Source organism: Rhinichthys klamathensis, unplaced genomic scaffold (assembly GCF_029890125.1).
Source record: "Rhinichthys klamathensis goyatoka isolate OS25496 unplaced genomic scaffold, OSU_Roscu_1.1 h1tg000054l_1, whole genome shotgun sequence".
Lineage (NCBI taxonomy): Eukaryota > Metazoa > Chordata > Actinopteri > Cypriniformes > Leuciscidae > Rhinichthys > Rhinichthys klamathensis.
The window spans coordinates 406,963-479,051 of record NW_026606599.1 but is presented as its reverse complement, the minus strand read 5'-3'; the positions used below and the strand labels follow the sequence as shown (position 1 = coordinate 479,051).

The 72,089-nt window shown below is 41.7% G+C and overlaps 1 protein-coding gene across 1 annotated transcript; it reads left to right on the top strand.

Annotated features, from left to right (window-relative positions):
• The first annotated feature begins 40,163 nt into the window (after positions 1-40,163).
• Positions 40,164-63,552, top strand: LOC130083211 (deleted in malignant brain tumors 1 protein-like). The gene is made up of 34 exons (XM_056248277.1): positions 40,164-40,172; positions 40,315-40,319; positions 40,440-40,564; positions 40,719-41,024; positions 42,278-42,310; positions 42,489-42,527; positions 42,674-42,979; positions 44,215-44,247; positions 44,426-44,464; positions 44,612-44,917; positions 47,215-47,247; positions 47,426-47,464; positions 47,615-47,968; positions 48,311-48,660; positions 48,901-49,207; positions 49,387-49,425; positions 49,577-49,882; positions 51,118-51,150; positions 51,329-51,367; positions 51,515-51,820; positions 53,074-53,106; positions 53,285-53,323; positions 53,474-53,779; positions 55,415-55,720; positions 56,974-57,006; positions 57,185-57,223; positions 57,378-57,683; positions 58,939-58,971; positions 59,151-59,189; positions 59,344-59,649; positions 62,615-62,647; positions 62,827-62,865; positions 63,025-63,330; positions 63,545-63,552. The coding sequence occupies exons 1-34, from the start codon at positions 40,164-40,166 to the stop codon at positions 63,550-63,552; spliced, it is 4,833 nt and encodes a 1,610-aa protein (XP_056104252.1).
• The last annotated feature ends 8,537 nt before the right edge of the window (positions 63,553-72,089 follow it).

Genomic DNA, 72,089 nt, shown 5'->3' with positions numbered 1-72,089 from the left:
GGGCTACCTTCGACTCCTCAGACGCAAATGTCATTGGCTGAAGTGAGAAAAAAATAGAGCACTTAGTCAGGAACGTTCTGCACAGATTGGGCTCGCCCGAATACCTCTCAGGTGCTGGGATGCGCGGTTCTGGTGCGAGGGCACGCGGCTCTGGTTGCTGGAAAATCCCTTGGGGAACAGGCGGGGGCGGTGCCGGCGCAGTGGGAACTCTCAGGCGTTGAATTTGAGAGGTGAGCTCGGACACCTGCGTTACCAAAGCCTGTATCGCCCGTCCCGAAGCTCCGATCTGCTCGTCCTGGCGATCCATCCGGGCGTGGCTTCCGGCGAACATCTGTTCGATCCCGGGGTCACTCGCTGAATCCATGAGATGGTGGTCAGATGGTTCTGTCATGGATCACTGAAAGATAGTCAAGGATTCAGATGCGAGTGAACAAGTATTTATTTGTCAAAAGAGAAGACAAGAGACTCAATTCGACAGGTAGCATCCACAAGGATCGTACTGAACGAATAGGTTACAGTTCTCATATAGACAAACTCAGAATGGAGGTGATCGATGATCCTCGGCAGACTCAGGGAATGAAGTGGCAGAATCCTCAGGTGAACACAGAACACGCTCGGGCAGACTAGGCAACGCAGGGACTCAGCGGGCGGAATGCAGATCCAACGTGGAGAAGATCCTATGGAAGCGTCGAAAAAGCAGGACAGGAACAGGGGAACAGGCTCAGACCCAGGAGAACCTCCACAACCATCTGACAGAGACAAGACGAGTGAGCAAACAATATATAGGACATCCTCATTCAGAACAGCTGGCGCTGATCGGCTCATCAGTGGAACGAGCCAGCTGACGAGCCACGCCCATTCACACAGCACGCACACACATAGCGAGAGAGAGTCCATGAATCCATGAACCGTGACACTCTGGTCACCATTGGAACTTTCTTGTGGGTATGGTAGTTGATACAATGGCAGATGCTGTAGATGCTGTACCCCGTCCTTTGGGCGCACACTCCTATGTTCACTCATATTGGTTGTTGGAGCCCCTTTTTGCTGAGTTTCCATATTGGCAAGTTCCAAGTTCCTCTCCTGAAAGTATGAGTTCATGCCATCGACTGGGGTGGAATAAACTTGTTGTTCCACGCTATCCAACACTGCAAGCTTTGCATTTGCAGCAGACAACTCAGCTGTGAGGTTCAAAGTCTCCTTTTGCCTTCTTATTTCCTCTCTGTCTTTATACAAGCGCTCTTCCTTTTCTTCCAAAGCATGCATTTCTTTCAAAGCAGCGGCCTTACCTAAAAGCGCTGCCTTCTCAGCATGTGCCACCAGCCGAGCTGATGCTGAGCTTGCATATGAACTTTTACTTGCAACCTGACTTGCCAAAGAGATACTGTCCTTAGGACCAATTTCATCTCCTCTTTCTGGCAGTGGTTGAACAGGACAGGATTGAATCCACTCATCAACCTTAATCTTAAACTCATTGATCTTTATCAACTTTGGCTCATACCACTGTTCTGTGTCTTCAACACACTCCTCCTTTGACAATAACTGTTGGTATCGTTTGTGCAGGTTATTAAATTCTTCTAACACTTCAGTGTATACCTGAACATTCTCCTTTACTTCTTCCAGATTGACTGGATCACACATAAGTTCAGTTGTTTTGTTCATTCTACGAGTCAAAACAGCACACTTATTCTTTCTACCATTTCTTGCTTATTTCTTCTTCTTTTCTAACTCAAACAATTCCTACTCAACAGGTGTAACATCAGTGTTAGTGACGTCCATATTGATTGAGGCTCTTTGTTCCATGTGACAAACTCAAAAAGTCCTTTTTCTTCCAAAAATATAACTCAATATTCATCAAAATAAGTTCTTATATACACAGAGCAAGATTGCTTTAAAAGTTCTTTGTTTTACATACCGATTCTTTTGGATTCGCTTGGATCCACTTTGGCCTTTGAAAAATCCAAGATGGCACTTGCACTTCTTAAACTTTCTTATCTGATATTCTTTTGTTCAAACTATCCAATATTCCTTTGATCCAAGTATATCCATCCAGAGAAGTCTTTTGACTAAATTGTAATAGACTTTTCCCTTTAGCCTTTGTTCCCATCAAAGCTACTACTGTTGGCTGAGCTGGATATAGCTTGACGCGTGCAGTTGTATAGATGAGGAGTAGAAGTTGATCCAGTTTGTCCAATGACCATTTATTGTTATTGGTGTAGATAGAATGTTACACAAAACTTGAGAAAAATAAAACAAACAATTAAACTATAATAGTCTCTTATATGGTAACAAACGGCTTGTCACGTCATGGAACCATACGGCACACATCAACACGGTCAAAAGACTGTTTGCCCTCTCAGCCAACAGATACTGTGACTTCCTGTCTTTAAGGCCATTCCCCTTGGGCTCCACCTTCAGCCTCCCAACCATCCTTTAGGTGGCAGTAGACAGACCTGTCGTCATATAACCACTCACTCATTCATCCACAGACACACACCACTATTCACAAGAAAGAAACATGAAATCAACTCAAAGCTCAATTTGGCTCCTACACCATGCAAGCCAATCAGAATCCTCAGAATCGACAAGAGAGAACCTAAAACCCCGTTTCTCCCAGTTGACACGACAACACATAACCGGCGTTTTCAGAAATCTCCACTTTGGCCGGAGTTTTTAGAAATAATTGTTTTCTGTGATAAAAACGGGGTTTTCGTGTAAACGAGAGGCCAAACTGCATGGGAAATATCTGCGTTTTCCCTTCGTGTAATCGGGGCCTAAATGATGTTTTATTAACAAGGTTCGGGAGGTACACCTTCTAATGATCAAACAAATCAAGTCATTCCAACCAGCTGTCAGCAATCAGTAATCAACAGGTCCACTCAATCAGCATGAGTAAAGCCTATTTACGCAGTCGACTCACCCATATTCCTCTACAGTTTTGGTTCACCGTTTTTGGTTCACCGTTTTGCCACGATATCTCAAATGCAACTCTTACCGTCCGATGACGAGCTCAACCATGCTCCGGTTCTTCTGCCGCCATCAGCTGGCCCCAGGACCACTTCTTCTCCGCCTGATACTGCCTCCGAGCCCCAGGATTCATCTCGTGGGCGCCGGTTTGCGCAAGGTTTGCCCTTCGCACGCCAAGACGCAGAGGCTTACCCTCACCATCACCGGCGAGGACTCCAGCTTTCTCCCCGGCGTCTTCCTTTAGTTCGGCTGTACCGACGATTCCGCCTATTGGAAAGTGGACAGTCTTGAGCCTGAGACAAGCGCTGATAAATTCCGATATTCAGCCCTCGCGCAGGATGAACAAAGCGCAATTATACCCGATATTCAGCCCTCGCGGAGGATGAACAAAGCGCAATTATACAACTTGTACATTACCCCGATGTCAACTTGATGGAGGCCTCGAATTCGCCTCGCCCGACTCTGCCACCTTGTACAAGATCCGGTTTTCCGCGTGCATCAGCCTGCGGCGCCAGGCCTTCTGCGAGCCTGGGCCGCGCCCCAGATTCCACCGCTGAGAGACCTCACTCGCCTCCCGCTTCAGCTCAGCTTTTCAGCGCGGCTCTTCCTAGCGTAGCGCCATACACAGCTGGGCCCGCCGGCCCACCCTCAGCCTCCCAGCTCTTTCCTCCTGCTGTTTTTATCCCATTTCCTCTGCAGTGACCTCCGGCTCACGTAGCAGACGCTAGCGTGAGGCTGCCTCCGCTAGCGGCGCAGGCACAGACATTCCATCATCTTCCTGTGACTACCGCTAACCCCTCCCCTTTTCAGTGGCCTGCAGCACAAGCAAACGCGAGACTGTCTCCACTTGTAACACAGGCTCACGTATCTCATTCATATCCTCCTTTTCCCCCTTATGCTTCTCAAATTTCCCTCCTCAAGCCCCACAGGCCGACCTAAGCGTGAGGCTGCCTCCGCCGATAGTCGCAGCCCTGGCTTCTCTCCCTTACAGCTCTCTCTTAAATGCAAAATCACATTATTCTCTTGTTACGACTGTCTAGGGGTCAGCCGCAACAGGAAAAAGGAAGAGAGTCACACTACCAGAGAGATAACATATGAAGAGCTTTATTCACCATGAAGGGTTTAGCGTCAGGGGTAGACAAGGCCAAAATAACAAAGAAAACAATCTTCTTTTTAGAAACTAAATAACCTCAAACAAAAGAAAGAAAACAAAATACAGTTTCACTTACCTAACTCCCTTAAACATAAACAAGGGGAAAAAGAGATACAAATAAATTGGCGTCAAACCCCCTACATCCCTTAGTGTGGTTTAAAAAAGTATATACCAGAATATTTACAGTTATTAACAAAATCTCAGGTCGACAAGTTAGAATCAGAATCCAAGCCGTAGTCAATCAGGCAATAGTCAGATAAAGGAGAATATTAGAAGTAGGATACACTCAACAAGCACACACTCAAGTTTCACTAAACACTAACAATCTCTCTGGCACGACACTCTTACTCAATTAAATAATGACGAAACGAACAAAGGTCACAAAGAGAAGCACAATCAAATAGAGACTACAAACGCGAAGCACAATGGCATGAAGCACAAAGTCAACGAGGCTCAAGGGCCTCCATTGAGTGTTTGGGGCGGTCCTTATATCCAGGACCAAACACAGTCTTCCACAGGTTAACAGGGTTAACGCCCACCTGAAACGCAAACATGTCTACACAGAAAGATAGAGATAGAGAGAAAATATACTCAAGGACAGTTGATATGAACAAAATATCTCAGGGTCCTAACACTCTTTTCACAGCTACCCCGATGCCCGTCCCACCAAACGCCGTCGCTCTGGAGCCTCCCCCAGTGACTCACAACATCCGAGCACAGATCCTGGCAGGTGCAGTAGACCTTTCATATTTACTTTCTCTGCTTCCCGTGTCCGATTCTAAACGCCAGTTAGACTGCGGGGATTTTTCAGTCACGTTAAAAAACCAAAACACACATTCATCATGTTTACTTTCTTTTTCCGAATTTTCTATCGCTTTCAGCCACTTCACAGAAGTCATTTGTTCAGCCTTCCCTCAAAGGCGGCGCGAACTGAACGACTATTTAGCGCTTATAGTCGAGCTTGCGTTGTCCTATGGGGGAGGGCACTTTTACACCTATCACAAACTCTTCTCAGCGAAATGCGCTGTTAGGGTTTCCCAGTGGAAGCAATGCCCTTACTGGGGAGCACTCGACACCGACCTAGACAGCAGAGTATTCCTTGGCTGCAGGACATTTCTTGCGCGGTCTGCAGGTCAGTGGCACATTCCACAATATCGTGCCCACAAGTTAACCCCTCCATTCCCCCAAGCCCGGTCACAGCTTGGGGGAATGGTATCGTATGGTATCGTCCACCAGATACGTGCCAAGACCAGCAACTATCAACCCAAATCCCCACGGCTAATTTCAGCTCCAGAGCATCTATGGACAGCAAACAGCCTTGCAACAATTTTAACATCGGCAAGTGCACCAGGCAGCGTTGTCGGTACTTGCACATATGTAGCTTCTGCGGCGGAGCTCATGCCCGTCCTGTATGCCCTGTGTTTAAAGATGTCAATAAAAAATAAAAAAATTATTTATCGACTCCTATCTTCTATCGAACTAGCTCACCACCCGGACTCCGACTTCACTGAATATCTGCTGTCCGGCTTCCAACACGGTTTTAAACCTGGAGTGGTATGCCCGCTCTCCCAAAACATCATCTGCAATAATCTCCAATCGGCTCTCGCCGAGCCCGACGTAGTAGACAACCTGATTAAAAAAGAAGTCGAGTCAGGCTTTATGATTGGCCCTTTTGACGATCCTCCATTCAAAGTTTTTCGCATTAGCCCCATTGGAGTGGCTCCAAGAAAGTTTTCAGGTAAGAAACGCCTCATTGTCGATCTGTCAGCTCCTCATAAATCCCTGTTCCCAAGCATTAACAGCCTGATCCCACTCGACGAATTTTCTCTCAAATACCACGACGTAGATCACGCAGTCGACCTGATAAAAATCGTGGGTCGGGGTGCCTGGCTCGCAAAAATCGACATCACTTCGGCTTTCAAAGTGATGCCCATCCACCCGGATTCATGGCACTTATTCGGAGTGCGCTGGCATGGGAAATTCCATTTCGCCGTATGCTTAACTTTTGGACGCAAAAGCAGCCCCAAAATTTTCGACATGCTATCTGAAGCCATGGCTGGATTTTGTCAAACAATTACGCAATTCCTCACCTCATTCACCTGCTGGACGATTTTCTAATAATTTAGGCCATGTTTACACGGAAACGATCTGAAGAGAAAACGCAAAAGTGGCGTTTCGTTTTCACTTTTTATTCTGCGTTTAGACGAGCGTTATGGGGGGGAAATCTGCGTGCATATGGAGACGCAAAAGTGTTAGAAATGCGATGTAGTATGCACTCCAGGCGGCTAGGTGGCAATGTGAAGCACTGCCACACAACAACAACAAGTCCGTGCGCCTGCGTACAACCTTCCTTCTACTTCTCTCCCTAGTAGCGCGAAATTGAAAATACTCTTGGACGTTTATCAGAGCTGCTAGGGCAACTTGAAGGTCCGACGTATGGAAATAATCCGACATGTTGGTTGTTATTTTCCTGTACTGGCGCATGCCTGTGACGTAAATGCGTACGCGACGAGAGCCGCCATGAGCAGATTTGCGTTTTTACCCGTTTAGACGGAAACGCGACGGTGGAGCGTTTTTAAGATTTCCACTTTGGAGGGTGGTTTCACTTTTTTGCGTTTTTAAGCCCCAAAAACGCCGTCGCCGTGTAAACGAAAGGCACATCCGATAAAATATTATTACGTTTTCACCCGGAATCGTTTTCGTGTAAACAGGGCCTTAGCCTCCTGGCGCCATTCCAGCAGCCCAGATCCTCACAGTTCAAAAAAAAAATTCCGAGCTCGGAATTCCCATCGCCCAAGAAAAAAACATGGGTCCCGCCACATCCATCGAGTTCCTTGGCATTAACTTAGATTCAGTTAAATACCAGGCCTCCCTGCCCAAGGAAAAAATCGATAGAATAATCCTTATCTCATCTACCCTCGTAGACCAACCAGCTCTTAAATAGGAGGAGCTCCTTGCTGATAGGTGCTCACAAATGCCAATTACCACCACTCATCTCATTTATTCGTTTACACTTGCAGGTGGTGAGCCCAGAAGGAGGTGGGTCTGTGTATCTTTTGGTCATTTGATTTTCCTTTCAGAAACGGGTAGAAAAATGAGAAAACAGTTCCCTTTTTTTTTTTTTTTTTTTTTTTTTTCAGCTTGATTTTTCGTTTTTCGTTCTGAGGTAGAAAAATGACCTCTGTTGTTCTCTGTTCTCCGGTTGTTAGATTGTCAGTCAGAATGACAGTTCATGCATGAATGTTAGGCCTATTATATAGGCTAGTCGATGCATTATTCTTTCCTTTTTGTATTAGTGTTTAAAATATTTAATTTACAATGAATTATTTTGATTTATATCTTAATTCATTATTATTATTTTTATTTTACCCTGGATACCAAGCTGATTGAATCAGGGTATCTTCCGTCCATTTCATTTCCAATTTGAAATTAAATAAGCAAAAACGAGAAAACCCACCTTTATTCGTTTTTTCGTTTTTTATAAAAAACGAAAAAAAGAGATTTCGGCTTGATTTTTCGTTTTTTTGGTTAACGGGTCAAAAATGGATAAATTACTTCAAAATCCGTTTTGCACATGTGGGCGGTCATGAAACGCCCCTTTCAGCCGATTGGTCAAGCAAATCTGAGCCTGTGACGTCATCAGTAATTTCCCAGGTCTTTTTAACAAAATAATAGTCCTATATGGCTCTGCGTACCGCTTCTTAAACTGTACAGGGCTGTGCAACTTAACGCATTTCACAGAAATATTTATTTCAGAAATATTAAATATTAATCTGTACCAGCCGGTTTTATTTAGCTGTGCAGAGTTAAATCTGTGTAGTGCTGCACTAGACCGTGCAGAGCGGGTGAAGCATAGACCAATGTTCTGTCAAGTGTAAATACGCAGCAGTCATAATAACTCTTCTTTTAGACAATACGCTCAGTTTTGGACAAGGGGTGGTCATTGCAAATACTGTAATGCAAAACTGCTGATGGTGGGTACCGATGATGGTAAATTAAAATGTAACTAATCATAGCCGCGAGAGTGAGACAGCGAGATGATTGACAGGACGATAGTGGAGGAAAAAACTCAAGATAGCCTAACATGTGTTAGTTAAAAAATATTTCTTTCTTTAATATAAGTGAGTTTGTATTTGAAAACAACAACAACAAAACAATAAAATAACAGTGTGGACCACAAACTGAGCCGAGCGTTCATTTTAAAGGGCCATTTCCAAATATCTTTTATTTATATGTTTATTACATTTAGGCTACATATTTAGATATACATATAAGACGCTTTTATCCAAAAAAGGAACAAAGCAATTCGTCAGTCATAATACAGGTTAGACAATAATAATACATGGCTAAGATTATCACAAATAAACACAAGATTTTGACGCATATCCAAGTGTTTGTGCGCAAAAAAATAAATAACATTGACGTATTTTCAGATTTTTGTTTATGACTTTTTGCCCCTTTATTAAACATTTAAAATATTCGCAAATTAATTTGGAAAAAAATTAGATTTTACTTTCTAAGATCAAATTAGAACCTGGAAATTATATTTTTCCCGCAGTGCTAAATGAGAAGAGCCATGTCTCTGGAACCATACAGAGAGATGATTTATATGTGATTTATAGGCTAATCATAATAAATGTGTCTGGAAAATAACGAGGAATTTTTTTTGTTTAAATAAACTGTTTTCTAAATTAGTGTCGGCTAAACATATCTCCATCGCCGCTGTAAAGCGGATGCACCGAGAAATGCACCTTTCGGATTATATAATCAGACAGTATTTGCTTTCGATTCGAATTTGTTCGTTTAAAAGTGGACATTTCAAGCTTTAGATAGGCTTTTGTTTCAGTTAATTTATGAGACGCGCTCCGGAGATCATGAAAGCGCGCCTGATTGTTTTATTTTATTTTACAAAAGCACAACATTTTCTTGTTATTGTGAGTTTACACAAATAAAAGTAGTTGCGAATGATGTATTATTTTTTTCTGTATGACCAGAAATGATAGATTATTTTAAGTTGTTTCCACTGTTGATAGGAAAATGCAAGTGTTCGCGCCCGCGCCTCCGTGTGCGCACTCCGGACACACACTTGGATATGCGTCAAAAACTTGTGTTTATTTGTGATAATCTTAGCCCTGTATTATTATTTTCTAACTTGTATTATGACTGACATTTGACGAATTGCTTTGTTCTTTTCTTTTTTGGGGGATAAAAGCGTCTTCTAAATAGGCCTATGTAGCCTAAATGTAATAAAAATAATGATAATTATTATTATTTGCGTTTATTACTATAAATGAGTTCACTGAAGACAGTAATATGTTTATCATAAAATCATTTATGAATGTTTTATTTTTATATAACCCAACCTTTTACAGTTTTGGAAATGTGTTTGTGTAATATTTTTTTTTTTATATGTGAAGTCTTTTTTGCTTATTCTATTATACTGAGCTTTTTCCTCCCAAAAATGGACTTTAAAGATAGGCTACTGTCTAAAAGAAAAGTTGTGACTGCTGACTGAACATTGGTCAGAGCCTCTCCCGCTCGCCGCTGTCAAGCGCAGCTTCACCAAACAGATTTAACTCCGCACAGCTAAATAAAACGGGCTGGTGGCAGACTAATATTTAATATTTCTGATGTAAAGATTTCTGTGAAACGGTAAAGCTGCACAGAAGAAAGCCCAATAGGGCCTGCCCTGTACCGTTTAAGAATCGGTAGCCATAGTAGAGGACTATTATTTTGTTGAACAGACCTGAGCGACGACTGATGACGTCACATGCTCAGATTTGCTTGACCAATCGACGGAAGGGGGCGTCTCAGGACCGCCCACATGTAGAAAACGAATTTAAGTCATTTATTCGTTTTTGCCTGTGAACTAAAAAACAAAAAATCAAGCCGAAATCTCGTTTTTCGTTTTTTTGAAAAAACGAATAAGGCGCCGTTTTCTCGTTTCTGCTCATTTCGTTTCAAATTGGAAAACAAACTATCAAAACGTACACGGACCTTTTCTCATTTTTCTACCCGTTTCTGAAAGGATAATTAAATGACCAAAAGATACACGGACCGAGGTGGCCCCACATTGTTTGTTCAGGCTGAACCCGACTGGGCCCATTCCATCCGCATGCGTTTATTCAAGAATAAAGTGAAAACATTTCCGCCTAAATGGCAGCTACTCAAGGAAACATCTGACAAACACATAGGTATGGAATGGAAAAACTGGATTAAGGTGTTGTTGAGTGATTAAGACACAAAACGGTTTAAGGTATTGTTTATTCTAGATGAAGTCATAGTCTGCCCACATTTATAAATAAAGGCACTGAATAGATTCTGACACCTGCAGTTCAGCATCCCTGTATTCTGGTGAAGCCACTGAAGTTTGCTCTGCTCTGCGTCAATCTCTGGTAAAATGACTTTTCTGTATTTCATCCCATCTGCTTTTAATGGATTTTTCCTTTAAAGTAATAAAAATTTTTTATGTAAATATACCAATGCTTTTTCCAAAGTTTGTATTTGCACTTTCTGTTGTTTTTTATATTATTTATTATATAATATTTTTCTTAATTTACACTTTTTTATTAAAATTTGTTAATTTATATATGTTTGTGTGTGTTCATATAAATATGCAGGTGCAGGAGGTGAAGTTTCTCATAATGAGGTTTCTAATCTCATTGTGTGTGTCTCTACTGCTGCTGATTAATGGTGAGGCTTTTACAGCTCTAGCAATACAGAAGTGTGATAAATAATCTGGCATTAGAATGACACATTTAAATAAGAAAATGAACCATGCTTTCCTATTATTAAAGCATAATGCATATATTCTGTATTTGACAGGTGGAATAATCAATGGACCAACACCAGGTAATTTTTTCACTCATTCTTGTTGCTCCAAGACTGTGTTCAGTTGACTCAATTTTTTTGACCACCAGATTTGTTCAGGAGGAATTATCCCTTTTTAAAAGAATGTTCAAGGTTCAATAAAAATTAAGTTCTGTTGACAGCATTTGTGGTATGAATCAAATCATAAGGCTTTGTCATTTCATTACACTGCCTACATAGCTTCTCTGACAAAAAAAACCTAAACCACGTGGTGTGTACATCAGGGCAATGTTTATTTTAATTTCAGGACATGCACTGCATGGGTGCGAAATGTAAAAAATAATACACTGCAACAATCGGGTTTTTTTTTCTCTGTAAACTGAGCGTTCGTCCAGATTTGCCCAGTTTGAGTGTCCCCGACAAATGTACCTGCTTCGTCACCATCACAATCTCTCACAGATTCAAAGTGCCCATCAGCCGCCTCGTTGTCATCTTCATCTCCTTACCCGTGTGGGTCATCATCATCCCGCTAACGACAGGTGCATTAGCAGCATTAATGGTAGGCGTACTACTGCTGTGTCCACCGTGGTCTCCACATTCTTGATCGGCGGAAACTATTTTTTCTTGTTTGGGATCTGACTGGCCAGCGTATTTGAAAAGTTAAGCAAACTTTGTTGTCTTCTTGACATTTTTCCTCTGAGTGAAACGAGGCTAACGGCAATCTCAACCAGCACAACAAGTGCATGGCATGTGTCACTTGAAGTGCCTCCCCTCCCTCTGTTCCTCTTCCCCCTCTGTCTTACCCCAAAAAATTCACCTCAAAACGCATCGAAAATGCAAACACAAGATTTTTGTGGAACTTCAATGGGGAATAAAGACTAACAAGACAGATAACAACATTGAACACAAACAGTAATTTTTTATTTTTTATTTAGGCGATTCATTTTCCATAGTGACACAGGAGGTGCCGGATCCAATAAAAAAAGGTTCTGGATCCAACGTCGGAGGTGCCGGAACATGTTCCGGTGTGTTCCGGCTCAAATTTAGCCCTGCAAGTGTGTGTAGACAAACGAAAAACCCCATGTGGGCACAATGTATGTCACGTGTCATTTTTACCTTAGTGATATAAAGATCAGATCATTTTACTGACATGGATCTTTGAAATGCTTCAGCAAAATGAATTAATCTTTATTCAAGTCATTTTGCTCACCTCTCAAGTCTTCTAGGGCCTCATTTATAACCGTTGCGTACACACAAAACGGGCCCTGAAAGAGGCGTACGCCCCTTCCGACGAATAAGTTATTTATAAAAACAAACTTGACGGGAAAATTTGCACACCTGCACGCAAACTCTGACCCATGCGTACGAACATTTTGGAGCAGTTTGGCGACACCGATGGTGAGCTGGAGTTAATGTCTTTTTGGTCACTTTTAGACAGAACATTTAAAGGAACACTCCGACTTTTTGGGACTTTAGCCTATTCACCTTATCCCCCAGAGTTAGATAAGTCCATACATACCTTTTTCATCTCCGTGCGTGCTATAAGTCTGTTTGACGCACCCACCGCTAGCCTAGCTTAGCACAAAGACTGGATGTAAATGGTTGCAGCTAGCATACCAATCCAAATAAGTGACAAAATAGCGCAAACATTTTCCTATTTACATGTTGTGATTTGTATAGTTACAGAGTGTACAAAAAACAAAGTCACATGAGACACAGACATATTTTAACCGTATAAATACTGGGAACTATATTCTCTGAAGGCGAAGCACTGCTACTTGGGCGGAGTGATAACCGCAGCACCTGAGAAGTACCGTACCCAAACTCTGAACGAACTCTCTACTCCTCACCACGGCGCGTCTCAGGTGCTGCGGTTATCACTCCGCCCAAGTAGCAGTGCTTCGCCTTCAGAGAATATAGTTCCCAGTATTTATACGGTTAAAATATGTCTGTGTCTCATGTGACTTTGTTTTTTGTACACTCTGTGACTATACAAATCACAACATGTAAATAGGAAAATGTTTGCGCTATTTTGTCACTTATTTGGATTGGTATGCTAGCTGCAACCATTTACATCCAGTCTTTGTGCTAAGCTAGGCTAGCGGTGGGCGCGTCAAACAGACTTATAGCACGCAGGGAGATGAAAAAGGTATGTATGGACTTATCTAACTCTGGGGGATAAGGTGAATAGGCTAAAGTCCAAAAAAGTCGGAGTGTTCCTTTAAAGAAAATGATACATATACAGAAAGATATTACAAATTTAATTTCACATGAAGCAAACATCCATCCCTTCTTAAATGTCCATGCTAGCGAGCGCGTTGGGACGTTTCGTGAAACTGACTGCATGTAGCATAGCCTATACATTTAACTGCAGATGAAGGAAAACAGTAAATCTTCATTATGAGTCATAATTATAAATACAGTGCATGTTCACAATAGTTTAAATAAATAAAATAATGTTTAAACTATGTTTTACATCTGATATAAACATTTAAATTAAATATGCCATTCTCATTAATGGAGTTAAAGGGATACTCCACCAGTTTTTCTTATTAAACTATGTTATTCCCTTAACTAAGACGAGTTGATACATACCTCTCTCGTCTCAGTGCGTGCACTATATCGCTCTGTATTGCCGCAAAACTATGTTAGCACTTAGCTTAGCCCATGCATTAAATATGGGCCAAGCAGAGAAGCGACCAAACACTTCCACGTTTTCCCTATGTAAACACAGTTACTCGAGTAGTGTAACTTGACCTGGGCTGGTGACACAAAATAAACCGTTGCGCTTTTCTAAGCGTTTAAAATTGATGACTATATTGTATGGCGGAATACCATAACAAGTGCTTTTGAGCACTTCGACTTGGCGCAATAATATCTTCACTCGTGAAAAGTCCTCTTACCGGCTCCCGCTTCCTCTCCCCCTCCCTCTGACATTTCCGTCAATACAACCAACGTGACATGCGCCGGTAGTAGTAGTTCGAGCGGAGTTGACGAAGTAACAGGTTGTTGGAAGCTAGTTTGTGTACAATAATGGTTAAAGCGTGCATCGTAAAGGGTTGTGAAAATAAGGAGAATGTACATAGTGCTGTCATTTGTCACCGAATTCCAACACACCACATACAGCGGAGAGCTTGGTTAGCTGCTTTGAACAAGAATCCCAAAACACCATTGATGACTCTGAAGAAGTGGCGTGTTTACTCCGAACATTTCACAAAGGAGGACTATACCTGCACAGGAACACGCCTAAAGGATGAGGCTACACCAACAATATTCAGATCACTTACAGAAAGCCCGTGGTCTTTCGCCAGCTCCGGTTTGTTCTGGATCATATCTTTCTTGCCTCTCACGGTCCATAAGAGCTAATTCCTCCTCCGTGTACTCGGGTTCAAACAGATATGGCTCTGGGTCTTCTACAAAGAAGTCATAATCATCTACAAAGTCCGCCATTGCAAATGATCTGCAGTTTGCTAATAGCACAGGTAGTAAAAGTCACGTTGGTTGTATTGACGGAAATGTCAGAGGGAGGGGGAGAGGAAGCGGGAGCCGGTAAGAGGACTTTTCACGAGTGAAGATATTATTGCGCCAAGTCGAAGTGCTCAAAAGCACTTGTTATGGTATTCCGCCATACAATATAGTCATCAATTTTAAACGCTTAGAAAAGCGCAACGGTTTATTTTGTGTCACCAGCCCAGGTCAAGTTACACTACTCGAGTAACTGTGTTTACATAGGGAAAACGTGGAAGTGTTTGGTCGCTTCTCTGCTTGGCCCATATTTAATGCATGGGCTAAGCTAAGTGCTAACATAGTTTTGCGGCAATACAGAGCGATATAGTGCACGCACTGAGACGAGAGAGGTATGTATCAACTCGTCTTAGTTAAGGGAATAACATAGTTTAATAAGAAAAACTGGTGGAGTATCCCTTTAAAGGATTAGTTCACTTTTAAAAAAATTTTTGCTGATAATTTACTCACCCCCATGTCATCCAAGATGTCCATGTCTTTCTTTCTTCAGTCGAAAAGAAATTAAGGTTTTTGATGAAAACATTCCAGGATTTTTCTCCATATAATACACTTTGCTGGGCACCAAACGGTTCAAGGTCCAAAAGACAGTTTCAGTGCAAACTGCAAACTGTTCAAATGGCTTTAAACGACATGAGACGATGAATAAGGGTCTTATCAAGCGAAACGATCGGTCCTTTAAAAAATAAATAACAAAGTTTAAGTTTAATAATGTCAAATGCTCGCCTTGCTCTGTTCTGTGATGCACGTTCGTGACTCTTCTGTTCGAACTCGTTCATCAAAATGAACAAATCTTTTTTCGAGTCATTTGGTTCATTTAACGAACGAAATGAACGAATTGACTCGGAAAAAGATTCGTTCATTTTGATGAACGAGTTCGAACAGGAGAGTCACACAGAACAGAGCAAGGCGGGCATTTGAGCTTATAAAACTTAAACTTTGTTATTTCTTTTTTAAATGAGCGATCGTTTCGCTTGATAAGACCCTTATTCATCGTCTCGTGTCGTTTAAAGCCATTTGAACAGTTTGCACTGAAACTGTCTTTTGGACCTTGAACCGTTTGGTGCCCAGCAAAGTGCATTATATGGAGAAAAATCCTGGAATGTTTTCATCAAAAACCTTAATTTCTTTTCGACTGAAGAAAGAAAGACATGGACATCTTGGATGACATGGGGGTGAGTAAATTATCAGCAAAAGTTTTTTTAAAAGTGAACTAATCCTTTAACACTTAAATTACATGAAATGAAGCTTACATGAAGCTCTTCACTTTCGATGAAGAATCTTTCGTCCGTCAGAATCAGGTATCTTTGCCGCAATCCTTTGGTGTTATCTCGCGGGCGTCAGGCCAAACAAACGGGTCCTCACCACCGCGCGCGAAACATCCGCAATCTACTTCCGCGTATTTTCTTTAAACCGGACCATTCAATGATTCCTGCCATAGAGAAATGGACAATAAGGCAATGCCGCCCTCTTCACGCGAAGGAACGGGCCTTCCTCCAGCGTCAGGCCGCCGCAGCAGGCCCTAAATAAGCCGCGCTGCAGATTCAGTCCCGGCCAGTTCACACTCTCAACATCTGCTGGGTCAACTATGTGAGTGCTCAGCTGAAAACCTTCTCGTTTTCTGTCCCTGGTTGATCTTCTCATCGCTTCAGTTGTTGAATCACGAGCTAGTTATGCTATCTGGATACTCATTTTTTGATCGGGGGAATACTTGTTTTAAATAATTTCTGTACAAATGATTTGCCGTCATTAACGCGATGCTTCCTTGTGGCGTAAACTCACACGTAAACAGTAGGTCGCACATTACATGCAGATTGCACACAGAATCATTAAGAACCTGTCGTTAACACTGTCATGTATCTAAAAAAATCGCTTAGAACTTAAAATTATAGTGTAAATGTATTTTTATTTAATTTTTGAAGTAATTTAAACCCACAGCTTCACTATTGTTTTTTCTGATTCAGAACAAACAAATCGGCAGGGAATGTGACCCATAGACATAAATAAATATTAAAAATTAAAAATATCTTCTCATCATGTAAGCGCGTGTTATCACTTTGAGAAACCAATAAAAATTTTTTTTTTTAAATAATAATTAAAAAAAATTAAAAACAGAGAAAATAAGAACTTTTTCAAACGTTTAATAATCGATAGGATATTTCTGATTTCGTCCACCTTCCTAGAAAGTCTAAACTGTTCTAAACTGCTATCGTTGCTCGGCCACTTAAACTTCAGATGCGCATAATCCTACAAGGATTTAATCTCTCACATCCTCTTCCTCGCGTCTTTGATTAACGCGCAAGAAGACGAGCATCGGTCTGCCAGGCCACAATCTCCTCCTCCCTTCGCTCAGCCTCACACCACAGGAGCTCAATTTCTCTGGCTATTTTCTCGACTGCCGCAACAATGATGTCTCCTCTGCTCCCGCAGGAGCTCTGTTTCTCTGGCAAATTTTCTCCACTGCCGCAGCAGTGATGTCTTCTCTCCAGTACCTCACTATTCAAAATTAATATTCCTTAAATATGATTCCTCTCTCTGTCCAGCGAGCATTGGTCTCCCAGCAGACGTAGCATGTATCTATGTTTCCTCTTTCTCTGTCCAGCTAGCATTGGTCTCCTAGCAGACATACTATGTACTTATCTCTACTCTCTTCCGTCCAGCGAGCATTGGTTTCCCAGCGGACATACCATGTACTTATCTCTAACTCTCTCCCGTCCAGCGAGCATTGGTCTCCCAGCGGACGTTGCATGCATCTATGTTTTCTCTTTCTCTGTCCAGCGAGCATTGGTTTCCCAGCGGACATACTATGTACTTATCTCTACTCTCTCCCGTCCAACGAGCATTGGTCTCCCAGCGGACGTACTATGTACTTATCTCTGCTCTCTTCCATCCAGCGAGCATTGGTTTCCCAGCGGACATACTATGTACTTATCTCTACTCTCTTCCGTTCAGCGAGCATTGGTCTTCCAGCGGACATACTATGTACTTATCTCTACTCTCTTCCGTTCAGCGAGCATTGGTCTTCCAGCGGACATACTATGTACTTATCTCTACTCTCTTCCGTCCAGCGAGCATTCGTCTCCCAGCGGACGTACTATGTACTTATCTCTACTCTCTTCCGTCCAGCGAGCATTGGTCTCCCAGCGGACATACTATGTACTTATCTCTACCCTCTTCCGTCCAGCGAGCATTGGTCTCCCAGCGGACGTACTATGTACTTATCTCTACTCTCTTCCGTCCAGCGAGCATTGGTCTCCCAGCGGACGTACTATGTACTTATCTCTACTCTCTCTCGTCCAACGAGCATTGGTCTCCCAGCGGACGTACTATGTACTTATCTCTACTCTCTTCCGTCCAGCGAGGATTGGTCTCCCAGCGGACGTACTATGTACTTATCTCTACTCTCTCTCGTCCAACGAGCATTGGTCTCCCAGCGGACGTACTATGTACTTATCTCTACCCTCTTCCGTCCAGCGAGCATTCGTCTCCCAGCGGACATACTATGTACTTATCTCTACTCTCTTCCGTCCAGCGAGCATTGGTTTCCCAGCGGACATACCATGTACTTATCTCTAACTCTCTCCCGTCCAGCGAGCATTGGTCTCCCAGCGGACGTTGCATGCATCTATGTTTTCTCTTTCTCTGTCCAGCGAGCATTGGTTTCCCAGCGGACATACTATGTACTTATCTCTACTCTTTCCCGTCCAACGAGCATTGGTCTCCCAGCGGACGTACTATGTACTTATCTCTGCTCTCTTCCGTCCAGCGAGCATTGGTTTCCCAGCGGACATACTATGTACTTATCTCTACTCTCTTCCGTTCAGCGAGCATTGGTCTTCCAGCGGACATACTATGTACTTATCTCTACTCTCTTCCGTTCAGCGAGCATTGGTCTCCCAGCCGACATACTATGTACTTATCTCTACTCTCTCCCGTACAGTGAGCATTGGTCTCCCAGCGGACACAGCATGTATCTATCTTTCCATTACCTCTGTCCAGCGAGCATTGGTCTCTCAGCGGACAGCATGTATCTACCTTTTTCATATTTCTGTCCAGTGAGCACTGGTCTCTCAGCGGACTCGACACATATCTTTCTTTCCTGCCGAGCCAGCATTTTCAAATTCATTCCACCTCGCAGGCGGCCGGTAGAGCCCAATATCCTGACGCCATTGAGCCGCTCACGTCAGAAGCTACATGGGCCCTCCCGGTCAGCCGTTTTTTCGATTCCCGCCGCTCCCCGTCCATCGGTCGGCGGGACTCACCCGTTAACGCCATGGAGATATCCTGGTCAAGCGATCAAGCTTATTGGAAAGCCAGCCCGCCAAATTCGTCTTTGGGGGGTCTATAGTCTGGCGGCTGTCCTTTTGCTCTTTAGCTTTTTGGGGGGAGTATTCTGGGTTCGGGCAGAAATTCCGAGCTCGGAGCCCTCCACCCGGACAGCACGCCAAGTACGCATAACCTTAACCATAATAATTATATGTAGATGTGAACCGCACGCCATTTTTTGCTTTCGGGCGTATGTGCGCTTTTAGTAAGGATCCTACGCACTGTTTTATAAATGAGACCCCTGGTCTGAGTCGTTCGTTCTTTGGTCATGTGACAGCTGGGCATCCCTCAGGCTCCATTGCTGTCCTCACTCACACCATCGTCGCCTAAGTCCTCCGGGCCCCTGGCTCCACCTTGGCCGCTCGACGCCTGGACTCCGCCTTGGTCTCTAGGTTCATCGATGCCGCTGGGTCTCTCGGTTAATCGGACATCGCCTGGGACCCACCATCTCCCTGTGTCACTTTAGTCGGTCGGGCTCAAGTTTCCACCATGGCTCCTACCTGCATAATTTCCGCTATGGGTCAGCTTCCTCCTGACTGGCTCCCGTTTCGCTCTGAACTCTCGGTGGCCATCCGCTCCTCCATGGATTCTTCCCCAATCCACTCATCCATGGGGGTCGTCAGTCCTGCTGTGGTGGTCTTCTGCTCCTCCATAGGGGTCATCAGTTCTGCTGTGGTGGTCTCCACTATGAAAATCCTCTGCTTCTCCACTATCCTGAACTTAATTTTTTCATTTTTCATTTAACCCCCTGGGGTCGGTCTCGCTTTTTTTCTTATCAGTGCAAAATAGACTCAAATAACTCATTTTTGTCATACAGGCAAGTGTTATACATCATTCAAAACTGTTAAATGTCTTATTTTATTTGTGTACAATAATAATAAAAACAAAATGTTGTGTTTTTCGTAAAATAAAGAAAATAAGCATGATGCGCGTTCTCCCGTCTCTCTCAATGTGAAGTTTATTCTGAAACGCGACAGATCATGATCTGTAACTCAGCGAATGCTTGTCACTGTGACATGAAACATATGTCTTTACGAAGCTTGAAGTCTCCATTTTTAAATGATGTAAATCATATCAAAAACCAGCCCAGTCTCACACCCAAGGCGTCATCTAACTGACGCTTTTGACCATGTTTGGCCATGCGTCAATATGCCGACGCACAGGGTACCCCTTGAGCGTCAATATGAGACGCGCCTCCTAGTGGTCTAATCCTAACCCTACCCCAGACCTAAACCTACCCATAACGGAAGCGTCATCTAACTGAGGCTAAAGGGTGCGCGGCATTTGATGACGCCCGAGGATGAGCGTCTCATGTTGACTTTTGGGGGGTGGTGTGTGCGTCGGCATGTTGACGCATGGTCAGAAGCGTCAGTTAGATGACGCCTTGGGATGAGACTGTGTTGCAAAAACAAATATTTTCTGTTTAACTAATTCGTATGAAAGCAACGACATGTACAGTTTCTCTAGGCCAAGCTCATTAACACTAATGTGACCACACCCACGCGCACAAGAGGGATTGACATGCAAATGAGCCACTCGGAGGAACGCAATGCCCCCATCACCTCTAAACAAAGAATAAGCGACTTCAGTCTCCTCTGCTTTTCATCGAGTGCTGTGCTGTTTACCTTGGTTTACCTCAGAAGAATTAGAAGAACACGATTTGATTATGAGAACGATTTAAAGGTAAGACACTAATAGTAGCATGCTATTGTTGCATAAACTGTACATTGTAGCTACTAGTTAAACTGGTGCCAGACTAAAATGTACGTTATGAAATGAGATCGCGCTGTGCGTTTGAAAAGCAAAACGCACCAAACATTAGGCTTCATGTTTTTACTCCAATCTCATTTCATAACGTCATAACGAATGGAAACGTTTGAAGTAACAATGATAATCCATATATTTTTCTCTAGCGTAGTGTTACTGAATTGTAACGATTTATAGGCTGCCTGCTATCTAGGCTATTGTTGTTATTGTATGACAAACTTGGTGTTATATATATATATATATATATATATATATATAATGTATGTATGTATGTATGTATTTTGTAAATTTCATAATTTTAACCAGAAAAATCTAAAATGTATTCCCCAAATCGTGCAGCCCTATAGTTTCTCTTGATATCAGCATGTTCACGGGTTTCTATTTAAAAAAAAAAAAATTTTACAGGGAGCAGATGCAACTGGATGAGTCCTGCTGACTTAAACATTCACATGAGTCTCTGTACATGAACATGGTAAAGTGAAAAATCAAACACCTTTGATGACAGGTATGTAGCCTACTATGTTTTAGGAATGGCACAAAGGTGTGTGTGACTGTCCAAGTCTCCTTCTTTAGATCATCAGTGTGTTTACTAATGTGCTTGTCATTTGTTGTGTATCTTTGGATTATGTTGTGTTGTAAATAAATCAAAACAATCAAAAAGCCATTCTTTTTTAAATTTCTCCTCATTCTTTGTGCAAGGCTCCTCGTAATGATTGGGCCTGATAGCACCTTATAGGGCCATTAGGGGAGGGTCTTTGTCTTTCTCAGGTGTTAAAACACTCAATATTAATGGGCGTTTAACGCCTCCCCGCATAAAGCTTTCTTACATAAAACATGTCTTACAAATTTTAAATCAATTTATTGTCTTATCTGAATGAGTAGTCAGGATGATTTTCACATAGTTTTGAAGCAAATATTCTAGGCCACGTGATACAAATTTTTTTTTTCACAAACCACGCATAAACGTCATTATCTCAAAACTAAAAACTTTTACATACATGCTGCTGACATATTATTGTAGCAGAGTTTGTGCTGAATACAGTGTAATAAGACTTTAGCCATGAAAATGTCACAAGTATCAGAAATAAGCACAAATGTCAGAGCATGTCAGAACACCTCCAGGGCCGAGAAAACACCTCAGACCCCAGAGGGTTAAGGTGCCATGAGTCACCTTCCGGAAGGGAGGAGTTCAGTCAAGTTTTGCCTGTGTTTTGGTATCGTTTTCATATTGGACTTTCAGTTTCCTGTGTTCCAGCCAGTTATTAGTTACCATGGACACTCACTTTTTTTTAGCTGTGACGAAAATTTTTGAAAACCGTCCATCATTTTGACAGATTACACTAAGCATGATCTGATTGTAACTTGTAACTGTAATTCTCTCCACTTGGTGGCGAGTGCACTCTTGCTGACTATTTTTTGTTTCTATTTTAATTTTTGTGATAAAATGAACAGAATTTGAAAGCCAAGATTTACATCAAAATCAGAATCAAAATCTTTATTTATCATTATACAAAAGAGTACAACGAAATTAAATGCAATCCTATTCAGCACAATCTCCCACTTTACAAACAATAGTCCTATGTACAAAAGAAACCCATTTCTCTTATCTAACTAATTTTTACAAAATAAGTGGTAAACAGTAAACTGGAATATATATATATATATATATATATATATATATATATATATATATATACACACAAATATGCATTATATTCAGTGTTCGTTTAGACAGATTGAAAAACAGCACATATCATAGGGCTGTTTGTTTTAGCTTTTATTATCCTGTACCACCTCCCTGAGGGTAACAGTTCCAACAGATGATGTACTGGATGTGATGAGTCTTTCAGAATGCTGCAAGCTTTTCTATGACAGTTGGTCCTGTATAGCTTCTCTAGAGAGAGGAGCTCACAGCCAGTGATCTTCTGAGCTGTGTTAATCACTCTCTGAAGCGCTTACTTTACCTTGACAGTGCAGCTCGCAAACCATACTGGAATGCAATATGTCGATATACTTTCAACAGAGCTTCTATAGAAAGACACTATTAGCTCTTTAGCTAGGGCATTGTTTTTCAGGATGCTTAGAAAGTGGAGTCTCCACTGTGCCATCTTGATCAATATAGTAGTGTTGGTTTTCCAGGTTAGATCGTCATCTAAGTACAGGCCCAGAAATTTGAAATCAGAGACCCTCTCCACACAGTCCCCATTGATATAAATGGGCTGAGGGTCAGATCTGTTCCTCCTGAAATCCACTATTATTTCCTTTGTTTTTGTAGTATTACGGACCAAGTTGTTATCGCTACATCATGCTGTCAATTTTTCCCAACTCATCCCAATATGCAATCTCCTACCCCCGTTATGAGCCCGACCACTGTCATCCGCGAACTTTAAGATAGAATTACTTGGATGGATAGGGCGGCAGTCATGTGTATATAAAGTATACAGAATGTAGCTCAACACACATCCCTGTGGAGAGCCAGTGTTACGGCTGAGTGCTGAGGAAAGGTGAGGCCAAACTTTGACTCTCTGTGGACAGTCACAAAGGAAGTCCTTACTCCAGAGGCAGGTGAAGTATGGAAGACCTAGATTATTTAATTTTGTTAAAAGCCTGTTTGGGATGATCGTATTAAACGCAGAGTTGAAATCAACGAAGAGAAGCCTGGCATAGCTGTCCTTCTGTTCCAAATGGGTTAGGGTTGTATGGAGGGCTAAAGCTATAGTATCCTCTGTTAATCTGTTATCCCTGTATGCAAACTGGTAGGGGTCGATTTTGGGTGAAAGTCCTTGAATGATGTGACTTCTGACCAGTTTCTCCAGACACTTCATGATGACTGGAGTAAGAGCCACTGGCCGATAATCATTTAAATCATCCCAAACTTTTCCATTCCAGGACCCAGCTAGAAATTTTTTGTTCTAAAAATGTTCTGATAACATTACCATGCATTGTTCTAATAATGTTTTCAGCGGGTATTTTTATTTTGGTTCCCAGAACGTTCTCTTAAAAGTTCTAATAACATTCTTTAAAAACATTCTAAATATGTTTAATGCTAACCTTGTTAGAACATTATTCCCTGATGTTCTTATAACATTTTCAGCGGGTAGTTTTATTTTTGTTCCCAGAATGTTCTCTTAAAAGATGGCATAACATTCTCGAAGAACACTCTAAAAATGTTTTGTGATGACCTTCTATAAAGGTTTAATCATAACATTTTTAGAACATTACATCCCCTAACATTCTTATAAAGTTTTTAGCGGGAAGTTTTATTTTTGTTCCCAAAATGTTCTCTTAAACAAAAAAAATGCTTAGCTATAACATTGTTAAAACATACAATTTTATTAATTATTAGTCCTATTTAGTTACAAAACTAAAACATCAAAATCTAAATATAAATTTTATAAATGGTATCCACATAAACTATTAGAAGTTCTGCGTACAGTAAATGCCCAACACTACATGAAGAACTCAGTAAAGTCACACTTGACTGGTGTGTTTGCTCAGAGCGCTCATCATCAGTCTTTGCTTGTCTTGGTTCTTGCAGAAGAGTAATCCAGTCATCTGTATTAATATGTGTTCTACTGTTCTCTCTTCTAGTTGTCCAGTTGCTCGCCCAGTTAGCAGCATTGAACTCTATTCTCTGTGTGCATGGTACTGTTCGTCCTCATAGCCTATAAAAGAAGATCATGCAACAGTGTAAACAGAAAGAATACAAATACATACATATCAAGATCACAAGCAATATTGACATTGAAAACTTTCAAAATTAGCTAGCCTAATTAGTCATCAGAAATTATGTAAAGACTAATTTATTTTAATTTATTGTGTCCTTTACATTGACCATCAGCACCAGAGTAATTACCTGAAATATTTTAAAACATGTCAACATACAACGATATTACAAGCACATACAATATTTGCTAGAAACACAAAAGACTGAAAACGTTTTAGACTGAATGCTCTTTCCAATTTTCCCATTACCTCTTTATGAATTACTGAAATATTATTACTTTCAAAAGACATATTAAGATTAACACTTTTAAGTAGCTAAAATATTCGTATGCATAACGTTAGAACACAATATTATAGTAGGCTATGTTGTAAATGGAGACTATTGCGTCATCGGTGATATTCATCTTCAAACAGGCAGTTTGGAGTCTGGATTAAAACAAATCTAGCTGTTATTCAAAAGTAACATCCACTCAGATTTAATGCGACTGTCATACAATTCCAAGAAAGTAAGATCTAACACTGAAAGATATTGATATATCAAGGATAAGAGAAAGCTGAAAAATACACACAAAAAAACTTACAGTTGTGAAGGAGTTCTGTTCCGTTGACCAAGAGTTATGTTGTTTGGGCCATTGTGTCAAATAGCCTATTTAGACAACGGACATTTTGTGCCGATTTCTTCAACAAAAACGTTATCTTCTTTGCGCTGTTTGTCGATTTCAAATGTTCTTACGTCATGAGAAAATCACGCTGTGATTGGTGATTTTAAACGTCGATCTACAGTGGCCCCCAATCAGCTTCTCGTCTTTTGTAAACACATTTCGCGCAACAGTTCACACAGTTCAGAGTATCCTCAAAACACTTTACGAATGCTGTTTTGATAATGTTCCCCTTTTATTATGGAACATTATGCCAATATTTTATAGGTTAAAAGAATTCTACAATCTGTTACCTAAACAGCTTCCCCCTTAAAATGTTATGGGCTTTTGTTAACACATCATATTATTCGATTTTGTCTTATCAGGCCAATAATGTCCTCAAAACATTTGATGAATGTTGCTTTGATAATGTTCCTCTTTTGTTATTGTGCCAATGATTAATAAAAGATAACAACATCCCTAAAAAATCCTCAAAATGTTTCATGCAAAATGTTCTACTTTTGTTAAAAAGTCAATTGAAAGGAACGTTTTATTAAATACATTTTATCATCTCAGGACTAAATAATATCCTCAAAACATTTTACGAACCTTGATTTGAGAATGTTCCTCCTCTGTTGTTATTATGGAACATTGTGCCAATGTTTTTTTGAGAACATTGTATAATCTGTAATCTCAAAAACATGTTCAAAATGTTACAGTTATAATGTTCTAGTTTTGTTAACACGTCACATTACAAGAACGTTTTATAAAAAACACTCCATCTCAGGCCTCAATAATATCCTCAAAACATTTTGCGAACGTTGATTTGATAATGTTCCTCCTCTGTTATTATGGAACATTGTACCAATGTTTTATTGAGAACATTGTATAATCTGTTATCTCAACAACATTCCCAAAACATCCTCAAAATGTTACAGATATAATGTTCTAGTTTTGTTAACATGTCACTTTACAAGAACGTTTTATAAAGAACACTCCATCATCTCAGGCCTCAATAATATCCTCAAAACATTTTGCGAATGTTGATTTGATAATGTTCCTCCTCTGTTATTATGGAACATTGTACCAATGTTTTATTGAGAACATTGTATAATCTGTTATCTCAACATTTACATTCAAATGTTTTCTTTAAAACATTAACCAAACTTGTAGGGAATGTTAGCCAAAGTTATGAGAACGTTCCCTGCTAGCTGGGGACCCACGTAGACAAGAATAATCTATCTCAAGACCCACCAAAATAATTTTAAAGCATGAATGTGGGTTGGGAGGCGTTAGTTCTCTTTAGAGCAGTTTTTTTTTACTTGTCATAGTATGACTTTTAAGTTTAATTGCAATACAAATTTATGGTACATTATCAAAAAGTTTGAGAATTAAAATAGTAGCCTAATGGCTGTTGAAATAATGTGAAGAATACGGAGTAGTTTTTGCCTGCTGCCTCAACTGATTTACCCAAACATGGCAAAACAAATTCAAAGAAATGAAAAAGATTAAGTAAGCTTAATCTTAACCAAAGGTTTGATATGACAAAAAAATCTGAATATAAAAAAAATAATAGACTAATAATTTTATTTGACAGTATGCCCAGGACCTAGAATTTCAATACTAATATTTATGCTGCGAGTGTTGTTAACCCTCTGGGGTCTGAGGTGTTTTTGGGGTCCTTGAGATGTTTTGGCATGCTCTGACATTTCTGCTTTTTTCAGTTGCTTATAAACATATTAATGGCACAGGTGAAATTACACTCTATATAGCACACACAGGGCTACCATAATATGTGAGCAACATGTATGTACATGTTTGTATTTTTGAGAGATTATTGTTTATGCGTGGTTATTGAAAAAACAAAAAAATAAAGTTTCTAATATAAGGCCACAAATAACATACTAAATATCTGTCCACAAGACTTTTGACTAGTGGATGTTGTCGCCTAGAGTTTTTGCTTCAAATTGATCTGAAAATCATTCTGCCTAATCATTCACATAAAACAATAGATTGTTTTAAATTGTGAAAAACACTTTTTTGTTTGCAAAGGCAATATGCGGATGGGCGGAACGGCCCAACCCCCTCATGAATAATTAGGCAGTTCTCACCTGAGCAGACTGCATACTAATGAGCCTTTCATTCAGGGGTGTCACACAAGAAAGAATGCAAGGACAATATATATATATAAATAAATAAATATTTATACACACACACACACACATATTATACAAACAATCAAAATATAAATGAAAGCCAAAAGCACATTTTTAGTCACACCTTTTAGCCATCCACATACCATTTTTAGCCATCCACCGCGGTAAAAATAAACCAGTCGCATTTCAAAGTCGTTCGCGAAATGACCGCCAGGTGGCGCAAAGGGACATTTAGCAAAACGTAAGTGGGGCTAATGTCTGTAGCCTAAGGATGAAATACTACAAGTTATGGTAATTTCCAAATAAGCCTACAACAAACATTTATAGCCTACTCCGTAATTGTTGGTCATACAGATAAGATATAATATTTTAAAACTGTAAAAGGCTAAAGTATAGGCCTACACTCACAGGCTAAAGACAAAACGTTTTCTCGCTCATGTGAGAAACAGACGTTTGGGTATTTCTCAGTGAGAAAATTCATAGCCGAGCGGTAGAACTTACGGTTCATCAAAACATCAAGATGACACGGGTTCAAATCCCGCACAAACATGGTCTGTTGTAAGTTTTATATTTATTTAGATTTGTCTAGCTCTAAAACTCTGTTACACCATACAGGTTTTTTTGCTTATATTTATAAAATACAATTATCATGCATTTCCATTTTACACTAAGGAACAAAATAGTATCCAACAGAACGACTTTGCATCTGTATAATAATAGGCTACCAATCGTAATTTCAAAAACAGTTCTGTAAAAAATAAATTATATATAGCCTATATATATATATATATACTATATATATTTTTTTTTTTTCAGGGCTGCCAACTCTCACGCATTGAGCGTGAGACTCACGCAATTGACCCAAATCTCACGCTCTCACGCCACATCCCCGATTTCTCACGCTGAAGTGTCAACCCGGTCGGTCAAATTCCTAAAAGATATAGTTAGTTTATCTATAGATCTACCTGTTGAGCCACTCGTGATCGACTAGTTATACCGCAAATTAGTTAAAATATCCCGCAATCTATCTAGAGCGAGCGTGCATGCGAGACAGATATTGTGCTCCAAACCATGCGCGCGCATGGCAGAGAGGTCTGTTCCCTACAACCTAGAGTTTTTAAAAACATGGTTTTAAGTAAAGTGTGATTTGCCAGGGGGGATTGGGATTTCCTTCTGGTCTAAACATCCCTGCTTCTGCTGAATTATTTTAATCCCCACACCCCTCCCTCCACAGCTAATCAATGCTATAGGCTACTTCACCAATATCAAATATATAAAATATATATATTTAAGATATGCAACAGGCACGTTTAAACGACAAGCAATAAAATCAAAACTAGCGTTTCAGTTGTTCATTAGTTCCAGTGGCCTTAATGCATGCACGGCTTTTCAAAATTTCACAAAGCGTGTTGAGATTATTTTGAATGAAATATTGAAGTTTATAATTAAGTGTTTTGGCACAGCACTTGGCCCTATACATTTTTCTAAAGTCGGGTTTTATTCTGGCATGGTGAGTTAGTGTTCGACAAACGCGGCGGCGCGTTCATTTAGATTAATTAATTTTTCTCATTATTACAGCTAAAATAACTTAATAGACGACTCCGTAATTTTTTGGTCATACAGATAAGAGTAGAGTAGCTTACATCGTTCAAAACTGTAAACTTGTATTCATATTAGGCTAACGACAAAAACAGTATAGGCTATCTGTCGTCTCTGTCTCCGGGAACTGCGCGTCACAAAAATGAACCGAAAGCCACTTCAGCTCAGTCACGATAAGAAATCGGCTATGTCTAAAGCCTTTAAATTAGGGGTGGGAAAAAAAATCGATATTGCAATATATTGTTGTGCTCTCTGTCGCAATAAATAATCGATACACTAATGCCCAATATCGATATTTTATTACAACACAAAATGATTAATTTACCCGTTGTCAGTGTCACTGTCACTACCCAATATCTACCATTCTGTTTGCGGGGGGCGCTGTTCGAGTAAATAGGGGTAAAGTGGCGCAAACAGCGGCCGGTGAAGAACACAAGTTAACTAACAACAACAGAGAGAAGCGAGAAGAATGGCGGAAAACAATATAAAACGAATCAAAGACCCACCCGCTATTTCCACTCTAAAGTGTGGAGACACTTCGGGTTTTACGAGCAGAGAGAGCGCAACGGCCGCGCGCGCGCACTCTCACGTCTTCAAACAAAACGAGCGCTGTCTTGCTCTCTCTCCCTCGCGCATATTAATCAAAATCAATTGACACGATAGTAAAAGGTCGGAAGACCGCAGTTTCACGTGGAGCATTTGGAGATTTTTAGAGATTAGAGACTCGCCTAAACTCAATGAACAACATCTCAACACTAAATTATAAAGGCCTGTCTCATATAGACGCCTGTCTCGAATACAAGCCGGTGCAGTTCGACGATTTGGGAAAATAAAAACCCGGGAAGTTTTACGGTATATTAATTCTCAATATGTACACATGCATTGTTAATCTTTTATTTCAGTCACATATATCGTGATGTATCGTTGATGAAATTTCTTCCAATATATTGAATATCGTAGATATCGCGAATCGTGATATTATCATATCGTGGACCACATATCGCCACAGAATTGAATCGTGAGGTACCTGTATCGTCCCACCCCTACTTTAAATGTCTAAATATTTAGGCTAATAAATGTTATCTGATTATAGGCTAATCCATATGAAAACGAGAGGTACAGAGGATCTACTCAAACATGTAATGTAAGCGCTTCCCAATGAGAAAATGACAAGACAAGGGTGAAAATCTCGCTCTAATTAAATGTAGGCTAAATCGCCCTGAATTAAAATGTAAAAACAGATCAAATAATGTATTTGTCGAAATGTTCCGATATTGTTTCATTTAAGTTCATAATTATGCTATAAATGTTATTTAATTTAGCAGCATTACCACGAAGCACCGTGTTTCGATATTTATTTGAATAATACAAAATAAAATAAAAACTTAATTCACAAATTGCATGCCTGGTTGTAAGGATCCAAAGATCCCTGTAGACTTTAATATTGAGTAGAATATTTTGTTCATGACAACAAATTAACATGCGTTTTTTCAGATTATATTTAGTTTTGCTTGGAAAAAGCTGGCCCAAACCAGTTTTATTTCATCAATTATTGAAATAATGAAAAATTTAGTAATAAACTTTTATGACAGAAATATCACTAGGCTACATGTAACTTAAATCATTTAATTCCTTCATTATCAACACTGTCTAGAATAGCGATTTAAGTGTGAATTGCGACTTCTCTTTGTGTTAAGTCTGCCTCAGACTCCGATAGCCTGTGGGGGGGTTGGAGGGACAGTTGCTGGACAAAGGTGTTAATGTTCCTCTTTCATATGGAGAGTGTCGGATAGCCAGCCTGATGAGCAGGCAAAATTATTGTAAGGATAAATCTGTGTCCAAATGTAGGCCCCATATCTTATTAAATTATAAATATTGTAGTTTATTTATTGTAGCCTATTTAAAGTTTTTTTTCACACAAAATTTCAATTGAAGTTATTGTAAGGTGAATTCAACAAGGCATGCTGTGTCTTTGAAGCAACAATTAAAGGCTAAATAATTTTTCTGTGATTTGTATGGCTGACACGCAGCGACATATACAGTATTATCAGCTGTATGATGTGTTTTTACCCTGAAATGTTTAATTTCGAGAGAGACCCGGCGCGCGCAGCGAGGGAGACTAAATAAACTTGTTAAAAAGAGATCCAGCACGAGAGAGGCAAAGAAAAACGCATGTTTTTAATTTAATTATGTTTCTTTGGACAATTTTCGTTTTGTACTGTTTTAATTGTTTAATTTAGCTGTAATTTCTTTGGCAATACAAATTTAAAATGTCGCAAGAATAAGATTAGCCTAGTGTTTCTTATTTTGCATCACAAAAGAAATAAACTCTAAACCCGATGCAACCCTGTTTTAAATTAAAAAAAAAACTGTCCCGACAATTTAAACCTTGAAATGTTCGAACTTGGTTTCAAACTTAAGTAATTTTAGTGTTCTTTTACATTACACAATAATTTAGCAGACTAAAGACGAGCTTCTTCATTTTCTGATGCAATCGGCTGACAATCTTCCTTCATCAGTTTTTGTCGTTTGTGCAGCGGCTGCGGTTCTACAGGAATGTAGCAAATTTATGTTGTAATGATAATTAAACAAAACTCTTGACTTTAAATAAGTAAACAGTTATAAACAGTTACCTATTTAAGCATCAAGGTGGTAAAATATAAACGCTGTAGGACAACATCGGTTAACAACATGTAGGCCTATGCTACATTGAGATTCGATCTCGGGTCAATTGAAGCTCCTCGAAGCTCGTGTTGTTGTGTTGATCACTGAGCTACCGTCTGTACGCTGTTAATGTTGTAAAGCCTCATTGATGTAGCCTAAATGTTTTTATTGCAATGTTTTATGTTGAAATGTTTTCATTATTTATTCAATTACATTTCAGTAGCCTAATTTCAGTATTGTGATTATGAATTATTTTAACTACGTTTCACTTGTTGAATTCATCTGCTACCAGCTTTCAATCGCTCTGAATCAGCCGCGGTGCGGCAGCAGATTACGCATTAGAGAGAATAAACCGGAATAAACGAACACTTTTCAGAGTCTATGATTGTAGCGCCTCTTAGCGGTAAAAGGCAGCAAATACACCACACATTTTACCGCCGCGGTGGAACGGCTGATGTGGGCATTGTCATGGCTTGCCTCGACATTTGCGTTTGAATAGCGCGCGTCCTCCGTGGGCGTGTCAGATTAACGCGTAATGAAGTGTTATGAGCTGGGAAAAAAAATACTGACAGCACTCTTTTTTCATACAGATTGCATAAACTGAGAATATTTGTTTTTTATATAAATTCCTTCATTTAAAAGAAGAGAATTCAAGCTTCATAAAGAAAAATCTCTCGTGCCTGTGTGACAAGTAATCGCGGAGTTACAGTTAATCTTAGGACGCGTTTGTTTTTCTTTATTTGGTGAAAAGCAAAACACTTTGTTTTTATTGTGAGTATCCACAAAAAAAATAGAAACTTAACAGGATCTAATGATGTATCACACTTATATGTAAGATCAAAATCAACCGAGTATTTTGAGTCTCTTTTGCACTGATAAGAAAAAAAGCGAGACAATCGCGCCGGCGCGATAGCCGACCCCAGGGGGTTAAACTCATTGCGTTGTTCAGCGCAGAAAACGCTTTTGTGCTTGTGTGTATAAATTTTAAATACTTTTTACATATATATTTTCCTTATGCGTTAGTAGGTATCAAAATGCATGCGAGGGAACACAAAACAACGCATTCTTACGACGACCATATCTCTGAAAGACAACAGCGCTGTGTTGAACAGACGACAGAGATTAATGCGTTTCCCAAAAGCATTGTATGCCTAAGTAGATCGTAGAACCATTGCCACCAATGGTCTCTACAATCAACTTAGCTCACGATGCTTCTGGGAAACGCAGCCCACACCTGAATCAGCCTTTCGTGACATTTGAATTCTCCGGTGTAATGCGATCTCATGCAGAATGCAGTGCAGTGATTGGAGTAAACGAGTTTCTTCTCATTAATAATGCGCGCCAAACCGCTTAATGAACCAAAGCCGCTCTGAGACGTCGAAAATTGTTATCACAACAAGTCGCACGCGCGCGCTTCATGAAACACAATACTGACATATTTATCTAAGTTTAAATCCCTCTAAGCAATATAGCGATTTCTATTTATCGTTGGTTCATCGTGCAACCTGTTTGTATGTGTCACTCATGAAACGTTAATTCAGCTGCAGCCAATATAGTGATTGCGCAACCCACCTCTTCCCAATCTGTGACCTACAAATGGGTCGCGACCCACAGTTTGAAAACCCCTGATTTAAACTATTAATGATGGTCTTTTTTGGGTCAGGGATAATGATTGAGGATTTCAGGCAGGATGGAACTGTCGCCTCCCTTACGGAACAAAAATAAATGGGAATATACTACAAAAAATAATGCGATATATTACATAATGTTACATAATGTGTTGGACAAAGCTCATGGAGACAAGGAATATGTAGAAAAACATTTAATGACCAAACTCTCAGAGGAAACACCAAACACTTACGGTTACATTGACGATAACGGACAAAGACTGAAAGAGAACACAAGGTATAAATACACATGGGCAGTTTCTCAATATGCCTGTACTTGTGTTCTTGTGAAACGTCATCTTTTGTGGCCCAAGTACTGTCCCAATACACAAGTTTGCATTTTGGCAAGAATGGTTAAAAATTTCGGAGGTGTTCTTGACACGCCCATTTTACCAAGGATGCATCGGTTGGTAACTTGTGTGAACTTGACGGCAGAAATATCCCAGCATTCATTTCGACATTCGAGGAAGGAGCGGGAAGCAGAGAAAGGCAGGACAACAGTAAGTCGTCTTTCTACAATTTCGTATGCTATTTCATCACTAAATTAACTTCTGAGATCATTTGATGCGAGAAATCAACTGTGTAGATTTCCAATATTGGCATTTTTACGAAAATTTATGGCGAATCGTAAATGTTTGGGTATTGCAGACGGCGTCTGTGCGGGGGTATTGTGCAATACCCGCAAGAACACATCGTCTCAAACTGTCAGCAGCGTTCTGTGTGCTCGTCACCTTGTAAGTTTATTCTTCCAAGAACAACTAGCAAGAGCATTCTCCCCAAGAACACAAGTCTGTTCTTTGCATTCTTGGTTTTGAGAAACACCCATGGACTAACAAGATAACTAATGAGGTGATTGACAATGCACAGGTGATCGACATGACTAATTAGAAAAATCATGGAACACTAGGTCACAGGACTGAACCAAAAACACAATGAAGGGGCGAAACACAGATCATACATGTAACAGTATGCCTCCTCCAAAAAAGGCGTGTCCTCGCGCCGTGCATAGTCCAAATGAGGAGGGAGGGGGTTCTGGAGGAGGGTGTGGGGCTAACAAAAGTCCAGGGCACAAACGAAAACAGTCCATGGAGGAGTGGATGGTGGGAGAAGCCAGTGGGCAGCAAGGAGCAGGAGGAGCCAGATGACAGGCCAAAGACCAGGCGGAGTCGAAGGAGGGAGGAACCATGGTGTAGATCACTTGCTGGAAGGAGACACCCTGGGGATGACCGACGGAGATGATGCCACAGATGGAGACCCTGGTGAAGCTGAATAACCAATGAGTCTATGCGAGACCGCTGGTCCTGGAGACTGAGGTGTAGCAGTGGCGACGAGTGTCCGAGATGGAGCAAGAATACCAGAGGACAGAGGCTGAGCCGGTGGGACAGACGACGAAGGCGGAGCCGGGGGAAAGATGGAGCCGAAGGTGCAGGCAGGTCGACGGCTGACCAAGGCGGAGCCGGAGGGACGAGGGAGCCTGGAAAAGCCGCATGGCCGATGGTTTCCGGTAGAGCCGAGGGAGGGAGGAGCCAAGGCGGAGCCGAAGTGTCAACAGGCCGAGGTGGAGCGATGGGCCCAGAGGCTGGAGGTGGAGACAGGGGATCCTCCAGGCTAGGTGGAGCTGGTGGCCTGAAGACACTGGGTAGGTCTTCAACACATATGGGAGCTGCAGAGGGGTCAAAGGACAGCAGCGGAAGCAGGGCTGAGGAACTGGCTAATTGAGGAGGTGGGAGAGGGAGCCTGGGTGGGCATTCAGGTAATACAAGTGACACTGGAGATACAGGGGGTGCTGGAGATACTGAGAACTCTGAAGATACAGGGGAAACAGGAATTACCTTGCCAAACCAGTCTATGAGGCTCTCCCTTAAAAATGTCCTTCAATTCCTCATAATATATGCCAGAGGCCAATGACATCTCATCCACAGCAGTAGTGGTGTGGGCGGGGCTCTCCTCCCAGCCCTCGAGCTCCAAAAGCACTCCCTCTGCGAAGCACGATGTTGCCGGCTCACGCACCTGGTCAGACTCTGTTTGTTGTCCGGGCTCTGTGGCGATGACACTCTCTGTCCTTATCCTCGGTATGGGCTCGTCTATTGCGGCAGGCTGGTCTCCACGGTCTGCGGTGGGCATGTGCAACTTCTCCATCACGTCACTCGCTGGTGGTGGATGGCTGGTCTCTGGTGGTGGAGTGGGGCTGGTGGTGATGTCATCCTCAGCAGGGCCGATGGTGTATGCCGAGCCGCAATTCACAAACAACCACTCCACATACTCTGCAAAATTTCCCCGAGGTCCCACACCGGGCAGGCGTGCCTTCGTCTCCGCCGCGTTGAGGCTTGTAAGGAAAAAGATGCTCAGCGATCTGTCAGGGAAGGAGGTAAGGCACGCCAGGTCGAGGAATGCGCAGGTGTGAGACTCGAGGGAAAGCTTCTCCTGTTCCAAGCAGAGCAGTTGGACAGTTGAGGGTCCGTTATTCTGTCACGTAACGTGTAGGACAAAGCTCACGGAGACAAGGAATACGTAGAAATAACATTTAACCCTCTGGGGCCGGCAAACGCGCCGGCGCGTTTTTCTGGATTTTCTGACATAGTAGTACAATAGACTTAAATTACTCCGTCATTTATGGTCATACAGAAAAAATAAATATTCTTTTGTATGTGACCACTTACAATCAAAACAAAACATTGTGCTTTTGTAAAATAAAGACAATATACAGGGTGTGCTTTCTGCCTCTCCGTCTCGTGAACTTTTTTGTTTTGAGCACGTCTATAAACTGAAACAAAACTCAGTGAATACTAGTCACCCAGGCATGAGCTATTTATCTTTATAATCATTTAAGTGTTAAAGTAATTTGTATAAAACCAACAAGATGTCCAGTTTCTCGAACGCTTGCTCATTATTTTTAATGTGACCACGCCCACGCGCGCAAAAGAGATTGATATGCAAATGTCCACGTGAAGGAACGCGAACGTGCTCATTACCTCAAAAACAAAGCACCAAACTTCATCAGTCCTCTGCTTTTTGCCAAGGTTGGAAGACACGCTGTGAGCTTACATTGGATTTACCTCAGAAGAAGAAGAACGCGATTTGAAGACAAGAAAGATTTAAGGTAAGAAATGTATTATGAATTATATTAGTCAGTGTTATTGTTGCATAAACTTCACATTGCAGTTGAACTGTTGCTAGACTAATGTATGAAATTGACGAAACATGTTGAAATATGAACTATAGACAGGCAGGCTACCTTTCAATGCGAAATTTATATACATGTAGCCTACGACACAAGGATGTTTTTATGTTCGATAATAAAACACAACATGATATAAAAGTAGGCTAGTATCAGTGTTTACTCTAATATGATTAATATTATAATGTTTAGAACCGTGTTTACTGTTAAAATACTGTGTTTGTAACAAATGGAAACATTTGAAGTAACATATCCATATATTTTTCTCTAGTGTAGTGTACTGAAGTGTTCATTTTCAACATGACATCATGACTTTGCGTAAACATACACGCCACTTTCAATTCAAGTGGCGTGTTATCTATACGCATTTTGAGCTATCCGCGTGTATGTCCACGCCGAAATCTTTTGCGTGTATGTCTACGCCATTAAATGTCCGAGTGATTCCGCGTGTATGTGTACGCCTTTAAATGTCCGAGCGAAACGAAGCAAAATCTATATCTACATCTGTGGAGCGATATTTCTTTTCCTAGGATGGTGGGAGAAGACTCATAAATGGTATTAACCCCAGTGACGGGTAGGTTTAGGGACGGGGTTGGGGTAGGTCATATATTTATATATACATAATACAGTAATATAACGTTAAGTCAAAGGCGTTGATAAACACGCTGAAAAGCGATTATGCGTGTTGATAGCACGCCAAAAATGGAAATACGAATTGGCGTGTCATACATACGCCATTTCATGAGATCAGTCTGTCATTTTTAACAATTTATAGGCCGCATGCCATAGGCTATTGTTATTATTATTTGGAATTAAAATAGCTCCACATCATCACATACCCTTCACCATACCTAGAGATTGGCATGGGGTACTTTCCATAAGATCATCTCTCAATGCAAATCAAACCAGCTATTAGGCTGACTGAAATAAAGCCATGCCAATCTCTAGGTACGGTGAAGGGTATGTGATGATGTGGGATATTTTAATTCCAAAGGCCAAGGGAACTTTATCAGGATGCACAGTATCCTGGATCCATGAAATAACTGGCCTTTAAAAATAAAAATCTGCCTGCCTCTATATGAATTTAACCAGAAAAATCTAAAATGTATTCCCAAAATCGTGCAGCCCAATAGTTTTTCTTGATATCAGCATGTTCACAGTTTTTTTTTTTTTTTTTTTTTTTACAGTGACCAGATGCCCCACTGATGACTCCTGCTGACTTCAACATTCACATGAGACTCTGTACATAAACATGGTAAAGTGAAAAATCAAACACCTTGGAAATGACAGGTATGTACTATGTTTCAGGAATGGCACAAAGGTGTGTGACTGTTCAAGTCTCTGTAAGTGTGTTAAGTGTGTTCAAATAATGTGCTTTTTTTGTCATTTGTTGTGTATCTTTGGATTATGTTGTGTTGTAAATAAATCCAAACAATCAAAAAGCCATTATTTTTAAGCCTCTCCTCATTCTTTGTGCAAGTCTCCTCATAATGATAGGGCATGATAGCACCTGATAGGGCCATTAGGGGAGGTTCTTTGTCTTTCTCAGGTGTGAAACACATCAAATATTGAGATGATTAACGCCTCCTCGCATAAAGCTTTCTTATACAAACATGTCTAACAAATTTTAAATCAATATGTTGTTTAATCTGAATGAGTAGGCAGGATTATTGTCACAGTTTTGGAGCAAATATTCTAGGCTACGTGATACAATTTTCTAAAGTCTTGTGAAGAAATAATCAGTATGGGTTTCATGACCTTATTTCAGTGACAATTTTACTTTTTTCCCAAACCACGCATAAATGTCATTATCTTGAAACTACAAACTTTTACATACATGCGGCTGACATATTATTGTAGCAGAGTGTGTGTTAAATACAGTGTAATAAGACCTTAGCCATGAAAATGTAACAAGTAACAGAAATAAGCACAAATGTCAGAGCATGTCAGAAGACCTCCAGGGCCGAGAAAACACCTCAGACCCCAGAGGTGTAACGAATCACACAATAATACTATACATAAAATGTATTTAAGGGGGGCCGGAAGGCCAATTTAGCTCAAAAGGAATGATTCATCGATTTGCAATGAATCTTGACCGAATCACTATGGAACCGAGCAAATGACTCGTTTAGAGTTCATTTGAACGGGCCGTAATTATAACCTTGGCAACAGATATGAATATCCAATCTATAGTGAAACACTATGTATTAGCAAGGTAACTTTAGATCGACAGTACAAGACATTAAATGTGCAAGCACAACACAAGGCAAATATCTTTTCAAATATATTGACGACTTTATTAACTATTCTAAACACATAAAACTAAGGTCTAAACACAATCACACACACGCATTCATACAAGGCGCAGAGGAAGAGAGAGAGAGAGAGAGAGAGAGTGAGTTTTCAGAGTGAGATGCACTTTGTAAGACATGACCTGAACGAACCACCAAGCATTAATTTAAACCTTCGTTTCTTAGACAGGTTATTCAATTTACATTTGCACCAGTTCAGTTAAGAGTCTGGAGTAGCTGCTACTTGCTTGTCTTTGCGTTGCTTAGGGAGTTCCCTTTTTGCGGTGCTTCGTCAAAGGGGTTTCCCGACCGGGTCCGTGTGGCTGGTTGTCTTTGAAGTGCCTGGATGGAAGTTTCTGAACAGCCGGTCACGTGTGATTGGCAGGCGAATAAGAGTCTTTACAGTTCGAAGCGCGTTGCAGGAGAGACGTTTAAACGAACTTCGCAGCAACTTAACGTTGAACCGAGACTTTTATGAAAAAAGAAAATAAAGGAAGAAATGAAAGTAAGACGAGTTAGATGGCTTGAATGAGCTGTTTCAACCCCGATCTTGATGGGTTATTTGTCTGCTGGTCTAATTTGGTCTGGTCGATGTAGAAGCGTGCGAACACGCTCTTTGGTGTTTTCAGAGAGAAGCACGAACAGGAACACTCTCTTTCTGTTGCTAGAGAGAGGCGCAGAACTTAATTCAACACCGAACCGAACTCAAAACCGAACGGCAACCCCGAACTGCTCTCTGAACCGAATTTCTTTTTCTCCAACTCTAACTCCTTTGTTCGGGTCTTTAACTTAAACGTTAGTCCAACCTCTTTTAGAGAATTCTGACCAATGAGACAATGGCATCATTTTAGGAGGTGGATCGTTCCTACTTATCGTTATCTGGGATCTGCTTGGGTTCCAGCACTTAGCAGAGAACAAGAGACCCCAGTTTAAACATTATAGATTATTATAATCATACAAAACATTTTACACAGATTTCAAACAAGCCACCTTTTGAATTAAGTGCATACGATTCTTTTGATTGGAAGCACGATACCCTTTCATCCATACACACAGTTATATCACAATTACATGATTTATATGTGATCTACGCATAATACAAACATGAATTGTAGGAACAACAAGAATTATGATGTTTGATTAAGTCCACGGAGCATTGTTCTGCATGAGTTTTAATGGGTTTGATATGTAAAGTCTGTGTAAGTCTCTCACGTTCCATGGAAGCGTGGTCTGTCTTACATCGCTGTCCTGCTCAGCAGTGGTGATGCTGAGGGAGGTCAAAGGTGGTCAGGCCCCTTGGTGGTCAGGCCTCGTCTCACCATTTCTGAGCAGCTTTGTCTTGCTTAAGGATGAAACAGTGACAACGTTCTTCCTGTTTAGGCTTATCTCTGATGCCTGCGGGGCCATAAAAGACTTCTCTGGGGGGTTTTCTAGACAATTTGGAGCCAGTCTTGTGACTTTGGAATGTGGTATTCAGATCCGAAATGCTGAATCACATTTGAATGAATCCCATGAGAGATTAGAAAGATTAATTCGTGTTTGGTTCATCCTTAAAGTCTCTACAGAGGGTTAAGCTTCATTTAGAACTTTTGCCCAGTTGGTGGCATGGGCTAAATTAATTGGCCTGGTCTCAATGTCAGACATTGAGTTTTGTTCCACTCACTTCATGCTTGGAATCTTTGCAGTCGACTTTCTTAGCATGTTGAAGGTGAATGGTTTAGAGAATAGAAATCTAAATTTTGTTTACCATCCGTTTGAAAATCACTCTCAGTGTGGGAAAGACCATGCAAATGAAGAAATCCCTTCTGGAACTCTAATAGACTTTGTTCATCTCTCTTTTTCTGTAACAGGCCAGGCACAAACTAGTGCAGCACCCCAGACAGGTAATTATACACCTTTGAATTAGAACCAGATCTGCTTTTCACACAACTTGTAAAAAAGCCTAAAAAATTAGTTTGAACTGAAAACCATGAAGCACTGCAAGCAATCTGACATGTCAACATCTTCATCTAAACATAACATTGTTGTGTATTTGTGTGTTCATTTTTTCTGCTTCAACAGCGAGATTGAACACGACTGCCTCACTGCCAGGAGTCAAAGGTAATGATGCTGAGGAGGATGAAACTACACTATTATTACCATTTTTTTTGTTATCTCATCAAAGATACAAACAAACAAACAAACAAACACAAATTGACAAACGAAAAACCTAATGACCTGTTTTTCTCTCTTTATATTGTGTTGTAATTAATAGCGGTCAAGTTGGTGAATGGAACCAATCTCTGTTCTGGAAGAGTGGAGGTTCTCCACAATGGAATATGGGGAACAGTGTGTGATGATCTGTGGGACTCTTTAGACGCAGCAGTGGTGTGTAGAGAACTGGGCTGTGGGAGTGTTATAGAGGCAAAGAGTGTTGCTTATTTTGGACAAGGTTCTGGACAAATATGGTTGGATGATGTCCAGTGCCGTGGGAATGAATCTACACTGGCAAACTGTTCATCAAATGCATGGGGATCACATAACTGTGGGCACAATGAAGATGCTGGGGTCATCTGCCAAGGTGAGTCAAACACATTTATTCATGCTCTAATTAATGAAACAATGAATAGCCATGACAACTAATGATGAGGAGGCAGGAAACAAAAGAGAAACATGCTAAAGTCCTTAAAAATGAAACAAGAACAGACTAAATATGACATTACTACCCCTCCGGAAGGCGGCTCCTGATGCCTGAAGACTAATGAGGAGGCAATCTCTTTGGGGGAAGTGTCAGGGCAGGTAGCAGCGGAAGGGTTGGAAGTCCGTGGTGCAGACAGAGCGATTTCAGACCAACGTGGACGGTCCCGGGTGGAGCCGAGGGAGGGAGGATCCAAGGTGGAGTCGACTGCTCGACAGGCCGAGGTGGAGCACTGGAATCGACACCCCTGGGCTGAGCTGGCGAATCTGAAGCCCAAGGCTGGTCTAAGCAGGGTAGAGCAAATAGTGGAGCTGAGGGACTGAAGAGAGCCAGCAAAGGTGGGGCCGAAGGACTGACTGGCTTGGGCAGAGGAGGTGGGAGAGGGAGGCTAGGTGGGCGTATCATAAGTGGCAACAAAAGCTTTGAGCTGGTTAGGACCGGCGGCAATGAAGGAGACTTGAAGATGGAAAGTACCATCTGTGACGAAGATGAGTTGGAACCCGAATGGACCGGCGGAGACGGAGAAGAAGAGGTAGACTTGGGTCTGGGCAGACTAAATGGAAAGGAGGGGACTTGGATGCTGGACGGAACCAGTGGAGGAGGAAGGGCCCGAGCACAGGAAGTGAACACAAAAATCATTCTCTCCAAACTGAATTCAAATACTGGAGGAAGGGGTTGACCACATAACTCATCATGCAGCTCCACCAGTGCCAGTACTCCACCAGGATCCATCTGTTGTATACTTCACTTCACAGGAAACGAAGGACGCATTTGGAGGCTGCATTTGAAGGAGCCTTTGTCTCGCAACGGTGACGCAATCGGCCCTCGAAGGCAGCTTATGAGTGCATTAAGCTTATTTTAGACCTTTGTAACTTTTGCCCAGTTGGTGGCATGGGCTAAATTAATCGGCCTGGTCTCAATGTCAGACATTGAGTTTTGTTCCACTCACTTCATGCTTGGAATCTTTGCAGTTGACTTTCTTAGCATGTTGAAGGCGAATGGTTTAGAGAATAGAAATCTAATTTTTGTTTACCATCCGTTTGAAAATCACTCTCAGTGTGGGAAAGACCATGCAAATGAAGAAATCCCTTCTGGAACTCTAATAGACTTTGTTCATCTCTCTTTTTCTGTAACAGGCCAGGCACAAACTAGTGCAGCACCACAGACAGGTAATTATACACCTTTGAATTAGAACCAGATCTGCTTTTCACACAACTTGTAAAACAGCCTAAAAAATTAGTTTGAACTGAAAACCATGAAGCACTGCAAGCAATCTGACATGTCAACATCTTCATCTAAACATAACATTGTTGTGTATTTGTGTGTTCATTTTTTCTGCTTCAACAGCGAGATTGAACACGACTGCCTCACTGCCAGGAGTCAAAGGTAATGATGCTGAGGAGGATGAAACTACACTATTATTACCATTTTTTTTGTTATCTCATCAAAGATACAAATTAACAAACACAAATTGACAAACGAAAAACCTAATGACCTGTTTTTCTCTCTTTATATTGTTTTGTAATTAATAGCGGTCAAGTTGGTGAATGGAACCAATCTCTGTTCTGGAAGAGTGGAGGTTCTCCACAATGGAATATGGGGAACAGTGTGTGATGATCTGTGGGACTCTTTAGACGCAGCAGTGGTGTGTAGAGAACTGGGCTGTGGGAGTGTTATAGAGGCAAAGAGTGTTGCTTATTTTGGACAAGGTTCTGGACAAATATGGTTGGATGATGTCCAGTGCCGTGGGAATGAATCTACACTGGCAAACTGTTCATCAAATGCATGGGGATCACATAACTGTGGGCACAATGAAGATGCTGGGGTCATCTGCCAAGGTGAGTCAAACACATTTATTCATGCTCTAATTAATGAAACAATGAATAGCCATGACAACTAATGATGAGGAGGCAGGAAACAAAAGATAAACATGCTAAAGTCCTTAAAAATGAAACAAGAACAGACTAAATATGACATTACTCCCCCTCCGGAAGGCGGCTCCTGATGCCTGAAGACTAATGAGGAGGCAATCTCTTTGGGGGAAGTGTCAGGGCAGGTAGCAGCGGAAGGGTTGGAAGTCCGTGGTGCAGACAGAGCGATTTCAGACCAACGTGGACGGTCCCGGGTGGAGCCGAGGGAGGGAGGATCCAAGGTGGAGTCGACTGCTCGACAGGCCGAGGTGGAGCACTGGAATCGACACCCCTGGGCTGAGCTGGCGAATCTGAAGCCCAAGGCTGGTCTAAGCAGGGTAGAGCAAATAGTGGAGCTGAGGGACTGAAGAGAGCCAGCAAAGGTGGGGCCGAAGGACTGACTGGCTTGGGCAGAGGAGGTGGGAGAGGGAGGCTAGGTGGGCGTATCATTAGTGGCAACAAAAGCTTTGAGCTGATTAGGACCGGCGACGATGAAGGAGACTTGAAGATGGAAAGTACCATCTGTGACGAAGATGAGTTGGAACCCGAATGGACCGGCGGAGACGGAGAAGAAGAGGTAGACTTGGGTCGGGGCAGACCAAATGGAAAGGAGGGGACTTGGATGCCGGACGGAACCAGTGGAGGAGGAAGGGCCCGAGCACAGGAAGTGAACACACAAATCATTCTCTCCAAACTGAATTCAAATACTGGAGGAAGGGGTTGACCACATAACTCATCATCCAGCTCCACCAGTGCCAATACTCCACCAGGATGCATCTGTTGTATACTTCACTTCACAAGAAACGAAGGACGCATTTGGAGGCTGCATTTGAAGGAGACTTTGTCTCGCAACGGTGACGCAATCGGCCCTCGAAGGCAGCTTATGAATACATTAAGCTTATTTTAGAACTTTGTAACTTTTGCCCAGTTGGTGGCATGGGCTAAATTAATTGGCCTGGTCTCAATGTCAGACATTGACATTGCTTGGAATCTTTGCAGTCGACTTTCTTAGCATGTTGAAGGCGAATGGTTTAGAGAATAGAAATCTAATTTTGTTTACCATCCGTTTGAATATCACTCTCAGTGTGGGAAAGACCATGCAAATGAAGAAATCCCTTCTGGAACTCTAATAGACTTTGTTCATCTCTCTTTTTCTGTAACAGGCCAGGCACAAACTAGTGCAGCACCACAGACAGGTAATTATACACCTTTGAATTAGAACCAGATCTGCTTTTCACACAACTTGTAAAACAGCCTAAAAAATTAGTTTGAACTAAAAACCATGAAGCACTGCAAGCAATCTGACATGTCAACATCTTCATCTAAACATAACATTGTTGTGTATTTGTGTGTTCATTTTTTCTGCTTCAACAGCGAGATTGAACACGACTGCCTCACTGCCAGGAGTCAAAGGTAATGATGCTGAGGAGGATGAAACTCCACTATTATTACCACTTTGTTTATCTCATCAAAGATACAAACAAACAAACAAACACAAATTGACAAACGAAAAACCTAATGACCTGTTTTTCTCTCTTTATATTGTTTTGTTATTAATAGCGGTCAAGTTGGTGAATGGAACCAATCTCTGTTCTGGAAGAGTGGAGGTTCTCCACAATGGAATATGGGGAACAGTGTGTGATGATCTGTGGGACTCTTTAGACGCAGCAGTGGTGTGTAGAGAACTGGGCTGTGGGAGTGTTATAGAGGCAAAGAGTGTTGCTTTTTTTGGACAAGGTTCTGGACAAATATGGTTGGATGATGTCCAGTGCCGTGGGAATGAATCTACACTGGCAAACTGTTCATCAAATGCATGGGGATCACATGACTGTGGGCACCATGAAGATGCTGGAGTCATCTGCCAAGGTGAGTCAAACACATTTATTCATGGTCTAATTAATGAAACAATGAATAGCCATGACAACTAATGATGAGGAGGTAGGAAACAAAAGAGAAACATGCTAAAAGTCGTTAAAAACGAAACAAGAACAGACTAAACATGACATTACTCCCCCTCCGGAAGGCGACTCCTGATGCCTGAAGACTAATGAGGAGGCAATCTCTTTGGGGGAAGTGTCAGGGCAGGTAGCAGCGGAAGGGTTGGAAGTCCGTGGTGCAGACAGAGCGATTTCAGACCAAGGTGGACGGTCCCGGGTGGAGCCGAGGGAGGGAGGATCCAAGGTGGAGTCGACTGCTCGACAGGCAGAGGTGGAGCACTGGAATCGACACCCCTGGGCTGAGCTGGCGAATCTGAAGCCCAAGGCTGGTCTAAGCAGGGTAGAGCAAATAGTGGAGCTGAGGGACTGAAGAGAGCCAGCAAAGGTGGGGCCGAAGGACTGACTGGCTTGGGCAGAGGAGGTGGGAGAGGGAGGCTAGGTGGGCATATCATTAGTGGCAACAAAAGCTTTGAGCTGATTAGGACCGGCGACGATGAAGGAGACTTGAAGATGGAAAGTACCATCTGTGACGAAGATGAGTTGGAACCCGAATGGACCGGCGGAGACGGAGAAGAAGAGGTAGACTTGGGTCTGGGCAGACCAAATGGAAAGGAGGGGACTTGGATGCCGGACGGAACCAGTGGAGGAGGAAGGGCCCGAGCACAGGAAGTGAACACACAAATCATTCTCTCCAAACTGAATTCAAATACTGGAGGAAGGGGTTGACCACATAACTCATCATCCAGCTCCACCAGTGCCAATACTCCACCAGGATGCATCTGTTGTATACTTCACTTCACAAGAAACGAAGGACGCATTTGGAGGCTGCATTTGAAGGAGACTTTGTCTCGCAACGGTGACGCAATCGGCCCTCGAAGGCAGCTTATGAGTACATTAAGCTTATTTTAGAACTTTGTAACTTTTGCCCAGTTGGTGGCATGGGCTAAATTAATTGGCCTGGTCTCAATGTCAGACATTGACATTGCTTGGAATCTTTGCAGTCGACTTTCTTAGCATGTTGAAGGCGAATGGTTTAGAGAATAGAAATCTAATTTTGTTTACCATCCGTTTGAATATCACTCTCAGTGTGGGAAAGACCATGCAAATTAGGGGTGGAACGGTACACAGAAGTCACGGTTCGGTTCATACCTCGGTTCAGACATCACGGTTCGGTACGATTTCGGTACAATGGAGTGAATAGCAAAACAAAAATGCAGAAGGCTTTTTTATAAATGTCTTAAGCCTTGTATTTTTTATATACGTTTTATTAATAAAGGCATAGAACCAGTTTATTTGTAGTGCACCGACAGTAGTTTTATATAATTAGTTTATTAATTAAATTATTAAAAAGACGAAAAGACCATGAGATATGTTTGGTAATTGTACCTGAATGAATTTAAAATTAATTTGCTATTTCAGATCAATATATTTGTTTTCCTTCATTTTAATTAACCCTAACTTTATTCTCATCTGAATGATAAATAATTGATTTCCGTATAAAATAATACTACCATTAAAAACTTTTGTTAACAGTTGTAGGTTACAGTTTGACATGAGTTTAGAGTGTGACAAAAGCACAATGTTGTGTTTTATTGCAAGTGCACACAAATATAAGTAAACAATTTGCCGTTTTAATGATGTCCTGTATGAAAAAAATGACGGAGTATGTTTTTATGTTACCACTGTTCGATCGCCCGTGCCTCTGTCACACACACACACTATTCGATCGCGCGATTCGCGCCCGCGCCTCTCTCTCTCTCTCGCACGCGCACGCACACACACACACACACACACACACACACACTCTGTTCGATAGCGCGATTTGCGCCCGCGCCTCTCTCTCTCTCTCTCTCTCTCTCTCTCTCTCTCTCTCTCGCACACACACACACACACACTGTTCGATCGCGCGATTCGCACCCGCGCCTCTCTCTGTCTCTCTCTCTCTCTCACACACACACACACTCCAGCATTGCAATCTTGATCGCAGCCTGTTCATTGCTGCGTTCACAGTCACACCAAAAGCGAATAGAGCGAAATTTATCGCTATTTAAGAGGTTTTTTTTTTATTTGTACGTGTATTCTCCGTGCAAATTCGTGCACCGAACCGTGACGCCCGTACCGTTTCGGTTCAATACAAATACATGTACCGTTCCACCCCTAATGCAAATGAAGAAATCCCTTCTGGAACTCTAATAGACTTTGTTCATCTCTCTTTTTCTGTAACAGGCCAGGCACAAACTAGTGCAGCACCACAGACAGGTAATTATACACCTTTGAATTAGAACCAGATCTGCTTTTCACACAACTTGTAAAACAGCCTAAAAAATTAGTTTGAACTGAAAACCATGAAGCACTGCAAGCAATCTGACATGTCAACATCTTCATCTAAACATAAAATTGTTGTGTATTTGTGTGTTCATTTTTTCTGCTTCAACAGCGAGATTGAACACGACTGGCTCACTGCCAGGAGTCAAAGGTAATGATGCTGAGGAGGATGAAACTCCACTATTATTACCACTTTGTTTGTTATCTCATCAAAGATCCAAACAAACAAACAAACACAAATTGACAAACGAAAAACCTAATGACCTGTTTTTCTCTCTTTATATTGTTTTGTTATTAATAGCGGTCAAGTTGGTGAATGGAACCAATCTCTGTTCTGGAAGAGTGGAGGTTCTCCACAATGGAATATGGGGAACAGTGTGTGATGATCTGTGGGACTCTTTAGACGCAGCAGTGGTGTGTAGAGAACTGGGCTGTGGGAGTGTTATAGAGGCAAAGAGTGTTGCTTTTTTTGGACAAGGTTCTGGACAAATATGGTTGGATGATGTCCAGTGCCGTGGGAATGAATCTACACTGGCAAACTGTTCATCAAATGCATGGGGATCACATGACTGTGGGCACCATGAAGATGCTGGAGTCATCTGCCAAGGTGAGTCAAACACATTTATTCATGGTCTAATTAATGAAACAATGAATAGCCATGACAACTAATGATGAGGAGGCAGGAAACAAAAGAGAAACATGCTAAAAGTCCTTAAAAACGAAACAAGAACAGACTAAACATGACATTACTCCCCCTCCGGAAGGCGGCTCCTGATGCCTGAAGACTAATGAGGAGGCAATCTCTTTGGGGGAAGTGTCAGGGCAGGTAGCAGCGGAAGGGTTGGAAGTCCGTGGTGCAGACAGAGCGATTTCAGACCAACGTGGACGGTCTCGGGTGGAGCCGAGGGAGGGAGGATCCAAGGTGGAGTCGACTGCTCGACAGGCAGAGGTGGAGCACTGGAATCGACACCCCTGGGCTGAGCTGGCGAATCTGAAGCCCAAGGCTGGTCTAAGCAGGGTAGAGCAAATAGTGGAGCTGAGGGACTGAAGAGAGCCAGCAAAGGTGGGGCCGAAGGACTGACTGGCTTGGGCAGAGGAGGTGGGAGAGGGAGGCTAGGTGGGCGTATCATTAGTGGCAACAAAAGCTTTGAGCTGATTAGGACCGGCGGCGATGAAGGAGACTTGAAGATGGAAAGTACCATCTGTGACGAAGATGAGTTGGAACCCGAATGGACCGGCGGAGACGGAGAAGAAGAGGAAGACTTGGGTCTGGGCAGACCAAATGGAAAGGAGGGGACTTGGATGCCGGACGGAACCAGTGGAGGAGGAAGGGCCCGAGCACAGGAAGTGAACACACAAATCATTCTCTCCAAACTGAATTCAAATACTGGAGGAAGGGGTTGACCACATAACTCATCATCCAGCTCCACAAGTGCCAGTACTCCACCAGGATCCATCTGTTGTATACTTCACTTCACAAGAAACGAAGGACGCATTTGGAGGCTGCATTTGAAGGAGACTTTGTCTCGCAACGGTGACGCAATCGGCCCTCGAAGGCAGCTTATGAGTACATTAAGCTTATTTTAGAACTTTGTAACTTTTGCCCAGTTGGTGGCATGGGCTAAATTAATTGGCCTGGTCTCAATGTCAGACATTGAGTTTTGTTCCACTCACTTCATGCTTGGAATCTTTGCAGTTGACTTTCTTAGCATGTTGAAGGCGAATGGTTTAGAGAATAGAAATCTAATTTTTGTTTACCATCCGTTTGAAAATCACTCTCAGTGTGGGAAAGACCATGCAAATGAAGAAATCCCTTCTGGAACTCTAATAGACTTTGTTCATCTCTCTTTTTCTGTAACAGGCCAGGCACAAACTAGTGCAGCACCACAGACAGGTAATTATACACCTTTGAATTAGAACCAGATCTGCTTTGCACACAACTTGTAAAACAGCCTAAAAAATTAGTTTGAACTGAAAACCATGAAGCACTGCAAGCAATCTGACATGTCAACATCTTCATCTAAACATAACATTGTTGTGTATTTGTGTGTTCATTTTTTTCTGCTTCAACAGCGAGATTGAACACGACTGCCTCACTGCCAGGAGTCAAAGGTAATGATGCTGAGGAGGATCAAACTCCACTATTATTACCACTTTGTTTATCTCATCAAAGATACAAACAAACAAACAATCAAACACAAATTGACAAACGAAAAACCTAATGACCTGTTTTTCTCTCTTTATATTGTTTTGTAATTAATAGCGGTCAAGTTGGTGAATGGAACCAATCTCTGTTCTGGAAGAGTGGAGGTTCTCCACAATGGAATATGGGGAACAGTGTGTGATGATCTGTGGGACTCTTTAGACGCAGCAGTGGTGTGTAGAGAACTGGGCTGTGGGAGTGTTATAGAGGCAAAGAGTGTTGCTTATTTTGGACAAGGTTCTGGACAAATATGGTTGGATGATGTCCAGTGCCGTGGGAATGAATCTACACTGGCAAACTGTTCATCAAATGCATGGGGATCACATAACTGTGGGCACAATGAAGATGCTGGGGTCATCTGCCAAGGTGAGTCAAACACATTTATTCATGCTCTAATTAATGAAACAATGAATAGCCATGACAACTAATGATGAGGAGGCAGGAAACAAAAGATAAACATGCTAAAGTCCTTAAAAATGAAACAAGAACAGACTAAATATGACATTACTCCCCCTCCGGAAGGCGGCTCCTGATGCCTGAAGACTAATGAGGAGGCAATCTCTTTGGGGGAAGTGTCAGGGCAGGTAGCAGCGGAAGGGTTGGAAGTCCGTGGTGCAGACAGAGCGATTTCAGACCAACGTGGACGGTCCCGGGTGGAGCCGAGGGAGGGAGGATCCAAGGTGGAGTCGACTGCTCGACAGGCCGAGGTGGAGCACTGGAATCGACACCCCTGGGCTGAGCTGGCGAATCTGAAGCCCAAGGCTGGTCTAAGCAGGGTAGAGCAAATAGTGGAGCTGAGGGACTGAAGAGAGCCAGCAAAGGTGGGGCCGAAGGACTGACTGGCTTGGGCAGAGGAGGTGGGAGAGGGAGGCTAGGTGGGCGTATCATTAGTGGCAACAAAAGCTTTGAGCTGATTAGGACCGGCGACGATGAAGGAGACTTGAAGATGGAAAGTACCATCTGTGACGAAGATGAGTTGGAACCCGAATGGACCGGCGGAGACGGAGAAGAAGAGGTAGACTTGGGTCGGGGCAGACCAAATGGAAAGGAGGGGACTTGGATGCCGGACGGAACCAGTGGAGGAGGAAGGGCCCGAGCACAGGAAGTGAACACACAAATCATTCTCTCCAAACTGAATTCAAATACTGGAGGAAGGGGTTGACCACATAACTCATCATCCAGCTCCACCAGTGCCAATACTCCACCAGGATGCATCTGTTGTATACTTCACTTCACAAGAAACGAAGGACGCATTTGGAGGCTGCATTTGAAGGAGACTTTGTCTCGCAACGGTGACGCAATCGGCCCTCGAAGGCAGCTTATGAATACATTAAGCTTATTTTAGAACTTTGTAACTTTTGCCCAGTTGGTGGCATGGGCTAAATTAATTGGCCTGGTCTCAATGTCAGACATTGACATTGCTTGGAATCTTTGCAGTCGACTTTCTTAGCATGTTGAAGGCGAATGGTTTAGAGAATAGAAATCTAATTTTGTTTACCATCCGTTTGAATATCACTCTCAGTGTGGGAAAGACCATGCAAATGAAGAAATCCCTTCTGGAACTCTAATAGACTTTGTTCATCTCTCTTTTTCTGTAACAGGCCAGGCACAAACTAGTGCAGCACCACAGACAGGTAATTATACACCTTTGAATTAGAACCAGATCTGCTTTTCACACAACTTGTAAAACAGCCTAAAAAATTAGTTTGAACTAAAAACCATGAAGCACTGCAAGCAATCTGACATGTCAACATCTTCATCTAAACATAACATTGTTGTGTATTTGTGTGTTCATTTTTTCTGCTTCAACAGCGAGATTGAACACGACTGCCTCACTGCCAGGAGTCAAAGGTAATGATGCTGAGGAGGATGAAACTCCACTATTATTACCACTTTGTTTATCTCATCAAAGATACAAACAAACAAACAAACACAAATTGACAAACGAAAAACCTAATGACCTGTTTTTCTCTCTTTATATTGTTTTGTTATTAATAGCGGTCAAGTTGGTGAATGGAACCAATCTCTGTTCTGGAAGAGTGGAGGTTCTCCACAATGGAATATGGGGAACAGTGTGTGATGATCTGTGGGACTCTTTAGACGCAGCAGTGGTGTGTAGAGAACTGGGCTGTGGGAGTGTTATAGAGGCAAAGAGTGTTGCTTTTTTTGGACAAGGTTCTGGACAAATATGGTTGGATGATGTCCAGTGCCGTGGGAATGAATCTACACTGGCAAACTGTTCATCAAATGCATGGGGATCACATGACTGTGGGCACCATGAAGATGCTGGAGTCATCTGCCAAGGTGAGTCAAACACATTTATTCATGGTCTAATTAATGAAACAATGAATAGCCATGACAACTAATGATGAGGAGGTAGGAAACAAAAGAGAAACATGCTAAAAGTCCTTAAAAACGAAACAAGAACAGACTAAACATGACATTACTCCCCCTCCGGAAGGCGGCTCCTGATGCCTGAAGACTAATGAGGAGGCAATCTCTTTGGGGGAAGTGTCAGGGCAGGTAGCAGCGGAAGGGTTGGAAGTCCGTGGTGCAGACAGAGCGATTTCAGACCAACGTGGACGGTCTCGGGTGGAGCCGAGGGAGGGAGGATCCAAGGTGGAGTCGACTGCTCGACAGGCAGAGGTGGAGCACTGGAATCGACACCCCTGGGCTGAGCTGGCGAATCTGAAGCCCAAGGCTGGTCTAAGCAGGGTAGAGCAAATAGTGGAGCTGAGGGACTGAAGAGAGCCAGCAAAGGTGGGGCCGAAGGACTGACTGGCTTGGGCAGAGGAGGTGGGAGAGGGAGGCTAGGTGGGCGTATCATTAGTGGCAACAAAAGCTTTGAGCTGATTAGGACCGGCGGCGATGAAGGAGACTTGAAGATGGAAAGTACCATCTGTGACGAAGATGAGTTGGAACCCGAATGGACCGGCGGAGACGGAGAAGAAGAGGAAGACTTGGGTCTGGGCAGACCAAATGGAAAGGAGGGGACTTGGATGCCGGACGGAACCAGTGGAGGAGGAAGGGCCCGAGCACAGGAAGTGAACACACAAATCATTCTCTCCAAACTGAATTCAAATACTGGAGGAAGGGGTTGACCACATAACTCATCATCCAGCTCCACAAGTGCCAGTACTCCACCAGGATCCATCTGTTGTATACTTCACTTCACAAGAAACGAAGGACGCATTTGGAGGCTGCATTTGAAGGAGACTTTGTCTCGCAACGGTGACGCAATCGGCCCTCGAAGGCAGCTTATGAGTACATTAAGCTTATTTTAGAACTTTGTAACTTTTGCCCAGTTGGTGGCATGGGCTAAATTAATTGGCCTGGTCTCAATGTCAGACATTGAGTTTTGTTCCACTCACTTCATGCTTGGAATCTTTGCAGTTGACTTTCTTAGCATGTTAAAGGCGAATGGTTTAGAGAATAGAAATCTAATTTTGTTTACCATCCGTTTGAATATCACTCTCAGTGTGGGAAAGACCATGCAAATGAAGAAATCCCTTCTGGAACTCTAATAGACTTTGTTCATCTCTCTTTTTCTGTAACAGGCCAGGCACAAACTAGTGCAGCACCACAGACAGGTAATTATACACCTTTGAATTAGAACCAGATCTGCTTTTCACACAACTTGTAAAACAGCCTAAAAAATTAGTTTGAACTGAAAACCATGAAGCACTGCAAGCAATCTGACATGTCAACATCTTCATCTAAACATAAAATTGTTGTGTATTTGTGTGTTCATTTTTTCTGCTTCAACAGCGAGATTGAACACGACTGGCTCACTGCCAGGAGTCAAAGGTAATGATGCTGAGGAGGATGAAACTCCACTATTATTACCACTTTGTTTGTTATCTCATCAAAGATCCAAACAAACAAACAAACACAAATTGACAAACGAAAAACCTAATGACCTGTTTTTCTCTCTTTATATTGTTTTGTTATTAATAGCGGTCAAGTTGGTGAATGGAACCAATCTCTGTTCTGGAAGAGTGGAGGTTCTCCACAATGGAATATGGGGAACAGTGTGTGATGATCTGTGGGACTCTTTAGACGCAGCAGTGGTGTGTAGAGAACTGGGCTGTGGGAGTGTTATAGAGGCAAAGAGTGTTGCTTTTTTTGGACAAGGTTCTGGACAAATATGGTTGGATGATGTCCAGTGCCGTGGGAATGAATCTACACTGGCAAACTGTTCATCAAATGCATGGGGATCACATGACTGTGGGCACCATGAAGATGCTGGAGTCATCTGCCAAGGTGAGTCAAACACATTTATTCATGGTCTAATTAATGAAACAATGAATAGCCATGACAACTAATGATGAGGAGGCAGGAAACAAAAGAGAAACATGCTAAAAGTCCTTAAATACGAAACAAGAACAGACTAAACATGACATTACTCCCCCTCCGGAAGGCGGCTCCTGATGCCTGAAGACTAATGAGGAGGCAATCTCTTTGGGGGAAGTGTCAGGGCAGGTAGCAGCGGAAGGGTTGGAAGTCCGTGGTGCAGACAGAGCGATTTCAGACCAACGTGGACGGTCCCGGGTGGAGCCGAGGGAGGGAGGATCCAAGGTGGAGTCGACTGCTCGACAGGCAGAGGTGGAGCACTGGAATCGACACCCCTGGGCTGAGCTGGCGAATCTGAAGCCCAAGGCTGGTCTAAGCAGGGTAGAGCAAATAGTGGAGCTGAGGGACTGAAGAGAGCCAGCAAAGGTGGGGCCGAAGGACTGACTGGCTTGGGCAGAGGAGGTGGGAGAGGGAGGCTAGGTGGGCGTATCATTAGTGGCAACAAAAGCTTTGAGCTGATTAGGACCGGCGGCGATGAAGGAGACTTGAAGATGGAAAGTACCATCTGTGACGAAGATGAGTTGGAACCCGAATGGACCCGCGGAGACGGAGAAGAAGAGGAAGACTTGGGTCTGGGCAGACCAAATGGAAAGGAGGGGACTTGGATGCCGGACGGAACCAGTGGAGGAGGAAGGGCCCGAGCACAGGAAGTGAACACACAAATCATTCTCTCCAAACTGAATTCAAATACTGGAGGAAGGGGTTGACCACATAACTCATCATCCAGCTCCACCAGTGCCAGTACTCCACCAGGATCCATCTGTTGTATACTTCACTTTACAAGAAACGAAGGACGCATTTGGAGGCTGCATTTGAAGGAGACTTTGTCTCGCAACGGTGACGCAATCGGCCCTCGAAGGCAGCTTATGAGTACATTAAGCTTATTTTAGAACTTTGTAACTTTTGCCCAGTTGGTGGCATGGGCTAAATTAATTGGCCTGGTCTCAATGTCAGACATTGACATTGCTTGGAATCTTTGCAGTCGACTTTCTTAGCATGTTGAAGGCGAATGGTTTAGAGAATAGAAATCTAATTTTGTTTACCATCCGTTTGAATATCACTCTCAGTGTGGGAAAGACCATGCAAATGAAGAAATCCCTTCTGGAACTCTAATAGACTTTGTCCATCTCTCTTTTTCTGTAACAGGCCAGGCACAAACTAGTGCAGCACCACAGACAGGTAATTATACACCTTTGAATTAGAACCAGATCTGCTTTTCACACAACTTGTAAAACAGCCTAAAAAATTAGTTTGAACTGAAAACCATGAAGCACTGCAAGCAATCTGACATGTCAACATCTTCATCTAAACATAACATTGTTGTGTATTTGTGTGTTCATTTTTTCTGCTTCAACAGCGAGATTGAACACGACTGGCTCACTGCCAGGAGTCAAAGGTAATGATGCTGAGGAGGATGAAACTCCACTATTATTACCACTTTGTTTGTTATCTCATCAAAGATTCAAACAAACAAACAAACACAAATTGACAAACGAAAACCTAATGACCTGTTTTTCTCTCTTTATATTGTTTTGTTATTAATAGCGGTCAAGTTGGTGAATGGAACCAATCTCTGTTCTGGAAGAGTGGAGGTTCTCCACAATGGAATATGGGGAACAGTGTGTGATGATCTGTGGGACTCTTTAGACGCAGCAGTGGTGTGTAGAGAACTGGGCTGTGGGAGTGTTATAGAGGCAAAGAGTGTTGCTTTTTTTGGACAAGGTTCTGGACAAATATGGTTGGATGATGTCCAGTGCCGTGGGAATGAATCTACACTGGCAAACTGTTCATCAAATGCATGGGGATCACATGACTGTGGGCACCATGAAGATGCTGGAGTCATCTGCCAAGGTGAGTCAAACACATTTATTCATGGTCTAATTAATGAAACAATGAATAGCCATGACAACTAATGATGAGGAGGCAGGAAACAAAAGAGAAACATGCTAAAAGTCCTTAAAAACGAAACAAGAACAGACTAAACATGACATTACTCCCCCTCCGGAAGGCGGCTCCTGATGCCTGAAGACTAATGAGGAGGCAATCTCTTTGGGGGAAGTGTCAGGGCAGGTAGCAGCGGAAGGGTTGGAAGTCCGTGGTGCAGACAGAGCAATTTCAGACCAACGTGGACGGTCCCGGGTGGAGCCGAGGGAGGGAGGATCCAAGGTGGAGTCGACTGCTCGACAGGCCCAGGTGGAGCACTGGAATCGACACCCTTGGGCTGAGCTGGCGAATCTGAAGCCCAAGGCTGGTCTAAGCAGGGTAGAGCAAATAGTGGAGCTGAGGGACTGAAGAGAGCCAGCAAAGGTGGGGCCGAAGGACTGACTGGCTTGGGCAGAGGAGGTGGGAGAGGGATGCTAGGTGGGCGTATCATTAGTGGCAACAAAAGCTTTGAGCTGATTAGGACTGGCGGCGATGAAGGAGACTTGAAGATGGAAAGTACCATCTGTGACGAAGATGAGTTGGAACCCGAATGGACCGGCGGAGACGGAGAAGAAGAGGAAGACTTGGGTCTGGGCAGACCAAATGGAAAGGAGGGGACTTGGATGCCGGACGGAACCAGTGGAGGAGGAAGGGCCCGAGCACAGGAAGTGAACACACAAATCATTCTCTCCAAACTGAATTCAAATACTGGAGGAAGGGGTTGACCACGTAACTCATCATCCAGCTCCACCAGTGCCAGTACTCCACCAGGATCCATCTGTTGTATACTTCACTTCACAGGAAACGAAGGACGCATTTGGAGGCTGCATTTGAAGGAGACTTTGTCTCGCAACGGTGACGCAATCGGCCGTCGAAGGCAGCTTATGAATACATTAAGCTTATTTTAGAACTTTGTAACTTTTGCCCAGTTGGTGGCATGGGCTAAATTAATTGGCCTGGTCTCAATGTCAGACATTGAGTTTTGTTCCACTCACTTCATGCTTGGAATCTTTGCAGTCGACTTTCTTAGCATGTTGAAGGCGAATGGTTTAGAGAATAGAAATCTAATTTTGTTTACCATCCGTTTGAATATCACTCTCAGTGTGGGAAAGACCATGCAAATGAAGAAATCCCTTCTGGAACTCTAATAGACTTTGTTCATCTCTCTTTTTCTGTAACAGGCCAGGCACAAACTAGTGCAGCACCACAGACAGGTAATTATACACCCTTGAATTAGAACCAGATCTGCTTTTCACACAACTTGTAAAACAGCCTAAAAAATTAGTTTGAACTGAAAACCATGAAGCACTGCAAGCAATCTGACATGTCAACATCTTCATCTAAACATAACATTGTTGTGTATTTGTGTGTTCATTTTTTCTGCGTCAACAGCGAGATTGAACACGACTGCCTCACTGCCAGGAGTCAAAGGTAATGATGCTGAGGAGGATCAAACTCCACTATTATTACCACTTTGTTTGTTATCTCATCAAAGATACAAACAAACAAACAAACAAACACAAATTGACAAACGAAGAACCTAATGACCTGTTTTTCTCTCTTTATATTGTTTTGTAATTAATAGCTGTCAAGTTGGTGAATGGAACCAATCTCTGTTCTGGTAGAGTGGAGGTTCTCCACAATGGAATATGGGGAACAGTGTGTGATGATCTGTGGGACTCTTTAGACGCAGCAGTGGTGTGTAGAGAACTGGGCTGTGGGAGTGTTATAGAGGCAAAGAGTGTTGCTTATTTTGGACAAGGTTCTGGACAAATATGGTTGGATGATGTCCAGTGCCGTGGGAATGAATCTACACTGGCAAACTGTTCATCAAATGCATGGGGATCACATAACTGTGGGCACAATGAAGATGCTGGTGTCATCTGCCAAGGTGAGTCAAACGCATTTATTCATGCTCTAATTAATGAAACAATGAATAGCCATGACAACTAATGATGAGGAGGCAGGAAACAAAAGAGAAACATGCTAAAAGTCCTTAAAAACGAAACAAGAACAGACTAAACATGACATTACTCCCCCTCCGGAAGGCGGCTCCTGATGCCTGAAGACTAATGAGGAGGCAATCTCTTTGGGGAAAAATGTCAGGGCAGGTAGCAGCGGAAGGGTTGGAAGTCCGTGGTGCAGACAGAGCGATTTCAGACCAATGTGGACGGTCCCGGATGGAGCCGAGGGAGGGAGGATCCAAGGTGGAGTCGACTGCTCGACAGGCCCAGGTGGAGCACTGGAATCGACACCCCTGGGCTGAGCTGGCGAATCTGAAGCCCAAGGCTGGTCTAAGCAGGGTAGACCAAATAGTGGAGCTGAGGGACTGAAGAGTGCCAGCAAAGGTGGGGCCGAAGGACTGACTGGCTTGGGCAGAGGAGGTGGGAGAGGGAGGCTAGGTGGGCGTATCATTAGTGGCAACAAAAGCTTTGAGCTGGTTAGGACCGGCGACGATGAAGGAGACTTGAAGATGATTAAGTACCATCTGTGACGAAGATGAGTTGGAACCCGAAAGGACCGGCGGAGACGGAGAAGAAGAGGAAGACTTGGGTCTGGGCAGACCAAATGGAAAGGAGGGGACTTGGATGCCAGACGGAACCAGTGGAGGAGGAAGGGCCCGAGCACAGGAAGTGAACACACAAATCATTCTCTCCAAACTGAATTCAAATACTGGAGGAAGGGGTTGACCACATAACTCATCATCCAGCTCCACCAGTGCCAGTACTCCACCAGGATCCATCTGTTGTATACTTCACTTCACAGGAAACGAAGGACGCATTTGGAGGCTGCATTTGAAGGAGACTTTGTCTCGCAACGGTGACGCAATCGGCCCTCGAAGGCAGCTTATGAATACATTAAGCTTATTTTAGAACTTTGTAACTTTTGCCCAGGTGGTGGCATGGGCTAAATTAATTGGCCTGGTCTCCAACTCAGACATTGAGTTTTGTTCCACTCACTTCATGCTTGGAATCTTTGCAGTTGACTTTCTTAGCATGTTGAAGGCGAATGGTTTAGAGAATAGAAATCTAATTTTGTTTACCATCCGTTTGAATATCACTCTCAGTGTGGGAAAGACCATGCAAATGAAGAAATCCCTTCTGGAACTCTAATAGACTTTGTTCATCTCTCTTTTTCTGTAACAGGCCAGGCACAAACTAGTGCAGCACCACAGACAGGTAATTATACACCTTTGAATTAGAACCAGATCTGCTTTTCACACAACTTGTAAAACAGCCTAAAAAATTAGTTTGAACTGAAAACCATGAAGCACTGCAAGCAATCTGACATGTCAACATCTTCATCTAAACATAACATTGTGTTGTATTTGTGTGTTAATTTTTTTCTGCGTCAACAGCGAGATTGAACACGACTGCCTCACTGCCAAGAGTCAAAGGTAATGATGCTGAGGAGGATCAAACTCCACTATTATTACCACTTAGTTTGTTATCTCATCAAAGATACAAACAAACAAACAAACAAACACAAATTGACAAACGAAAAACCTAATGACCTGTTTTTCTCTCTTTATATTGTTTTGTAATTAATAGCGGTCAAGTTGGTGAATGGAACTAATCTCTGTTCTGGAAGAGTGGAGGTTCTCCACAATGGAATATGGGGAACAGTGTGTGATGATCTGTGGGACTCTTTAGACGCAGCAGTGGTGTGTAGAGAACTGGGCTGTGGGAGTGTTATAGAGGCAAAGAGTGTTGCTTATTTTGGACAAGGTTCTGGACAAATATGGTTGGATGATGTCCAGTGCCGTGGGAATGAATCTACACTGGCAAACTGTTCATCAAGTGCATGGGGATCACATGACTGTGGGCACCATGAAGATGCTGGAGTCATCTGCCAAGGTGAGTCAAACACATTTATTCATGGTCTAATTAATGAAACAATGAATAGCCATGACAACTAATGATGAGGAGGCAGGAAACAAAAGAGAAACATGCTAAAAGTCCTTAAAAACGAAACAAGAACAGACTAAACATGACATTACTCCCCCTCCGGAAGGCGGCTCCTGATGCCTGAAGACTAATGAGGAGGCAATCTCTTTGGGGGAAGTGTCAGGGGTAGGTAGCAGTGGAAGGGTTGGAAGTCCGTGGTGCAGACAGAGCGATTTCAGACCAACGTGGACGGTCCCGGGTGGAGCCGAGGGAGGGAGGATCCAAGGTGGAGTCGACTGCTCGACAGGCCCAGGTGGAGCACTGGAATCGACACCCCTGGGCTGAGCTGGCGAATCTGAAGCCCAAGGCTGGTCTAAGCAGGGTAGAGCAAATAGTGGAGCTGAGGGACTGAAGAGAGCCAGCAAAGGTGGGGCCGAAGGACTGACTGGCTTGGGCAGAGGAGGTGGGAGAGGGAGGCTAGGTGGGTGTATCATTAGTGGCAACAAAAGCTTTGAGCTGGTTAGGACCGGCGGCGATGAAGGAGACTTGAAGATGATAGGCAGGGATCACTGGTGATCCCGGATTAGTGTTGTTCAAAAGTCATTACTTGTCAAAATATCACACTCTTACTTGATCTGGACGAACTCAGCATCATAAGAAAGGTTGAAGTCTACAGCTTCGATGTTTGACCACTGTTTATGATTTAACTGGTTTGCAGTGATATTAATTTCTTAATTTATGCCAGGAGTGCAAAATAATTAATCTGTAATGTTCGTTATTTTGAATAGAAATCATCACTCATAAAACATTAATTCTCGTGTTCTCCGGTTTATTTGTGTTCAAATACGTACAATATACAGCATCCGCCAGGGCTATTAGTCCAATTGTGCGCATATTTGGAGAAATGATTAATAATTATCACATGCTAGTAAAATATTTCTTCATAAAGAATAACATTTCTATTCATTTACCACTGAAATGTGCGATCTAAAGAGCTCAGACAGCGAACGGAGCGAGATGTGTGTCTTCTCTTCCTGAATCGCGTCACATTTGACCTCAAAGCTATATCATTCGCTGTACAGCTGTCAATCATCTCACGTGGTCCAGCGTGACCTCTTCTGCATGACGCGTCATGTGTACACTTCCTCATACTGGACATCCGTGATAACAAAGCGAAACTGACATCTCTTCACCCGAAACAAGGAACTAATAAATGCACGATTGAAATATTATGTGTTTTGTGTTTGATTTTCGTGCGATTTGGGGTTTTCATATCAATACAGAATGTTTACAGAATGCATATGCTAGGAAAGGCTAGCCCATAGCTTCATCTGAAATGCTAAATATAACATATTTCAAAATCTTTTCATGACTTGAAACCATTTTAATCCGCGACCGGCATATGATACAAATACTCGATGTTGTTTTAAAGTGAACTTTGAATAAAAGTGTAATATTAATACATTAAATTGTGTCATGTAGCTCGAGGCTACTTGTGCTAATGCACCTGCTTGCAGAAGCTATTCCATTTCATACAATCATTTAAAAAATAAAATAATTCGCATTTAAAGTTCCAAGAATTGTTTGTTTTCTAACAAGACTTAATATAATAGATGGATTGATCATGTAGGGTGGGATCAGAGAGGTTTAGATGGCCAATATAGGCTATAATGGCTGAATTCAAACAAAAGAATAAGGATAAAAGAATAATGAAGATTAAGTCTCATACCGGCATAGGTGTGAAATGTTGGTCGATTAAATGAAAAGAACATGAATGGGCCAGTTCTCCTCGCCAGACATTAGTCAGAGACTGTAAATGGGTGTTTACAGGGCAATAAAATATTTGATGAGAATCTTATATTAGCATCCTATAAAACTTCTCTAAACTCTCTCCTGACATGGTTTCACAATAGGCTTAATAAAATGCATAATTTTAGAAATATCATCCTCAGATTTTAAATGAAGCATGACCACAATTGTGGCTACACTTTACTGTAGTTGTGGTTTCAAGTTGCTATCCTAAATTCACATAATATTTGTATACATTTAATAAATATGTTCTTAATATTTGTTGTTTTTGTTTTTATGTTTGAGCTTATATATCTCAATATTAATAACAGTCTGATTAATTTTGAGTCTTGAAATGTAAACTCTCAAGGGTTGGCTTTCTAAATATATGTTGGTTATGTGTCTATTCAGAATGACTTAAGAGCAGCAACCTTTTTATTTTGGGTATGTCATGAATGCTTCACTTGCCAAAATTGGGGCCGACTAGTAAGGGGTTAAGTACCATCTGTGACGAAGATGAGTTGGAACCCGAAAGGACCGGCGGAGACGGAGAAGAAGAGGAAGACTTGGGTCTGGGCAGACCAAATGGAAAGGAGGGGACTTGGATGCCGGACGGAACCAGTGGAGGAGGAAGGGCCCGAGCACAGGAAGTGAACACACAAATCATTCTCTCCAAACTGAATTCAAATACTGGAGGAAGGGGTTGACCACATAACTCATCATCCAGCTCCACCAGTGCCAGTACTCCACCAGGATCCATCTGTTGTATACTTCACTTCACAAGAAACGAAGGACGCATTTGGAGGCTGCATTTGAAGGAGACTTTGTCTCGCAACGGTGACGCAATCGGCCCTCGAAGGCAGCTTATGAATACATTAAGCTTATTTAAGAACTTTGTAACTTTTGCCCAGTTGGTGGCATGGGCTAAATTAATTGGCCTGGTCTCAATGTCAGACATTGACATTGCTTGGAATCTTTGCAGTCGACTTTCTTAGCATGTTGAAGGCGAATGGTTTAGAGAATAGAAATCTAATTTTTGTTTACCATGCGTTTGAATATCACTCTCAGTGTGGGAAAGACCATGCAAATGAAGAAATCCCTTCTGGAACTCTAATAGACTTTGTTCATCTCTCTTTTTCTGTAACAGGCCAGGCACAAACTAGTGCAGCACCACAGACAGGTAATTATACACCTTTGAATTAGAACCAGATCTGCTTTGCACACAACTTGTAAAACAGCCTAAAAAATTAGTTTGAACTGAAAACCATGAAGCACTGCAAGCAATCTGACATGTCAACATCTTCATCTAAACATAACATTGTTGTGTATTTGTGTGTTCATTTTTTTCTGCTTCAACAGCGAGATTGAACACGACTGCCTCACTGCCAGGAGTCAAAGGTAATGATGCTGAGGAGGATGAAACTACACTATTATTACCACTTTGTTTATCTCATCAAAGATACAAACAAACAAACAAACAAACAATCAAACACAAATTGACAAACGAAAAACCTAATGACCTGTTTTTCTCTCTTTATATTGTTTTGTAATTAATAGCGGTCAAGTTGGTGAATGGAACCAATCTCTGTTCTGGAAGAGTGGAGGTTCTCCACAATGGAATATGGGGAACAGTGTGTGATGATCTGTGGGACTCTTTAGACGCAGCAGTGGTGTGTAGAGAACTGGGCTGTGGGAGTGTTATAGAGGCAAAGAGTGTTGCTTATTTTGGACAAGGTTCTGGACAAATATGGTTGGATGATGTCCAGTGCCGTGGGAATGAATCTACACTGGCAAACTGTTCATCAAATGCATGGGGATCACATGACTGTGGGCACTATGAAGATGCTGGGGTCATCTGCCAAGGTGAGTCAAAAACATTTATTGAAAGTGTTTAAATTTGATTAAAACATTTCATATTTTAGTATCATGACATTTTTTTGTTGCATTATGTCCTAAATCAAAACATGTTTGCTTAGCTATGTGTTTTTACTGTCCTCTGCTTTAATTAAGTATAGAATCAAATGCTGGTCTAAATAATACACAGCCTGATTATCCTAAATTTCTTTTTCTCTTTTAGCACTGTGACTCTGGAGACCACTGGAGAGAGGGCAGGTCTGTGGAATTCATTAAATTATTTTATTTATTTATTAAACAGCCTCATTTAATTCAGTTGAGTGATGTATTGGTTATGCATATTTTAAAACTCTGCTATATTTCATATTTCAATCTATTACATATCACTGTATTTATATTTCTTGTTCACAGATATTTGGACCTAAGACAAACGAAACATATCCACAGCTCCAATTCTGTGTGGTTCATTGATTATGCTATTTGTTTCTCTGCTAAGTGTCCTGAACTTTTTCTAGACTCTTTCTAAATTGATGTGATACTGATGCCACATTGCTACAAGCTGGGTTTCTCAACACCTTTGCAAATCACGCTCTCAAGATCATGTTAAATACGTCACTCCTGATTGTACGTTGGAATAATATCTTTTTCCCAAAACAACATGTAGATTTCTCGTTATTAAGTAGAACTTAAGTGCATGGTTATGGGAACTGTCTGGTTCAAATGTGCTGAATAAGGCCATCCAGAGGTTACGTTTTCTTTTCACGTTAAAGTGTGGGGTAGAATCATTAGGAAGAATTGAAACAATGTCTACTGTTTGACAATATTCTATGTATTAAAAAAACTGTGTCCATTGTCTCTCAGTTTACGGTGTATGCTTTTGTCCCCATGCTATATAGTACTATATAGGGAATATACTGTAACAGCTCCTTTCTTTTAAAGATGTTACTCTGAGGTGGTTTAACAGATTTTTGACATGTAATGATAAATAAATCTCTTCACAGAACAAATGATCATTTAAACCTTTTTTTATTTCCCCCACCAGTGCTTAATACATGTGCCAAACAGACAATAGAAATAAACTGCAAAGCACTCAAAGGTCTTTTTCTCTTCAATAATGACTCAATGAGATGAAGTAAACTTATTGTTGAATGTCCTGTCTTTGATAAGTTGAAGTGATGATGAAGATGAAATGAGTTACAAATCCACAAGGCTACTTGAGTGCGATGCAATGGTTGTAATCCTATAATCCACAATGTGAGAAAAGATCGCAGTCAACAGCATTCAGTGAATCGTTGTCCTCAGCCCCACGTTACTGGCCATGTGTTGTAGCCTCGTTGCCAGCATGAACTGCACTTCACTGCCTCTTGTATCCAATCAGTCCTCACAAAAGAACATGTGGAAATAAAATGTCCTTTCTAGAAAGAAAGCAAATAGCTAACATCAATGATCTTATGAAACAAACACAACGTCAAATATATAAATCAATCCATACTCACAGTTGAGCAGAAACTCAGAGTTCTCAACACAGGACTTTAGAGGAGCAAGAAGGTAGCATGAGTTCAGCCATTAGATTTCCCTCTACCAAACGAACTGATTTACTCTATAGAGGGTTTTCACGACGTGTCATCAATCCGGAAGTCGGCCATTTTGGAGGCACTGAACGTAAACAATGACACTGAACTGTCTCTAAGTGCACTGCAGTGGGTAGAATCATATCTCAGTAACCGTGTCCAATGCGTAAGAGTCAAAAGTAAGTTATCAACAACTAAGGCTAATGACATGGGTGTCCCACAAGGCTCTGTTCTTGGGCCATTGCTGTTTGCGCTTTACATAAATGATCTTCCTTCAGTATGTGGTGAGGTGGATATGGTAATGTACGCGGATGATATTGTAGTTTACGTGCATGGAAGTGATGCAACCATTGTAGCTAATAGGTTAACCAATGTTATGGGAAAAATATTAGGTTGGCTTACCTCTGCCTCGCTCACACTGAATGTAAATAAAACAGTAGCAATGTATTTTACCAAAACTAATCGACTGAAGTCCTCCTCGCCATGCATCTATGCAAATCAGAGTCAAATAAAAGTAGTGAAAGAATTTAAATATTTAGGTCTTGTTTTGGATTCTACTTTTACTTTTAAAAAACATATTAAGAAAGTTTGCAGCAAGCTAAAATACAGTTTGTCTGGTTTTAGACATATTAGAAATGCATTGACTCATGATGCTGCAAAAATTTACTTGGAGGCAATGATAATTCCTCATATTAATTACTGTATTTCTTGTTGGTCACAGACGAGTGAAACAACAATAAAACCTTTAAAATCTTTATATAATCAAGCTGTTAAAGTATTAGATAAAAAACCACTGAGATATCATCACTGTCTGGTTTTGGGAAAATACAGTATGTTAAACTTTGATAATATAATTGTGTATGCCAACGTGCGATTAGTTTTTAAAATTTTGAATAATATAGCGCCTCCTCCCCTGAAAATTTAGTACAGTTTTGTTCAGAACAGATGACTAGGAGCACCAGGTCAACAAGTTGCAATGATTGCAGGTTGCCTAAACGTAGCTCGGCCTTTGCACAGACAGCCTTCTCATTCAAGGGCATTAAAGAATGGAACAAACTCCCACAGAGTCTAAAACTTACTTTTGACCTGAAGATTTTTTCTCGTAATACAAGGAAAGTGCTATTGGACAACCAGTTGTGCCAGCATAGATAATTGTGTATGTAAATATGACTTTTTAGTGAGGTTTTATTGTAGTAATATTGGTATGATTTAGTTAGACTGATGATTGTAATGGGGAATGGTTGAATGCATTAACTAATAGCTGTATTTGAGTGATTAATTATTACATTTTATATTGTATATTTTGTATTGCAACTTACCTGCTCGGGGACTGCAGATGGAAACTAGCTTAAGCTAAATCTGGTGCAAAGCATCTTTAATTAATGTTGAAATAAATAAATAAAAATAACTGAATGGACTCGCAAATTTGGCTTATGATTGCTGCTGAAAAATAGTCGAGTTTTGGTCTGTACTAATCAGTCGCACCGGAAAAAAATGTCAAGTTCTATAGACTGTCAAAAGACCGTTTTGTTTTATGACAAAAACCGACAAAGTTATTAGAATAAATGCAACGCCTGTCGCATCCCATCTTGCGTTCTTTTACGAACGCGTCAATATTTTTTTATATAAAGTTTAAATGATCATATCATTTACTTGGTCTATCAACACAAAACAAATAGTAAAACCGAATTTCAAGCCAGCACTTTCGACAGAAGTGGACGGCAGCGCTCAACGTGACTTTGTTTTTAAGCTTCAACATCTTAAACTGGTCATGTGACTTGATCACGCCGGCGTGATCGGCGACCCCGAAGAGTTAAACAAATTCTTAAAGGGAATTTTAAAAATAATAATAAAGCAACTCCATAGATGATTCCAAGTGATCAAGGGCTTAGGACGTTCCAATTCAGGCCATTGCCGCCAGTAGTGGGCACTCGTGCAACGTAAGCAATTAGGTTAAATTGCCACACCCCTAAATGCATTGAAGCAACTTATTTTGCATTAATGAGAAATTGAACAGGTGTTCCTAATAATCCTTTAGGTGAGTATATATATATATATATATATATATATACACTCACCTAAAGGCGTGGGATGGTTGTTGGTGCCAGTACAGTTAAATGGATTATAAACACTCACCTAAAGGATTATTAGGAACACCTGTTCAATTTCTCATTAATGCAATTATCTAATTAACCAATCACATGGCAGTTGCTTCAATGCATTTAGGGGTGTGGTCCTGGTCAAGACAATCTCCTGAACTCCAAACTGAATGTCAGAATGGGAAAGAAAGGTGATTTAAGCAATTTTGAGCGTGGCATGGTTGTTGGTGCCAGACGGGCCGGTCTGAGTATTTCACAATCTGCTCAGTTACTGGGATTTTCACGCACAACCATTTCTAGAGTTTACAAAGAATGGTGTGAAAAGGGAAAAACATCCAGTATGCGGCAGTCCTGTGGGCGTAAATGCCTTGTTGATGCTAGAGGTCAGAGGAGAATGGGCCGACTGATTCAGGCTGATAGAAGAGCAACTTTGACTGAAATAACCACTCGTTACAACCGAGGTATGCAGCAAAGCATTTGTGAAGCCACAACATGCACAACCTTGAGGCAGATGGGCTACAACAGCAGAAGACCCCACCGGGTACCACTCATCTCCGCTACAAATAGGAAAAAGAGGCTACAATTTGCAAGAGCTCACCAAAATTGGACAGTTGAAGACTGGAAAAATGTTGCCTGGTCTGATGAGTCTCGATTTCTGTTGAGACATTCAGATGGTGGAGTCAGAATTTGGCGTAAACAGAATGAGAACATGGATCCATCATGCCTTGTTACCACTGTGCAGGCTGGTGGTGGTGGTGTAATGGTGTGGGGGATGTTTTCTTGGCACACTTTAGGCCCCTTAGTGCCAATTGGGCATCGTTTAAATGCCACGGCCTACCTGAGCATTGTTTCTGACCATGTCCATCCCTTTATGGCCACCATGTACCCATCCTCTGATGGCTACTTCCAGCAGGATAATGCACCATGTCACAAAGCTCGAATCATTTCAAATTGGTTTCTTGAATATGACAATGAGTTCACTGTACAAAAATGGCCCCCACAGTCACCAGATCTCAACCCAATAGAGCATCTTTGGGATGTGGTGGAACGGGAGCTTCGTGCCCTGGATGTGCATCCCACAAATCTCCATCAACTGCAAGATGCTATCCTATCAATATGGGCCAACATTTCTAAAGAATGCTTTCAGCACCTTGTTGAATCAATGCCACGTAGAATTAAGGCAGTTCTGAAGGCGAAACGGGGTCAAACACAGTATTATTATGGTGTTCCTAATAATCCTTTAGGTGAGTGTATATTGAAGTTAATTTCTGAACAAACCCATCATTTTATGCCTTAAATGCTTGAACTGTATTGCACAAGTCACATGAAATTCTTAATGCCTCTGTGTACTTCTTAAATTATAAACAAGGATGAGTGGAACTTTTTCGAATCATATTTTTTCAAAGGATGGGTTTAGAATGATGAAATTGGGGTGAGCAATCACTTTATTTTAAGAAAACCAACTAATTTCTTTAACCTTTGTAGAAAGACTAAGTATGGAGACAACAACCGTACTCAGAGTTATAGTTTGTGACAACGACATCAGAAAAATTGTACTTCATGTGAAACCACCAGCCTGATCTCATGAAAATGTGTCTCTATAGCACGCATTTTGTTTATCGTGCAATTTATACGCCAAAATGAGTTTTTACGTCCATATGATATGCAGTTTTCAAGTGCATATGATACGCACTTTATTGCGTGTAAAACATACGCACCCCACACCACTACTAAACCTACCCATGAGTATCATATGCACGTAAAAACTAATGTTAGCGTGTAAATTGCACAATAAATACAATGCATGCCATAGAGACGCATTTAGTGTGATCGGGTTGGAAACCACAGACAGTTGACTCACTGTTGGAACAACTTGAAGAAAAGCTGGGACTTCAGTACAAGTTTGCACTTCACTTTGAGGATCTAGACTTCAACAATTCCCTTGTGAATCTTACCGACATTGGTGACTTGCCAGATAAGCCCACTGGCGGCGTTACCTATGTTTCACCCGTTTCAATTGATACGGGCCCCGCCCTTCAAGGGCCCCAACAGACCAGAAAAACCCATTCATTTTCTCCGTAGGATATTTATTTTCATGCAGCCATAATGTCTAAACCATCCAAAGTAGATTGACCACGAGCTACGAAGTTGTGAAACGAAAGTTTCCAGATAACGATGCATCTTAGCTCTTTTTTTTTTTGTGATTCTTTATTTATTAAACATTTTGTCTTTAACTATTTACAACAAAGCCCAAGATCCGGCCATTACCATAAGACCAAATAACATAATAAAATAAATAAATATGACAGAAAATTAAAATAAAATTTGTCAAATCTATACGTAGAAGGATCTCAAAGTCTTTTTGATAAAGTCTCAATAAGGTCCAACCAAAATTGTATTGTCTTTCTGTTGGCGCCGAGCACTTTAGCTGTGGTACACTCCAGAAGAGCAATGTCCAGCAAATAAGCCATCCAGATAGACATAGCTGGTGTAGTTGGTTCCAACCACAGTTTTAGGATAACCTTTTTAGCAGCAGTAAGAGCAGCGGACAGAATCCTCCTTTGATTGACAGACAGTGACAGCGAGGAATCATCCAGCAAAAGAAAAACCAGAGGGTCCTTTTGGATCAGAATCCTCAGAAGATCTGTTAGTAAGTCCTGGACTGAAGACCAGACCGGCACAATTCGAGAACAGTCCCAAAACATATGCATATATGTACCTAAATTTGTGCTGTTACACAGGTGACAAAAAGGATCAGACTTTCTTTTCATTTTGAATAGCAGACAGGGTGTGGCATATGCCTTATAAATTAACTTATAAATTATAATGTATCATTTGGTGAGCCGGATTTTTTGAGGTAGCAAAACAATTCCCCCAGACAGTGTCCCAGTCAATCACGGTGTTAAGTTGTCTCTCCCAGAAGTCCTCACTCGGAATGTTTGCGTACTGTCGTACCAGAAGCGATTTATAAATTATGCTCACAATACCTCTAGAAGCCATACTGGAATCTATCCAGTCTATCATAGGATGAGAAGATACATTAGTTGACCAGGGTACTCCATAGGCTTTCAGCGCAGACCTCAATCTTAGATACAAAAAGAAGGAATGTCCTGAGAGAGAGAATTCATCCTTTAGAGTCTGAAAGGACTTAAGCCCATAATCACTGTACATATCTTTCAGGGTATCAACCCCACATTTAGCCCAGCATTTGGAAACAAAAGGTTTGTTACCCGTACAGAGATTACTATTATGCCAAATGGGGGTAGAATCACAGTATGAATCTGAAGCTCCCATGATCTTTTCTGCCAATCTCCAGGTGCTGATAGAATTACATATAATTGGACCAAACTTTTCCAGAACCTTCTTAGGTATTCCAGTAAAAGGTCAATCCTGTAGACGCAATGGGTGAATAATATTAGTTTCTATGGCCCGCCATGGCACAGGGGAATCAACATCAATCCAAGTCCTAAGTGGTCTTACTTGGTATGCTAAATAATAGGACTAAAAATCTGGTAGCGATAAGCCTCCATGAGGTTTTAGCCTGTGCATAGATTTGAGACGAATTCTAGGCCGTTTTTAATTCCATAAGAATTTTGTTACTGCTGTACGAAGCTCTTTAAAGTAACCAATAGGAGGTGCCAGAGGTAAAGTTGAAAATAAAAAGCTCAACCTCGGAAGTATATTCATCTTAATAGTGGCCATCCTACCATGAGCCAAACAGAGTGGAGACCAACACAGAAGATTATTCGAAATCTTATCAAGAAGGGTCTGGTAGTTCCACTTAGAAATGCGAGATAATGAAGAAAAAACTCTAATCCCAAGATAATTAAATTGGTCGCTGACTGGAATCATGGTGGGTAAGGCCTGAATCTCTGATTTAGAGGCTAAGTTAAGGGGCAAAAGTACGGATTTGCTCCAGTTAATTTTATAACCGGACAGTTTACCAAATGTATCAAACAATTTTAAGCATTCTTTAACCGAATCTGTGATATTTGATAGATACAAAAGAATGTCGTCAGCATAGAGTGAAATTTTATGAGACGTATTCATACAACTTATAGGGACTGTTGCAGAGCATTGTCTAATCGCTTGGGCCAAAGGCTCTAATGATAAATTAAAAAGCAAGGGTGACAGGGGACATCCTTGGCGAGTGCCTCTGCCAAGACGGAAGGAAGGAGAAATATGAAGACCAGTAAGAACTCTGGCTGAACACTCAAAATAGATAGTTTTGACAGCTTGAATGAAAAAAGAACCAAACCCAAAACGCTCCAGGACAGACCACAAAAAATTCCACTCAATTCTGTCGAATGCCTTCTCTGCATCCAGAGAAAGGACTGCAGAGGAAGCTGTATAGGAGTCTGTTTGTTGAATAATATGAAGAAGCCTACGTATATTGTCCGCAGCAAATCTCCCCCTTAAAAAACCTGGATGATCATACTTGATCAAGTCTCCTACACACCGATCCAATCTCAAGGCCAAGACTTTTGCCAACAGCTTTGAATCTGTGGATAGAAGGCTAATTGGCCTGTAGCTAGAACACTCAAGAGAATCCTTCCCTTTCTTCAAAAGCAAAGTTATTAAAGCTGTGTTTTGGTCCCTGTGTAAAGCACCTTTTTCTAAAGCAAAATTAAAAGAATTAAGAATCAAGGGAGCCACTATGTCCCATAATGTCTTCAATAACTCAGGGGGAATCCCATCTAACCCAGGGGCTTTATTACTGCTCATGGAGTCCAGGGCAGATTTCAGTTCTTCAATTGTCAAAGGGCTGTCCAATATATCGCGCTGAGAATCATTTAATTTGGGTAAATGCTTAAGGAATAAAACAAAATTTGCTGGGTCAGTGCTGGATTCTGAAGTGTACAAATGTTGATAATAGGATTCAAATACTCTATTTACATCCTTAGGTTGAGTATATACTGAACCCTCATGCCTAATAGCACATATGCTGGCCTTAGATTCACCATCCTTCAACCTCAAAGCCAAAAGCTTAGAGGGGCGTTCTCCATTGAAATAATAAGATTGTCTAGTGCGGTGTATGACAAATTCAGCTCTATGCAAATATATCGATTTTAATTCTGATTTAAGGACGTTTACTTCT

Bases quoted from the DNA above. Each gene is read 5' to 3' on its own strand.
- LOC130083211 (XM_056248277.1), top strand. The intron at 42,528-42,673 runs GTAATGATGCTG...TGTAATTAATAG, and splicing joins CTCACTGCCAGGAGTCAAAG to CGGTCAAGTTGGTGAATGGA. The intron at 47,969-48,310 runs GCCATGACAACT...GCGAATCTGAAG, and splicing joins AATTAATGAAACAATGAATA to CCCAAGGCTGGTCTAAGCAG.